Source organism: Dermochelys coriacea, chromosome 20 (assembly GCF_009764565.3).
Source record: "Dermochelys coriacea isolate rDerCor1 chromosome 20, rDerCor1.pri.v4, whole genome shotgun sequence".
NCBI classification, from domain to species: domain Eukaryota; kingdom Metazoa; phylum Chordata; order Testudines; family Dermochelyidae; genus Dermochelys; species Dermochelys coriacea.
In genome coordinates, this window is record NC_050087.2 from 4,822,056 (window position 1) to 4,893,076 (window position 71,021).

The 71,021-nt window shown below is 45.6% G+C and overlaps 3 protein-coding genes and 1 pseudogene across 3 annotated transcripts; 1 reads left to right on the forward strand and 3 right to left on the reverse strand.

Moving 5' to 3' along the window:
* Positions 1–498: 498 nt before the first annotated feature.
* On the forward strand, positions 499–25,416 carry LOC119845820 (keratin, type II cytoskeletal cochleal-like). The gene is made up of 9 exons (XM_038378648.2): positions 499–1,038; positions 1,841–2,049; positions 6,715–6,775; positions 7,418–7,513; positions 12,277–12,441; positions 12,575–12,700; positions 18,227–18,447; positions 19,747–19,781; positions 22,517–25,416. The coding sequence occupies exons 1-9, from the start codon at positions 622–624 to the stop codon at positions 22,702–22,704; spliced, it is 1,518 nt and encodes a 505-aa protein (XP_038234576.1). The 5' UTR covers positions 499–621; the 3' UTR covers positions 22,705–25,416.
* Positions 25,417–34,860: 9,444 nt separating this feature from the next.
* Positions 34,861–35,844, reverse strand: LOC122458327 (keratin, type II cuticular Hb2-like). Its single transcript, XM_043506388.1, has 2 exons — positions 35,440–35,844; positions 34,861–34,864 (listed from the first exon to the last, which is right to left on the reverse strand). Exons 1-2 carry the CDS (start codon positions 35,841–35,843, stop codon positions 34,861–34,863), a joined length of 408 nt encoding a protein of 135 aa, XP_043362323.1. The 5' UTR covers position 35,844.
* Positions 35,845–38,211: 2,367 nt separating this feature from the next.
* LOC119845874 lies at positions 38,212–53,658 on the reverse strand (annotated as a pseudogene).
* Positions 53,659–58,274: 4,616 nt separating this feature from the next.
* LOC119845610 (keratin, type II cytoskeletal 5-like) lies at positions 58,275–66,674 on the reverse strand. Its single transcript, XM_038378070.2, has 9 exons — positions 65,943–66,674; positions 64,543–64,757; positions 63,420–63,480; positions 62,869–62,964; positions 62,217–62,381; positions 61,871–61,996; positions 61,048–61,268; positions 60,489–60,523; positions 58,275–59,693 (listed from the first exon to the last, which is right to left on the reverse strand). Exons 1-9 carry the CDS (start codon positions 66,474–66,476, stop codon positions 59,446–59,448), a joined length of 1,701 nt encoding a protein of 566 aa, XP_038233998.1. The 5' UTR covers positions 66,477–66,674; the 3' UTR covers positions 58,275–59,445.
* Between the last annotated feature and the right edge of the window lie 4,347 nt (positions 66,675–71,021).

A 71,021-nucleotide genomic window follows, 5' to 3' on the forward strand; every position in this document is an offset into this window, starting at 1 on the left:
TTTGTGGGGGAGGTAAGGCGGTTGCTGTAGATTTCTTGATTTATGTCAGTTTGTCTGAGCTTGATTCTCAAAAGGCCCCTTTCCCCCCATTCTGGCCGTGTAATGGAGAACAGCCCTGGCAACATCTCATGCATTTGCTCCTTTTTAAGGCTCCTGTGCAGAGCCAGAGCAGTGTAAAGGGGCTTTGTGTAAATGAGAATCAGGTCCCCTGTGTTTGAAATTAGTGTTAAGGGATGGCTGCCTTTTATTTTTGCTTGTGTGAAGCTAGCAGAAATATACAAAATAATGCCAATGTCTCGAAGCTGTAAAAGTTCTCTCTAAGCCGCAAGGAAACAAAGGAAGGTTCAGGAGTAAAAGAACCCTCTGCTAACATCTGTGAGAGGAGAGCAGTGATACTATTTCGATGCTCCGCCTTCAGCAGGTTGAATGAGGTAGGCCAGCTGCCAGACACACCCACCCCTCCGTAAAATGATCCTTTCTCTGCCCTCAAACCAAGCCCTGCTCTTCTAACGGATAAAAGGAGAGGGAGGCTCAGAGGGACGCACTTGATCTCTCCTGATCTCCCCTGTAGCCTGCCTGAGCTTTCTCAGGAGGGGAAGGACAGAATCCAGCCCAGTAACCATGTCGAGGTCTGTAAGTTTCAGTTCTCGCTCGGCTGCTCCCCCAGGGGGCTTTAGACAGGTCCGAGTCAGCACTGTCTCCTCGACCCGTGGCTTGGGCGGGGGTGCCGGCTTGGGAAGGGCAGGTGGCTTTGGCAGCTCCAGTCTCTATAGCCTAGGCTCTGCCAACAAGAGGATTTCGCTGGGCCCTGGAGGAGGCAGCTCCTACAGCGTCCACTCTGGATATGGGCTGGGCGCTATGTTTGGCGCAGGAGCCGGTGGTGGGTTCACTCCTGCCGGCATCCAAGAGGTGACCATCAACCAGAGCCTCCTGGCGCCCCTCAACGTGCAGATTGACCCCACCCTCCAGACAGTCCGTAAAGAGGAGAAGGAGCAGATCAAGACCCTCAACAACAAATTCGCCTCCTTCATCGACAAGGTGAGATGCAGGAACAGGTAGCAACTCAGAAGATGATCCAAACCCCAGTGAAACCAGCGGGGGACTTTCCCTGGACTTTGGATCAGGCCCCGTAGTTCTAAAGATGGATGGTAAAATTATCCTGTAGCCCTTATTGAATTCTTACTCATATTGACTTCCACAACAATTTTTGCTTCAGTAAAGGCCTCAGTGCTTGCTCCTTGTTGATTAAGCTGGGGCCATTCAGGGAACCTAGGTTATGCTGTAAAAATCCCAGGGATTTCAGAAGCCCCAAAAGATCACATCTGGGTGCCAATCCAACATCACCAAATTCAAGGCGATGCTTGGATCTGGGGCTATGAGTTGACCTGTTCTCAAGGCTTGCTGTAAATCGGTGTGGCTCTATTGAAGTTAATTGACACCCATTTAGCTCTGCTGTTTTACCCCAGTTGGGAAACTGACCCATTTGTAAAATTTGGTTGGGAATCCAGGCTGGGAGTTTTTAAATCCCCTTGAAGGGTGACGAGCGTTCAGCTCTATGGTCCAGTTACCCTCAAAGTCATTAGGCAGCTTCCCAGGGGAAGCCAAATCTGTCCCTCTCTAACAAGAAAAAGCTGCATTTGCTTAGTGAACGAGTAGTCAGAAATCTGGGGTGTTATCTTGTTTCAGAATCTCAAACCCTCTCCCTGAATAGTTCAGATGCCTTTCCCTTCCCCCACATCTCGTACAACATGCATGTCCTTGCAGCGATAGACAGTTCTCCTAGCTTTGTGCCGTTACAGCTGGCTCGCTAACAAGGTCTGGTTCCCCTCCTGGCTTGCAGGTCCGCTTCCTGGAGCAGCAAAACAAAATACTGGAGACCAAATGGAGCCTCCTGCAGGACCAAAAGACCACCCGCAGCAACATTGCTCCCATGTTTGAGGCCTACATTAACAACCTGCGGAGGCAGCTAGACAGGTGGCTGAACGACAAAGGGCGCCTGGAGGGCGAACTGAAGAACATGCAGGATCTTGTGGAGGATTTCAGGAACAAGTAATGTATCATCTAGTTGTCTAACGGTATGCTGAGCCCGGGAGAGCTGTCTGACTCCTTGCAAAGATGGCTCAGGCTCTTCAATGGGGGAATCCTTTCTAAGGCAGGGGACTATGACCCATTGCAAAAAATAGCTTACATGCCAGCACAGTAATTGCTTGTTATTGCTTGTGTATCCCGCCACACCTCTTGGTGTGGTGTTCTGTCCCATCTAGTGGCACCGAGACGTGTGTGTGTGTGATATTAATGAGTCTGCTCTACAGCCTTAGCTAAGGGCCATATGTTGGTGTGTTTGTGTGTGTCCCCAAATAGCTTTTAGTTCATGCAGTAGAGGCTCATGCACTGAGGTCCGAGGTTTGATCCCGCCCACCAACGACCAGGGTCTGCCGGTGTTACATTTGTACACACACGCTTCTAGCAACACAGTTCTGTAGAATCTATCTAAACTTCTAAGGAACGTGATCTGCATGTGCCAAGGCAATTTAGATGGCTCATTCAGAAGAGATTTCCAATCCTGTAGTCAGTGGCTGACCTTTGGCTGAGTTACAATTACAGTATTGGAAGAGGGAACGGAAACCCTCTCCAGAAAGAAAGACAGATCGATTGTAGCCAGGCAGAAAGCTTTGTTTGCGAACAGAGACTTTGTACTAAAGATGGTTGGGAAACAGAATTTCCACTCCCGGGGGAAAAGCTGACATTTCAGAATGTGTTTTTGTTCTGAATTGTAACAGACAAGAGGAATTTTTTCCATTTTTTGTGTGTGGAATGGCGCTTTCAGAATAGTTCTTCCTGAAAACATCACCATGTTCTGGTTTGGTAATGTCACAACATCATCATATTAAATGCTAAATTACATATATCACAGCTATTTAAGATAATACTCCCTAGTTCTTATACAGCACTTTTTGTCAGTAGGTTTCAATGCACTTTACAAAGGAGGTCAGTATCATTACCCTGCTTTTACAGATGGGGAAACTGAGGCACAGGGCAGTGAAATGACTTGCTTAAGGTCACTCAGCAGGCCAGTGGCAGAGACAGGTCTCCCAAAGCAGTGTCTACACTGACACTTTCAGTGCTAAAACTTTTGTGAAAAAACTCCCCAGAGCGACAAAAGATTTAGCACTGAAAAGCACCAGTATAGACAGCGCTTTATTGCTAAAGCTACTGCCGCTCATTCGGGGTGGGTTTTTTTTTATTGGGAGTGCTCTCTCCCGGCGCTAAAGCGTGTCTACATTGCCCATGTCCCAGCGCTGCCACGGCTGCACTGTAACGTGGGGAGTGTAGATATGCCCCAAGTCCCAGTCCAGAGCACTATCCAGTAGGCAACACTGCCTATAGTGTAGGTCCCTATGATTCATAATGTTACATGCCTGTCGTTGACATAGTCCCATGGAAACAATGGGGGAAAAAATGACTTGTGATCTAGCAAGGGGCTTCTCAATCTTAACCAAATCCTTTGGGAAAGTCCAACTCAAACCATTCCTCGCTCCTTTCACCCCAGGCTGCGCTCAACTGAGTTGGCAAACTGGAGCAGACAGGAACTGTAAATAGTGCAGATAAACCCCAGAGAATGTCAGGATAAAAGTCAATAACCGGTAATCCCTGCATAGGTGCAGCTGACGGGCATGTAGATGAAACAAAACAAAGACTGTTGGGGATTGCATTATCTCCTGGCTAACGGGTGTCCCCCATTGCTTGGTTTATTAATATCTCACCTATGGAGCAGTGCTTTACACCTGTGCGAAGAGGGTTTAAAAAGCTTCCATTCCTCAGCCCAGATCCTCAGCTGGCATAAGTGTGGTTTCACTGGCGCCATGCAAAGTGGGTGTAAATGCCTGCCCAAGTGCAAAGGCAGTAGAGAATCAAGCACAGGGACTTCAATGCTCTGGCAAGGTGAAGGGGTCTTAAATCAAGTGTGCCTGTAATTAACCCCCACTGCAAGGCCCTTTACAAAGGCAGAGCAGTGTAAAAAAGGGTCAAAGTGTAAATAAGAATCGGGCCCTAAGAATTTTGAAGCATGAAACTAATCAAGATGGTTGTGATTCTTCTCTCACTCATACCAGTTTTACACCAGTAACATCAGTGGAATTGCTCTTGATTTACACCACTATACATCCGATCAGGCTCGAGTCATACTGAATTCAGTACCTGGATTGATACCGATAATGGGCATGCCAACACTGCATTGTAAACCCGGGTCTGTGGGACCCAGGCTTGTGGACTTGGTGTTTCCATGTCTGCGCTTGACCATCCACACTGCATTGTAAACTGGGGCTTACAATTGCTGGACCCGGGTCTCCCAGCTGTGCTAATGCATTCATAGTGTACGACGCAGTCCTTCTGACTTGGGTCTATGGCTTGAGCTGCATCCACACTGCAAAATGACAGGGCTTGGACCCATCCGCTGAGCGGGACTCGGCTTCTGACCCTCTGGCCAAGCAGGGTTCTGGGACCGGGATGCTTGCTGACCCAAGTCAGAATGATTTGTATATGGATGGAAGGGGCTTGGGCTCAGACCTATGTGCACCGAAGACATACCCTTATTTGGGGTGAGGCAGGTAACTCCTTTGACATCTGTTCACTTATTTAATTCCCTTTCTCTCCATACTACAGGTTCTGTGTGCAGAGCATGCCAGTGTAAATGTCAGGTTATGCAATTCGCTCAAGAATGCCAGATCCTCAGCTCCTATAAATCCGTGCAGCTCCATTGATTTCAATGGAGTCGCATTGAGTTTTACGAGCCGAAGACCTGGCTCTGTATATGCAACGCACTGTTCTGCTGCAGGCAACATAAAGCAGAACTGCAGCCTACAGGGTGCCTGTTGAACTCAAGGTTCCTCAAAGCACTTTGGAAAGCAACAGGTTATGTACCAGCTGTGCAGCAGCAGTGTAAGCAAACAGAGCAGCTATTATGATCCCAACAATAGCATCTCACAGACAACTCCTTGGCTCTGCTCAGCTAGAATGAAAAACATGGAGTTGCTCTGCTAGGGATTTCAGGGGCTGTTGTACTGAGTTTCAGGTGTTCCAGGTTGCATTTTCCACTCTGCTGTGGATTCACTTGGGCAAGTGACTTACGTGCAGACCTGCATTTCAGAGGTGCAGCAGGGCTCCAGTAGTGCCTGTTAATTTCAGTTGGAGTAATGAATGTTCAGCATTCTTAAAAATCAGGCTTTATGAGCCAGATCCTCAGGGGGTGTAAACTAATGTGGCTCCAGTTAAGACTGTGGAACGATGCAGAGGATCTAGCCCATTGCATCTAAAGATGGGTCTTTTTGCTCTGTGATTGTACAGTGCCTTGCATAATGGGGTCCTGGTCCGTCACCCGGGTTCCTAGATGCTACTGTAGTACAAACAGCTAGTGATAAAAATGGATAACCAGAAACTGATGTAACCCAAATTAGAGAGCACTTGAAAATTTGAGCCATAGCCTCTCTGTGACTCAGTTTCCCCATTTGTGAAAGGGGACTGATTACACTTGCTTACCTTCTACTGGTGTATTGAGGCTTAATCAATGCCTGCAAAATGCTTTGAAATCCTGGTATAAAGATGTGCATAATAATAGCAATGATAACGGGGAGGAGGAAATACTGCCAGATAAGTTTGGAAGAGGTTTGGATGAATTTGCTGTAACTGTTCACACCCTTTTTGCATCAGTATTTGCTTTTGGTGGGTATCCTGGGGAGGAAGTTGTGACTATTTGCACCAGGAACCTGATTCCATGAGTTACCGCTCATCCAAACAGGCAGCCTAAACAATAGCATGTGACTTATGTGTCCAATCAAAGACAAATAACACAGCATGAATTTCAAATATTAGACATTTGCAATGAGCTGTTTGGGCAGACCAAGGGTCAGGCCCTTAGCTGATGTAAATAGCAGTAGTACTATCACTGATTTACACCAGCTGAGGATCTAGGGCTAAGGATTATTTGCTTAAATTTGGAGGGCGTGAGTGTAGGGGCTGCTCATGGGCTGGGAGGTTAAGCAGCTTGGGGGAGCCCTAAGAAGGGAAGAGGAGAGTCAGATGAGGGTGGGGGCAAATCTATGCGGCCCCCCCCACTTTAAATAGCGCTCCACAGAACCTGCAGCAAACAATTTCAAATGACAAACACATCATGGGAAATCATAAACTGATTGGAGATGATTCTCAAATGGAGCAAGAGGCTAAATTGATCAGCTAAGTTATTCATTGTGTATTTTTGGCTGCAGTCTAGCTAGAGGTGGGTGTTTTCCCATTCCATGAGAGTTTCTGAGATTTGACTTTTTCCCCATCCCAAATCAAAACAAAAAGTCAAAATCCCCCAGATTTGTATAAAATGATAATCTGGAAAAAAATCAGATTGGGCCCAACTGAAATGTTGTGTTTCAATTTCAATGTTTTAACATTTTAAGGCTATTTTTAAGGTCAATAAAATGAAGTGAAAGTTCAAAACAAAAAAGTCACTTGGAACCAAAAAATGAAGCTTTGTGTCTAAAACATTAAACAGTCCTGTTTCTACAATTTCAAAATGAAAAAAGAAAAACCATTTCTCAGATCGGGAGATTTATCCAAACCAACAGTTTCCGTTTCCATAAATGGCGTTTTACGACGAGAAGACTTTTTGTCTAAAAATTCCTGACCAGCTTTAGATCTCACGCATGCCACTTCCTTTCCTTCCAACAGGTACGAAGATGAAATCAACAAGCGCACGACAGCAGAGAATGAGTTTGTTGTTCTCAAAAAGGTGAGTGGCATGATCTTTGAATGAAATCGCAGAAGCTGATTTTCAAAGGGGCGGAGGCGCTGTAACGTTTCTAGTATAGACTAGCCCTGGATGTAGGCAACATCCAAATCCTTATCTGGGAACCTGAATAAACAGCCTGATTTTCAGAGACAATGAGCACGCCCGACCTCCACTGAAGCCAAACTAACTTAGGCTTGAATAGAGACTGGGAATGGATGAGTCATTACACAAAGTAAAACTATTTCCCCATGTTATTTCTCCCCCCCACCCCCCACTGTTCCTCAGATGTTCTTGTTAACTGCTGGAAATAGCCTACCTTGCTTGTCACCATGAAAGGTTTTCCTCCTCTCCTTCCCCCCCCCCCCCCCGCTGCTGGTGGTGGCTCATCTTAAGTGATCACTCTCCTTACAGTGTGTATGATAAACCCATTGTTTCATGTTCTCTGTGTGTGTATATAAATCTCTCCTCTGTTTTTTCCACCAAATGCATCCGATGAAGTGAGCTGTAGCTCACGAAAGCTTATGCTCTAATAAATTTGTTAGTCTCTAAGATGCCACAAGTACTCCTTTTCTTTTTGCGAATACAGACTAACACGGCTGCTACTCTGAAATTGGTCTCACTGTGTCTCTGATTATTCTTCAGGATGTTGATGCTTCCTACATGAACAAGGTGGAGCTGGAGGCCAAGGTAGATGCCTTGACCGATGAGATCAACTTCCTGAGGTCTCTCTACGAAGCAGTAAGTGCCCTTTCCCTCTATCATAAACAGACAGACTGATGATGTGCAACTCCATCAGTGATTGACATTTCCAAGGAGATGCTTCGTGATTTGTGCTATAGTATGTAAATATTATGGATGGTTGGATGGATAGATCCTGATTTTTCTCTCACTTAAACAGGTGAGAATCAGGAATAGCTTCCTGGAAGATAATAGAGTTATACTGTTGTAAGGAGGAGAATCAAGTCCTACGCATATGCAAGAGGTTCAGACTGTGAGGATCTGTTCAGTGATGCTCAAAAATGAAGCCCTAAAGTGCTATATTTGGCCCCCCTGGTGTCATAAAATACAGCCCATGGCCACCCAGGCAACAGCTTGAGGATAAAACAGATCAAATGAAATTTGCAATCCCTGTGATCTCATGCAATGATTTCTTGTCATCCGTGATGAAAGACACAAGAGCTGAAGAAGAACTCTAGAGTTGTGAATTAATCTTGTGACTAGAAAAGGAGTACCGGTGGCACCTTAGAGACTAACAAATTTATTAGAGCATAAGCTTTCGTGAGCTACAGCTCACTTCATTGGAGGCATCCGATGAAGTGAGCTGTAGCTCACGAAAGCTTATGCTCTAATAAATTTGTTAGTCTCTAAGGTGCCACCGGTACTCCTTTTCTTTTTGCGAATACAGACTAACACGGCTGCTACTCTGAAACCTATCTTGTGACTGCATTTCTATCAGAGCTGATTGGAAAATGCATGTGTATGTGTGTGTGTGTGTGTGTGTCTGTGTGTGAGTAAAGTTCTGTTTTAGACAAAATATTTTGGCCAAAACCCCACATATTTTGATTGTGAAATGCCATCCTTGTGCCTCCTGGGAGTAGTACTTCCAGGACCTCATTCTCTTCTATAGACCAGACTCCCTAGTCAGACTACATCTCCCATGATGCACCACAGTCCTTCCTTATGGTAGGGGAAAGCCCTGTAGTACAGCACTCACAAAGCGGTGGTGCACCATGGAAGATGAAGTCCAACAGGGGACCCTGGTCCATACAGGAGAATGGGGGCACAAGGCACTTGAATTACTCATGAAGCACCACCATGAAAATATTTTCATTTTCAGGCTTTCCATTTTCTGGCCAAAAATTGAAATTTGCCCTGGAAAGCAGACACTTCTCACAAAATTTTATTTTGCTTAGTCAAAAATCCAATTTTCAGTTTCAGTGGAAAATTTTCAACCAGACTTAATTTATACCCCACTTCGAAATTTTCCCTTTGGGTTCTGGACAGTTGACAATGGAGCTCTTCCTGTGGCAACACATGTAGGCCCCCCCAGTTGATTGTAATTTGCATAGATGACTCAAATCCCCGCTTAGCAAATCCGGCTCTTTATTCCATGTGAGCTTTGTATTGAAACAGACTCAAGAGTCAGGGGATCACAGGTTTCCTTCTGAAGGGAGTTTACTGCAGAAGATGCAAGTGGTGCAAGCTAAAAAATAATTAATATTGATTTTCTGGTGGCAAAAGAAGTTCACTGAGTCCTGGTCACGATGCCTGAAGACTCCACCTTGGGCCTCCCTCCAATTCCGATTGGAAAGCCTCCAATACCCTTTCCGTCAGGGTCTGAGTCTGCACCGTAGTCTGCTGCCCTTCTGTGGTCGTTCCTATGTTCACCTGGGCCCTCTCTGTCCCAATTGTTCTATCTCGTAACCCCTTTTTTCCTGCCTCACTGGGACCCATATTTCCCCTTTGCTACCAGGCCCTCTCTTAAGTGGACAATGCCTTTTTATATGGCCAGTCTCATGGCACCCAAAGCAAACCCTTTTCTTTGCCTTGTCAGCAAGGCTTCCTTCCCCTGGGCTAGCCTTCACCTCACAGCTCACATATGGGCATCTCCTCCAGAGGTGTCCCCACTGACCACAGGCAAAACATGCCCCTCCTTTTCCTGTTCTCCCTACAGGATGCACTCTTTGGGGCTTTCTTCTCTTTCTCATCCTAGTAGGGGCATTCCCTTTTCTGGTGTTCTCCTCACTCACAGGCATAACACTCCTGGTGCCCAGGCCTCCAGCCTCCTAGCTCTGATATCTTCCTTCCTATCTCGCGCCCTGCGGCCTCTACTAATTTCTTCCTGCAGGAACTTATAACTAGAGCCTGCTGCAGTTTGGCCAGCTGCGCCAAATAATTCTGCACAGACCAATGTGTCTCCCATTGTCTCTGCTGGTTCTCCAGCACCTGCTGCAGCAGGGTCTGGATCCATCCCTTCTGTTTGTCATCCCCCCAGCTTCTGCAGTGGGTGGGGGGATTCTGGAGTCCAGCCTGGGAGGGTCTAAATGCCTTCTGCAAAGAAAGCTTCCACACACTGCGGCTCCATTGCCACAAGTGTCTCTACTATAGTCTGTCCTGCTCCCCTTGCATCAGGGTAACTGCCTTATACAGTCTTTCACAGTCCACCACAGTCTCTCAACCTCCCCTTGTAGCAGGAGCAACCGTGTGCCTGCGTTCTCCACCAAATTGTCACAGAGTGCACCGCTCCCCTCTGGTCTGGCGCCTCCTCCTGGTCACTCTGGGGATTAGCTCTTGAGGTTGACGCCCCTTCTGCTGTTTGCATGCCATTGCTCCGCTTCTCCCTCTGGTCTGCAGCCACACTCTCACTCCAGGAACCGCAGTGCTTTCTTCCTTCCCGCTAGATCGCTCAGCGTTTTCCCCCTTCCAGTCTTTCCTCTGCAGTCATCCTAGGCAGTCTTCCCATTCACTCCCTCAGTGGCTGGCAGGGGAACCCAGGCCTGCCCTCAATTCCAGGTTCCAGTCCAGGGACCCTCACCTCAGCCGTTCTGGGCTTTCCTCTCTCCGTCCTCATGCTCCTTCCCTAGACTGCTTCCGACCACACCTGGTTCCCCTTCTCCCTCTGGGTGTACCAGCTCCAAACCTTCTCCCGCTTCCCAGGGACTGACTGCTGCTTGCCTTCCTGCAGCTTTTCCCAGCACCCCTCAACTTTTGCCAGCTACCTAGCTTTTTACAGGCCCCACCTGTTCCTGCCCAGCTGAACCTGCTTCTAATTAGTTCCATGCTCCTGGCTCTTCCTCCAGCCTCTGGAGTTAATTGGACTGCCTGGCCACCTTAACCCTTTCAATCCCGTGTGGGCTGGTCACCCCATTGCAGGAGCTCTCACTGCCTTTGCTAGGGAGAGTAGGAGCAGCCATCTCTAATTTATCCCTCCCTGCCCTCTTACTTTAAACCTGGCTTGCTCAGATGGCGAGATAGTCACTTTACATCCTTGGCTAAGAGTGGTAGAATCTGGCCCTAACTTTGTAGTGAAGTTGGGCCTGATCCAAAACTCTGGATCCAAACTTTGAATAAATTTGGATCTGGCCTGTCACATCACAGCTGGGCTCCTTTCTCTACAGAGGGGCAAAGCTCCTTGACCCCCTTAAACTATGGGTAAGTTTGGATACAGCTGTCAGCTACATCTCTGCTTTTTTTCTTCACCTTACAGCATCAGAATGATTTGTTTTGGCAGCTACTGTGTTGTGACACTTAGTTGGATTCCTTCCTGGTTAATGATTTATTTGACCAGTTTCTTCTTATCTCCCTTCCTTTCCTTTGCTTATCTTTTCTGATCTAAATTGCTTTCTACAAGTAACACCTTAGAACTGAAGAGAGAGATCAGACAGCTTAGCTAGGGTTGTCAGGTGTCTGGTTTTGGAACCTGGGGACCCTGGCGGCTCCGGGTCAGCACCACTGACTGCACCGTTAAAGGTCAAGCTCCTGTGTGACTCGTAGGAAGCTGCTGGCATCTCCCTCTGGCTCCTAGGTAGAGGGATCGCCATGGGGGCTCTGTGCACTGGCCCCGCCCCCAGCACCAGCTCAGCTGCTTCCATTGGCCAGGAACCCTGGACAATGGGAGCTGAGGGGGCGGTGCCTGCAGGTGCAGGCAGTGCAGAGAGACACATGGTCATGCCTCCGCTTAGGAGCTGGAGGGAGATGCCAGTAGCTTCCCGGGAGCCACCTGAGGTAAGCACTGCTCAGAGCCTGCACCCCCTCCTGTACCCCAGCCCCGTCCCCCAGCCCAGAGCCTCCTCTTGCACCTCAAACCCTGGCCCCACCCCAGATCCCGCACCCTCAGCCAGAATCCTCACCCCCCCATACCCTAACCCCCTGTCCCAGCCCGGATCTCTCTCCTGCACCCTGAACCCCTCATTTATGGCCCCACCCCAGAACCTGCACCCCATAGGCCATACCCCCTCACACATCCCAACACCCTGCCTCAGCCCAGAGCCCTCTCATCACTAGTACCATCCCAGAGCCTGTACCCGCAGCTGGAGCCCTCACCCCCCCCACATCCCAACCCCTGCCCCATCCTGGATCCCCCTTCTGCACCCTGAACCCCTCATTTATGGCCCCACCCCAGAGCCCACACCCTCCAGCCTAGATTCCATACCCCCTCCCATACCCCAACCCCATGCCTCAGCCCAGAGCCCTCTCCTGCACCTCAAACCCCTCATCTCCAGCCCCACCCCAGAGCCCATACCCATGACCCTCCCCACCACTCACCACCCCCCTCACCCCAACCACCTACCCCAGCCCGATGAAAATGAGTGAGTGAGCGAGGGATGGGGGAGAGCGAGCGACAGAGGGAGGGAGATGGCATGAGCAGGGGACGTGGCCTTGGAAAAGGGGCGGGGCAAGGATGTTCGGTTTTCTGCCGATAGAAAGCTGGCAACCCCTAAGCTCAGCTGAGATAGAAAATTAGCCAGTTGAGATTATCATGTGTTTAATGTAATTCGCAGGAACTTCGTGAGCTGCAGGCACAGGTTTCTGACACCTCTGTGGTCCTCACCATGGACAACAGCCGAAACCTGGATATGGACAGCATCATCGCTGAGGTCAAAGCGCAGTACGAGGAAATGGCCAACAAGAGCCGAATGGAAGCTGAGTCCTGGTACCAAACCAAGGTGAGCGATGATGGAAATAGGGGAACTCGGAGTTGCTGCTATTTAAGATGTGTCTGGAGAGGCTAGTCTGTGAGGGGCCATTGAGCACTATCATGATGACTGTCCTTTATGGAGCTTTTGTTGTGTGCCACAGTTTGAGACGCTGCAGGCCACTGCGGGGAAACATGGGGATGAACTGCGCAACACCAAGACCGAGATCACGGAGATTAACCGCATGATCCACAGACTGCAGGCTGAAATTGACAATGTGAAAAGCCAGGTGAGGCGTTGGCCTGGTTTTCCTGCTGCTTCTTCCAGAGAGTGTTGAGTCATGAGTTTAATAGAAAGAAGGTTCATAAATACAGTAAGAGGTCTTAAGGTCAGTGCCTATTAAAAGCACTTGGAGAAAGCTGCAGTTATAATGTCAGAAGAGGAAGATCGTGCTAGGGAAGACAACAGCCAAATGTCCAGAAATTGGTGTCCCTCGTTATATTGATCCCAGTACTGCCACCATGACTTCCATTGGCCAGTGCTTTACTCTGGGAGTACCTCCATTACAGTCATGGTCTAGTGGATAGGGCACTATTGTAGGAGTCGGGAGATGTGGTTTCTATTCCCGGCTCTATGTCATGATGACTCAGCCACAGCGAGGCACTGCAGTGCATCATGGAGGATGGAGTCTGATTGGCGAGCCGGGCCCATAAAAAAGAATGGGGCCACAAGGAACATGGGACTACAACTCCCATGAAGCACTGTAGCAGATGCGCTTGACACACAGGTTAACAGCGAGACAATGCGGGGGAGATATCTTTTATTGGACCAACTTCTGTTGGTGAGAGAAACAACACAGAGCTCTTCTTCAGGTCTGGGAAAAGAACTTCAAGCGTCACAGCTAAATTCAAGGTGGAACACATTGTTTAGCATAGGTAGTTAGTATATACTCTAAGGGACCATTCAAGGTGGATCCCGCGATGGGGGAGGATCTCAGAGCCCAGGCTCCAATCTGAGCCTCAACATAGGGTGACCATATTTCCCAAAGGGAAAAAGGGATACTGTGTGGGGCTAGCCTGAGACCTTTCCCCCCCTCCCCCAACACGGGGCTGGCCAGAGCTGCTCGCCTGAGCCCCCCCATGCAGAGCTGGCATTGCTGGTCCCCCGAGCCCTGCCTGCCCCCCACGCAAGGCTGGGGCTGGCGTAGTTGTTTGCTTAAGTCCTGTCTGCCCCTGCCTGAGCCCTGCCTCCCACTCTGCATGGGGCTGGCATCCCCGCTCGCCCCCCACATGTTCTTTTGCACCCCACTTTTTTGATAAATGCCCACCTTTGCCACAAAGGGACTGTTCCTGCCAAAACAGGACATATGGTCACTCTACCCCAAGGTCTACAATGCAGTTTTACAGCCCCACAGCCTGAGACCCACAAGCCCAAGTCAGCTGCCACAAGGCATCCAGGGTTTTTAATTTCAGTGCAATAGGGAACAATCCTGCATGGGTTATGGAGAGGGACATGACACTCAGTTCTTTCTATGATCCATCCACCTAACTTCTCCACTCCCTTTCTGTATCAGGTTTCAGAGTAGCAGCCGTGTTAGTCTGTATTCGCAAAAAGAAAAGGAGTACTTGTGGCACCTTAGAGACTAACAAATTTATTAGAGCATAAGCTTTCGTGAGCTACAGCTCACTTCATCGGATGCATTTGGTGGAAAAAACAGAGGAGAGATTTATATACACACACACAGAGAACATGAAACAATGGGTTTATCATACACACTGTAAGGAGAGGAGTACTTGTGGCACCTTAGAGACTAACAAATTTATTAGAGCATAAGCTTTCGTGAGCTACAGCTCACTTCATCGGATAAGTGAGCTGTAGCTCACGAAAGCTTATGCTCTAATAAATTTGTTAGTCTCTAAGGTGCCACAAGTACTCCTTTTCTTTTTGCAAATACAGACTAACAGGGCTGCTATTCTGAAAACTGTAAGGAGAGTGATCACTTAAGATAAGCCATCACCAGCAGCAGGGGGGGGGAAAGGAGGAAAACCTTTCATGGTGACAGGCAGGTAGGCTAATTCCAGCAGTTAACAAGAATATCAGAGGAACAGTGGGGGGTGGGGTGGGAGGGAGAAATACCATGGGGAAATAGTTTTACTTTGTGTAATGACTCATCCATTCCCAGTCTCTATCAAGCCTAAGTTAATTGTATCCAGTTTGCAAATTAATTCCAATTCAGCAGTCTCTCGTTGGAGTCTGTTTTTGAAGCTTTTTTGTTGAAGTATAGCCACTCTAGGTCTGTGATCGAGTGACCAGAGAGATTGAAGTGTTCTCCAACTGGTTTTTGAATGTTATAATTCTTGACGTCTGATTTGTGTCCATTCATTCTTTTACGTAGAGACTGTCCAGTTTGGCCAATGTACATGGCAGAGGGGCATTGCTGGCACATGATGGCATATATCACATTGGTAGATGCGCAGGTGAAGGAGCCTCTGATAGTGTGGCTGATGTGATTAGGCCCTATGATGGTATCCCCTGAATAGATATGTGGACAGAGTTGGCAACGGGCTTTGTTGCAAGGATAGGTTCCTGGGTTAGTGGTTCTGTTGTGTGGTGTGTGGTTGCTGGTGAGTATTTGCTTCAGATTGGGGGGCTGTCTGTAAGCAAGGACTGGCCTGTCTCCCAAGATCTGTGATGGGTCGTCCTTCAGGATAGGTTGTAGATCCTTGATGATGCGTTGGAGAGGTTTTAGTTGGGGGCTGAAGGTGATGGCTAGTGGCGTTCTGTTGTTTTCTTTGTTGGGCCTGTCCTGTAGTAGGTGACTTCTGGGTACTCTTCTGGCTCTGTCAATCTGTTTCTTCACTTCAGCAGGTGGGTATTGTAGTTGTAGGAATGCATGATAGAGATCTTGTAGGTGTTTGTCTCTGTCTGAGGGGTTGGAGCAAATGCAGTTATATCGTAGCGCTTGGCTGTAGACAATGGATCGAGTGGTATGATCTGGATGAAAGCTAGAGGCATGTAGGTAGGAATAGCGGTCAGTAGGTTTCCGATATAGGGTGGTGTTTATGTGACCATCGCTTATTAGCACCGTAGTGTCCAGGAAGTGGATCTCTTGTGTGGACTGGTCCAGGCTGAGGTTGATGGTGGGATGGAAATTGTTGAAATCATGGTGGAATCCTCAAGAGCTTCTTTTCCATGGGTCCAGATGATGAAGATGTCATCAATGTAGCGCAAGTAGAGTAGGGGCATTAGGGGACGAGAGCTGAGGAAGCGTTGTTCTAAGTCAGCCATAAAGAGATCCACTTCCTGGACACTACAGTGCTAATAAGCGATGGTCACATAAACACCACCCTATATCGGAAACCTACTGACCGCTATTCCTACCTACATGCCTCTAGCTTTCATCCAGATCATACCACTTGATCCATTGTCTACAGCCAAGCGCTACGATATAACCGCATTTGCTCCAACCCCTCAGACAGAGACAAACACCTACAAGATCTCTATCACGCATTCCTACAACTACAATACCCACCTGCTGAAGTGAAGAAACAGATTGACAGAGCCAGAGAGTACCCAGAAGTCACCTACTACAGGACAGGCCCAACAAAGAAAACAACAGAACGCCACTAGCCATCACCTTCAGCCCCCAACTAAAACCTCTCCAACGCATCATCAAGGATCTACAACCTATCCTGAAGGACGACCCATCACTCTCACAGAACTTGGGAGACAGACCAGTCCTTGCTTACAGACAGCCCCCCAATCTGAAGCAAATACTCACCAGCAACCACACACCACACAACAGAACCACTAACCCAGGAACCTATCCTTGCAACAAAGCCCGTTGCCAACTCTGTCCACATATCTATTCAGGGGATACCATCATAGGGCCTAATCACATCAGCCACACTATCAGAGGCTCCTTCACCTGCGCATCTACCAATGTGATATATGCCATCATGTGCCAGCAATGCCCCTTTGCCATGTACATTGGCCAAACTGGACAGTCTCTACGTAAAAGAATGAATGGACACAAATCAGACGTCAAGAATTATAACATTCAAAAACCAGTTGGAGAACACTTCAATCTCTCTGGTCACTCGATCACAGACCTAAGAGTGGCTATACTTCAACAAAAAAGCTTCAAAAACAGACTCCAACGAGAGACTGCTGAATTGGAATTAATTTGCAAACTGGATACAATTAATTTAGGCTTGAATAGAGACTGGGAATGGATGAGTCATTACACAAAGTAAAACTATTTCCCCATGGTATTTCTCCCTCCCACCCCACCCCACCCCCCACTGTTCCTCTGATATTCTTGTTAACTGCTGGAATTAGCCTACCTTGCTTGTCACCATGAAAGGTTTTCCTCCTTTCCCCCCCTGCTGCTGGTGATGGCTTATCTTAAGTGATCACTCTCCTTACAGTGTGTATGATAACCCATTGTTTCATGTTCCTGTGTGTGTGTATAGAAATCTCTCCTCTGTTTTTTCCACCAAAATGCATCCGATGAAGTGAGCTGTAGCTCACGAAAAGCTAGGCTCTAATAAATTGGTTATCTCTAAGGTGTCCCACAAGTACTCCTTTTTTTTTTCTGTATCAGGGAAGAGCCAGGTGTGGCACAGGATCTGCTCAGTCAGCCAGGCTGGGGTTTTTCTTCACTTCATCTGCCGCTTTAATCAGCACTCAAGGGATGTTTAAAACTCACTGCAAAGTGAGGGCCACTGTCTGCAAGGCTTGATATTTGCAATGAATAACCAGAGTGCTCAAAAAGTGGGGAGATAAGCTATTGTAAATCACTCAGCGGTGTTTATTTGGTTTCAGGCTGGAAGGCGCATTCATAAGCAAATAGTGTGAGCCAGTAAAGCTGCTTTGAATAATGAATGAGAGTTTAAAAGCAAGCCTTTCCAACCCAACAGTTGTACTATTCTACAGAACAATGCATCCGATGAAGTGAGCTGTAGCTCACAAAAGCTTATGCTCTAATAAATTTGTTAGTCGCTAAGGTGCCACAAGTACTCCTTTTCTTTATTCTACAGATGTATGTAATGTTGATCCTACAGTAAAGGGTGCACTAGAAATACAATCCATCCGTAGATAGGCAGATTGCACTAAGAAAAGAAGTACTTGTGGCACCTTAGAGACTAACAGATTTATTTGAGCATAAGCTTTCATGAGCTACAGCTCACATCCGATGAAGTGAGCTGTAGCTCACGATAGCTTATGCTCAAATAAATTTGTTAGTCTCTAAGGTGCCACAAGTACTCCTTTTCTTTTTGCGAATACAGACTAACACGGCTGCTACTCTGAAACCTGCAGATTCCACTGGGAGTCTTTTGTCCTCCTCTGGAAGGTCACGTCTTGCTCATTGCCCAACAACCATAGATGGACCCAACGTCCAATCTAGAATGGCAGCTCCAGCTGGAGTGACTTCTAAGAAGTCAACTAACTCATTGTGCATTGGGAATGTCTAGATTAGATACATCGATAAATAGATAGATAGTCCATCTCTCTCTGTGTGTATCTCTCTCTGATACAAAGATGTCATCGACAGATAGATGGATGGATAGATAGATGGATAGGTCTAGCTATTCGTGTGTCTGTCCATCCAGTACAAAGATGGATGGATTAATACCATAGATGGCATAGAGGGAGGGATGGATGGATACTATAGATGTCATGCATGGATGTATACCATAGATGGCATAGAGGGATGGATGGATACCATAGAGGGCATAGCTAGGTAGTAGAACAGAAATACCACACCAAGGGGCTGAAACACACACTGAAGTCCCGTGTTGTGCACTTGTAGCGTGCCAAGCTGGAGGAAGCCATTGCTGAGGCCGAGGAACGTGGTGAGAGGGCCATCAAAGACGCCATGGCAAAACAGGAGGAGCTGGAGGCTGCCCTGCAGAAAGCCAAGCAGGACATGGCCCGCCAGCTGCGGGAGTACCAGGAGCTGATGAACGTCAAGCTGGCCCTGGATATCGAGATTGCCACCTACAGAAAGCTGCTGGAGGGAGAAGAGAGCAGGTGGGTGCAATATACAGGCCTAAAATCATTGGAATAGTTCATCAGAACTAGGCCAATTTACCCCAGAGGGTCTGATCCATGGTGTGTGCAGCATGCAAAATCATTTCTAGAAAGAAGGACCCATTTCTCCACTGTCCTACACTTTGAATGGTTATTTACACCTGTGCAAAGAAGATGTGTGATGCTCCCACGTCAGAACGGGGGCATTACACCAGCTTTGCACGTGGGGATGAATGGTGACAGGCACCAGGCAGTGAGGAATCAGATCCAGTATTGTTCACAGTTTCCCATGAGACACCATTTGCTGCATCCAGGGCTCAGTCCTACTTCCTTTGACGTCAACGAGTTTTACCACTGTCTTAACTGGAGCAGGATTCAGGGCTTTAAAACTGCTCCATAAAGGTAAAAGACTTACAGGACCTGATCCTGAGAGTTGCGGTTCAATGACCGTCATCATCAATGGGACAGGCAAGTTCTCAGCTCTTCTCTGAATTGGGGATTACTGCAAAGGCGTGTCTGTCGAATGGGAATATTCATGGAGGTGGGAGAAAAGTTAACCCCAGAGGCAGGGAAAAGCGAATGCACCACATCAGTCCCACGCAAGCCCAGAACAGATTTCAATGCCCTGCTGCATTCCCATTGACATCAATGGCAAAAATCCCGTTTTGAGCTGATTTTTTTCCCGGTGAAAAATTTCAATGAAAATGAATTTTTTCTTTTAGTTTTGATGGGATTTTTCTTCAAAACGTTTCATTTTTTAAAATAAAATGTAGAATCATAGAATATCAGGGTTGGAAGGGACCTCAGGAGGTCATCTAGTCCCACCCGCTGCTCAAAGCATTTTCTGTTTTCTCTTGCTGGCAAAAAAAAATTCAGTGTAAACAGATTATTGGTTGTGGGAAAATTTTCATTTTTTGAACCAAAATTCCAAAATTGTTTTGACCAAAGTGACATTTTCCATGGAAACATCCATTTTGTCAAAAAGACCCCCCAACAAAATAGTTTTCTATTAAAAATAACTCACGCTGATGGAAAATTTTCAACCAGATTTACCCCCATCAGCTCCTGTTGGAGTAGGATGTGCCATTAACAACACATGTCCTGAAGGGATGAAGCATGTTTGTTAGTAATGGACAAAGTACCTGATGATACAGCTGTCTCATATTCATTATTTATAATAGCAATCATAATACATTCCCATTGTGCTGGTCTTCAAAGCCAAAAGCCTCTGGGTACCATATCTGATGAGAAGTCTAACCAAACTTCTTCTTTCTTGCCTTTGTTTTCCTCCCTTCACAGGTTGGCTGAGGACCACGTTGGCAATGTCAGCATCTGTGAGTTGGCTTTACAATTAATTCCTTCCCTAGAGAGGTTTGAGAAAATGTGCTTCAAAGTTCACAGGCCATTGATTTGATTTTATTGGATCCCTAGAGAAAATGAACAAGGAAGACCCCAATAATATCCGATAGACCAGGGGTGGGGAACCTTTCTTCTATCAAGGGCCACTGACCCACCGAAAAAATCAGTCATGAGCCACACAAAGCCCCATGGGGGAAGGGAGGGGGAAAGGTTCAGGGCTTCCCCTAGGCTCCAGGGTGAGGCCAAAAATGAGGGGTTCAGGGTGAAGGAGGGGGCTCCAGGCTGGGGCAGGGAGTTGGGGTGCAGGAGGTGGTGAGGGCTCTGGCTGGGGGTGCGGGTGCTGGTGTGGGGCTGGAGATGAGGGATTTAGGGTGCAGGAGGGGCCTCTGGGCTGGGGCCAAGTGGTTTGGAGTGCGGGAGGTGGCTCAGGGCTGGGGCAGGGGGTTGGGGTGCAGGAGGAGGGTTGGGGTGTGGGCTCTGGGAGGAAGTTTGGGTGTGGGAGATGGCTCAGGGCTGGAGCAGAGGTGTGTGTGGGGGGATCTGGGAGGGAGTTCGGGTGCGGGAGTGGGTTCTGACCTGGGGCAGGGGGTTCAGGGTGTGGGCTCTGTTTGGGTGGTGCTTACCTCAGGTGGTTCCCAGTCAGCTGTGCAGTGGGACTAAGGCAGGCTCCCTGCCTGCCCTGGCTCTGCACTGCTCCCAGAAGCGGCCGCCATGTCCGGCCCCTAGGCGGAGGGGCCAGGAGGCTCTGCGCGGCGCGTGCTACCCGTGCCTGCAGGCACTACTCCCCCAGCTCCCATTGGCTGTGGTTCCCGGCCAATGGGAGCTACGAAGCCGGCACGGGGGCGGGTGCAGCGCACGGAGCTTCCCTGCTTGCCCCTGATCTTAGGGGCTGCAGGGACATGCCGCTGCTGGTCAATGCGCAGAGCCGACTGGACTTCTGGCGAGCCAGCGCTCACAGCTCCAGCCCCACAGGTGGGGGAGCGCCGAGGCTTGGGGCTTCTGGCCCACGGCGCAAAGACTTGCCCCGGATGGTATGAAATGAAGCGGCAGGCCAGATCCGGCCCGCCAGCTGTAGGATTCCCACCCCTGCTATAGACCTTTCACACGCCCTCCAAACCTACAGAGCCTGATTCTCATTGACATGGCTAGGAGCTAGGCGTGTGATTCCCAGCTTGAGTAACCATACTCACGCCAGCTCTCACCTGAGTTAGTGCTTTAAAATCACTAGCGCAGCCCTGGTAGCACGGGCAACAGCAGCAGTGGCACAGGTGAGCTGCCCCATGTACAAACCTTCCTGAACCCCACCGCTAGAGCTGCCGCTGTGTTTAGTGTGCTAGCTCAGATGAGCTACAGGAGCTGGGAATCGCAGCCCTAACATGTAGTGAAGACGTAGCCTGTTTACTTACCGCACTGGCAGTGTAAAGGAGCAAAAATTAGTTTCACTGACTGTAAGACACTTTTATTGTGCCAAGCTGTGCGACACTTTTATTGTGCCAGGCTGTGCATTTATAATTGTTTATGACACATACCCCTCTTGACTGTGACATGCTTCTAGTACCTGTTGATCATTTATTTAACCCTTCATAAAAGGCAGCTTAATATGAAAGTGTGTATGAAAATGGATAACTTTCTATCAAATTTGACAGGATTTTTCCATAATGGTTATTCATGTATTTATTTATTTTGAATATTCTAGCCCCAGCAAATCACTTTAGCCCATGCCTAAATTTAAATACATCAATAATCCCACTGAAGTCAATAAGGCTGTTGTATCGTGAAGTGGGGCTCAGTTGACTTTGATGGGGGAGACCCTGCTGAAGCCATCCAAAATACTCATCCACCAGATGTTCTGTCAGTGCGATGTTAGCACTAAACCTAGTCAGAAATTTTCTGACTGAACATTTCTCCATTGGAAAATGCCATTTTGTTGAAACCAAAGGGTTTTGCAGAAATGTGTCGATTTCAATGAAATCTCATTTAAAAAATCTGAATGGAGCGTTCCAATTGTACATTTCAAAAAGACTTTCCGTTTAATTTCTTTTATTTGATAATATGCAAGTTAATTCTTTTTCAAAAACCAAAATTGAAAAGAAACGTTTCGATCAATCCAAAACAGTTGTTTTAAATAATTATTTCAACTAAAATTTCAAATTTGTTTTTCATTCTATTCTGGAACAGAATGTTTTTTGGATGCATGGAATTTCCTGTGAAAAGGAAAAATCCAGTTGCCACATAGCTCTAGCTAGCTCCAAAAATGCACCATTTGCCATGCACTGGCCATCCTTAGGCCCTGATCCTGCAATGAGATACATTAGTGCAGACTCCCGCTTCCCTGTGGGAGTCCCATTGTGAATGGGAGTCTGCATGGGTACGGGGTGGGCAGAAGTACTTCTTAATGCAGGACTGGGGCCTTGTTTCCAGGTCGTGCTCCTGTTCCCGTGATACCATCTTGGCCTGATTCTCCATTGTTCTGCACCCTTTGTTGTGATTTACACCAGTGCAAAATGAGTGCAAAGTACACAGGAAATGGCTCCTTTGTACACTTGGCAGTCTCTTTGAACTGGGGTGAATCATGACTCAAGGTCCAGGGCGATGGAGAATCAGGACCTCTCTGCACCAGCTGGGCACAGCTGCAATTGCATTGTACTCTCCTGACTGGAGTGGATCTGCAAACCTGGGCATTTATGATGGTTTTGGTTTTGCACCATAGCTGTGGTCAGTTCTAGTGCTGGAGGCGGATACAGCAGCACGGGTGGATATGGCTTTGGAGGAAGAACTTGCCTGGGAAGCGGAATGGGCAGTGGAGGACTCTCCTTTTCCTCTGGTGGGAGCCCTGGTGGTATGAAAGCGTACTCTCTGAGGACAACCTCTTCCAGCAGAAGAAGTAACAGGAACTAAGCTCATCACTGCCGGAATATGAGTAAAAAATCAATAAATGGCATAGAAAGAAAAAGAGTTTTATTGTCTCCTGACAGCCAAACTGGTTGCAAAATTGTGCAGTGATGAATGAAATGCCAGTAAGATACATGATAGTGCAGGACCCCACTGCAGACAGGGCTTGACTCTGCCCCATTGAGCTTTGCCACCAAGAGCAGGATCTAGGGTGAAATTCACCTCTGTGCAGCGGGCAGGATAATGCCTACACGTGACTTAAGTCCCACTATAGCCCTTTGGCTGGCTCTTTGCGTGAAGGTGCATTTCACCCACCCAAAGGCAAAACCATTTGAACATCAAGTTTTTCTAAATTTCTGCTGGGATTTTTCAAATGAGCCCAAATGAATACGGTGTTGAATTCCCACTGAATAGGATTTGGGCACCTAAACCCTCTAGGCTGTTTTGAAAACCCCAGCTCTTAGTTAAGAATCCAAAAATGGTCCTATTTTTGTTAAAAAAAGAAATTGGCATCTTTCTTTCTTTCTTTCTTTCTTTCTACAGAAAAAAATGCAGACAGATTTAAATTTGGCTTTTTAGAATGCAGAAATTCACGTACACACAGTGAAGTTTGAAGGGCATAAAATTGCCCAAAACTAAATGTACAAAAAATTACTTTAAATTTTGCAATACATTCTTCAGCCTTGGGCCTCTCTTCTGGCCACTCTTTTTTCAATCTAGTATGCTGGATCAAAAATAAATAGCTTCTGTTTATTTCCACCATTCCAAGAGAATACATGGTGCCATGGCCCATAAGAATTTACTTTGTTATTTCAGTACAAACTGCATTGACAATCTTCTTTTAAAAGTGTGTGGAGGGTGGGAATTAATTTGTTTCACCACAAAATGGTAAGCAATACGGTTACTACATTCTGTTCTCACTTACACCTGTGCAAATTAGGAGTGACTCCATTAAAGCCTCTGGAATTGTACAGACATAAAAGTGAGGCAAGTGAGAGGAGAACCAAGCCCAAAGAGTTTATCTATAGTAGAAATATTTAGGGACTCTTGAAGCTTGTATTGTCATTTCTATGTGTGCAAAGTGCTGTCAAATCAGACAGGTAGTGTTTGACACTATGCAATTCCTTTGCTTAATTGTAAATGATGACATAAGTTGCAAAGTAGTGGAACGCTGGGATCTTACTCCATACACCTTTAATATCACATGCGGCAGACAATGAACCAGATACACTTCTGGTGTAAATCAGCATAGCATTGGCTTCAAATGTTATACACATTTATACCAGCTGAAATTCTGGCCCAAGGAGGGCTTCAAATTCCTCTCACACACAAAGTGCTAGTCTGTTGACTTCAGCAGAGATACACTCGATTTTCCTGAGTCTAACTGGATTCATTTTCATCCAAGCACCCAACTCATCAGCTGGTATAAATCGATGTCACTTTATTAACTTCAGAGGAGATGTGCTACTTACTCCAGCTGAGGATCTGCCACTAAAAGTCTAGTTGCCATCGCTTTCTGATGCAGATTTTTCCCACGCTCTTCCTCTTTTGTTACTGATGCAGCTCTGTAGTTTGTACAGCGAATGTCTTGTCTTCCAAGTTCTTTTGTGGTTTTGCTCCAACATGGGTGATGGCATTTGGCCCAGAGGCCTTTGTGGCTGCAGTGTAAGAAAGAATGAATAAAAAGCTTTTGGGTTGGGAATTGTAATGAAGAACAGAGACCTGCTTGACTATCCCTGATTGCCAAAAAAGAAGCCGGAGTGCGGCTAGAAATTGCTCAGATATCTTTAGGTTACTATCAGTGCTATACTTATTCTATCTTTGGGTTCAGATGCTTAAGATAGTAATAGGGCTGGTATTGATCTCATTGACACCAATACAATACCACAACGCCTCCACCAAAGCATTAGAAAGTATTAAAAAACAGGCCCTGAGGAGTGAGAATTGTTTCCTTGATTCTGAGGTCCCTGCCAGAGCTAAGGAAGATCATGCTCTGTCCTTGTTTAAGAGGGGGGATATGATAGACTATAAAATCATGAATGGTGCGGGAAAAGTGAATAGGGGCGTGTTTTTTGCCCTTTCCCATAATACAAAAACTCAGGGTCACCAAGTGAAATGAATTGGCAGAAGGTTTAACGCAAACAAGTGCAAATAGTTTTTCACCCAACGCACAATTATCCTGTGGAACTTGTTGCCAAGAGATGTTGCGATGGCCAAAAGTGTAGCTGGGTTTAATAAAGAGCTAAAAAAGTTAACGGAGGATAGGTCCAACAATGGCTTTCAGCCAACATGGTCAGGGATGTAATTCCATGCTTGAGGCAATCCTAAACCTCTGACTGCTAGAAGCTGGGAGGGGAAAAAGAAAGAGGTGGATCTGTCCACGTCTGTTCTGTACACTCCCCCTGAAGCTCTGGTACTGGTCACTGTTGCAGACAGGATAATGGGCTATGTGTGTTCTTATTTCGTTACAATAACTGGTTATGCCAGTCAAGACAAGTCTTTAGGTTTAAATGTCTCATGGAAATAACTAATTACCCCATTCACATTTTTTGTCGTTGTGACTGTATGAGAGACAAAATAAAAATCCCTGCAAAGAATTTTGTGTTGCATTATCAACCATGTCTTCTCTGCAATGTAACTGCGGTTGAAGTTTCCTGAGTTTGTGATATGGGAGTGTGCATCATGCCTTTAATAAAGTTAACCCATTGTAGTCATTTGTAATCACAGTTGGTTTTCTTGCCAGTGGAATTCTGCACACTGAAGGTGGGGGCAGGAAAGCCTGGGAGCTTCTAAAAAATGGCATGTCTTATTATCTATTTGGGCTTCCTTTATAGCATCCTTGTCCCTGGAGTATTAGAGCACTGGATTCATAGTCACTGACTAGGGGAGGCAGTGTGGTATAGTGGATGGAGCACTAGACTGGGACTCAGGAGACACGTGTTATTATTGGCTCTAACACTGGCCAGCTGGCAAGTCACTTCACCTCAGTGAATCTCAGTTTCTTCATCTGTAAACTATGGATCTTGATATGCAACTCTTTTGTAAAGCACTCTGAGATCGATAGATAAAAGCGGCTATATAAGAACTAGTTTTCAGAGTAGCAGCCGTGTTAGTCTGTATTCACAAAAAGAAAAGGAGGACTTGTGGCACCTTAGAGACTAACAAATTTATTTGAGCATAAGCTTTCATAAGCTACAGCTCACTTCATCGGATGCAAGTTCTTACATAAGAACTAGGCACTCTTATTCTCAAACTAAACTATAGCCCTGAGAGTGATATAAAGGACGGTAAATGATATTTTTTTAAAAAGCTTGAAATCTAAATGAAACATTTTGGTTCCAGCCGACTGAAACGGACCCCACACAGGTTTTCTCCCCGACTTTTTGATTCACCAAAATTCATTATTGGGTCAAGTCAAATTGCTCCCCCGCAATTTTTCAGAATTGCCACTGAACTGAAAAATCGGTTATTCCCCCAGCTCTAATAGAGAGCAGCTTTCCCATGTGCATGTTAACTACTCAGTATAGGCCTGATCCAGAGAAATGATGAGTTCTCGTTTTTGTGTGCCTGGCTGAAAGTTGTAGGCGATCAGTTGCTGAAAACATACCGACCTGCCAAGCAAAAACCAAAACAAAAATTGCATACTGGGTATTTTTAGTTTTTTTTGACAAAATCCTGAAATAAGTTTTGTAGAAAAATTTTGACAAAACCGGAGAAAACGTTTTTGTCGAAACTTTTTGCAAGAGATGGAAAAAAAGTTTGTTGTACACAACAGCGGTCGCTCAACTTCCTGTGTCTGGGTGCACTGTGTGTTCCTGCTTCCTCCTGTGGCAAGCAAGATGCTGGAAAGGGGCCAAAAAGGAGGTGGGACCAGACCCATCCACACATGGCTGGACAACCACGGAGAGCAATCTACTTATCCTTAAAGATTGTTCACTCCCCATGGGGAGGAGGCTGCTCCAGGAGAGACAATGCCTGCCTGAAATACACTCCACCACCCAGTGCTTCTTCTGGGGCAGTGTGACCCTAGGCAGGGGTGTGGCAAAAGAGACCCAATCTAGCCCAGAAAATGAGAAACTGCTCCCTTTGCAGGCCGTGGGAACAGGGCAAGGCCGATACATTCCTGACACTGGCAAGGGCCTGTTCTCAGGTGGCTGATTATGGTTCAGAGAGATGTAGGGTGAATGTCACCCAGTGTGCAAAGACCTAGCTTTAGACGTGACCCTTCCCAGAGTCCCGTTTCTGTAGCTGCCACATGGAAATATCCAGGGACTCTTCTTCCACACAGCATGGCCCCAAGATTGTGTGTGGCCTTACTGTTCTATAGCCTCATAATTGCTGGATACAGTGGGGTGTATTTAATTTGCTTGGCATGGCGATGTTATCATAGCGCTGTGGGACCTGGCCTGCTTCTTTTATACCCCTACCAACAAAGCATGAAAAATGCAGAGTTAAATGAGGCTGAGAATTCATAGGAAAGATTCCTCCCACGCGATGTTTACAATAAGGCTTCATTGTGCAAAATCTGTCTCCTGGTTGTGGTTGACCTGGCCAAATGGCAGGTATCATTTACCAATAGAAAAGTTAAGAATAGATGAACCATTGCCTACATGTGGCTGCTATTTGAATTTATGAAGTGCCATTATTGCAGCAAACATCCATTCCGTTCATGGTTGGAAAAAAAGTGTATCACATGCAAAACAACGGCCAATTTGCAAAACATTTCCGGTGTGGCTGAATCTGCGTTTTTCACCAAAAAAAAAAGTTTTGGTTGAAAATTTTCCCTGAGCTCTACTTAAGAACATAAGAACGGTCATACCGGGTCAGACCAAAGGTCCATCTAGCCCAGTATACATCTTCCAACAGTGGCCAATGCCAGGTGCCCCGGAGGGAATGAACAGAACAAGCAATCATCAAGTGATCCATCCCCTGTCAGCCATTCCCAGCTTATGGCAAACAGAGGCTAGGGACACCATCCCTGCCCATCCTGGCAAATAGCCATTGATGGACCTATCCTCCATGAACTTATCTAGTTCTTTTTTGAACCCTGTTATAGTCTTGGCCTTCACAACATCCTCTGGCAAACAGTTCCACAGATTGTGTGTTGTGTGAAGAAATATTTCCTTTTGTTACTTATCGCCAGGCGCAAGCTTATTATTTGTATTATGCAGTGTTGCCAACCCAAAATGGTCAAGGTGTCTGGCTCCCCAAAACCATTTGATTGGCTTAAAAATCATGAGTTTAAAAATAATAATAAAGGTGGGGTTCTTTTTGTTTGCCTGCCAGGTTGTTTGCAACAGTAGGGTGCACTGAGGTCACATTGTCAAGCTTTCCAAGCAACCATGTGGGCTAGAAACTGGATTTTTGCTTTGATTTTGTTTAAGGAAAGCCAAGATTCTCATATAATCATTTAATTCTAGGAGTTAGGAGCTTTAAGAAAAAACAAACTATTCCAAGATTCACAATCAAATCTTTAGAACTAGCAACGCTGATTTAAACGCTGTCAGGATCAGGACTGTATTTTGGTAGGCTTGGTAGAAACACATAATAGGTTATGGGACTTGCTCTGTAGCACCTATAGCCTAATCAGGCAAGGTGAAGGAAGGGATGCAAAATCACAGAGAAGTGAAGTGTCCAAGATCATACAGCAGGCCAGTGACAGAGCTGGGAACAGATCGCAGGGGTCCAGACCCAAATCTAGCACTCTATCCACTGGATCAGGCTGCCTTTCCGAAGGACATCTATTTTTTTTAGCCAGGTGCCTGGTCTTGCTGTCCCGCTCATTTGCCGCTTTGTTGCCAGATATAACCTAGACCAGAATAGCAGCTGGGAACTCGAGGGTGCTTATGTGAGGAATAGGCCACATTCAGGGCAACTATTGTGCAAATATGGCACTGGAATTACAAGCATCCAGGTGGGCTGCTGCATGCAGCCAACGTGGAGACCAGGCCTCTTGGCTTCCCCTCTTGCTTCTCCCTTTGCTGGCTTGAAGGAGCAACAGAGCTACAGGGAAGGAGGTGAGGAGAAGGTGACTCTTCCTTCCCTAGATTTCTACAGGCTTCTCAGATTCCACCCCACATACCCAGCAGCCCCATCCCCTCCCTGCCCAGACTCCTGCTCATACAGCCTCATGAAGGGGTCTTGAACATTCCCAAGGGGACACAGCCAACCGACCTCCCCAGGGAAATCAGCACCCCGTCAGAGAACCCTCCCTTCCTAGGGGACACAACATCCTCTCAGGAACCCTCCCTCCCCAGGGGACACAACACCGCCTTGTGTACCCTCGCTTCCCAGGGGAAACAACTTCCTCTCCTCAGAGGACACAATATTCCCTTAGACATCTCATACCCCTGGCACACCCTAGACCCACCCCAGGGACATAATACCCTATCAGACACAGCCAACACCCCCCAGAGGACTCCACCCCCTCAACTTTCCCCCAGTAGCCCCCAACCAACACCCAGGAGACTCAACACCCCCTTGAACACAGCCAGCCACTACTCCCTAAGGGAATCAATACCCCCTCCGCTGTACCTCACACACCCTGGGGGACTCATGACTCTCCTCATGCACACCCCACACCCTGCCCTGCCCCCGACACCCAATATTCCTCAGACACACCCAACCCTCCTCAACTCCCCCTTTTTCAGTCACGTCCAACACCTCCCAGGGCAACAAATGCCCCTGGAGGAGCATCTCAAAGCTTGGTAGCCACATGTAGTCTCCGTACAGATAATATACATATCAGCTGGAAATAATGTAATACTATTTAATTTGATTAGCTTTTACTAAGGAGGCTGCCAATCCTGCCTTCAGACCTGCTACCCTACATTCCCCGTGTTCATTTCAGCATGCACTGAAGCCATTCATTATAACCACTAGAGGTCAGACCTTTCCAGTAGGAAACAGACCGTCGCCATGCTCTTGAATGAACTCGCACAGGAAAATGTTAAAAGAGAGGAACACCGTGTCACGTATGGGCAACCACTTTCACAAGCTCATCACTCCATAGCTAACCTTTCAGTCCTTGTCCTCAAAGGAAACCTGCACAACATCTTCAAAAGACAAACTTGGGAGCTTAAATCGATAATTCTGCTCGACACGAAAAATCATGATCTTAATACAGACATTTACATTTTATTACAACAATCTGTAATCCACTAACCACCTTCCCCCCCTTTTTTGTCCTATGATCGCGGAGGTGTTAATGGGCCACTTCACCTTGACTAGTCCCTTAGAATATGTTAATTATTTATGCTGAATAATCAGTTCCACCTTGTATTTAGCTGTGACACTTTGAGTACCTTTCCCAGACCTGAAGAAGAACTCTGTGTCTGCTTAAAAAATTGTCTCTTTCACCAACGGAAGTTGATCCAATAAAAGACCAAGTCTTATACTTGGATTATAAACTCTTTGCGGCAGGGCCCCTCACTTTGTTCTGTGTTTATACAGCTCCTTGCACAACCAAGTGCATGACTGGGGCTCCTAGACACTGCCACAAAACAAACAATAAATAACAATAACAATCAATGCTTGCAATAAATATAATAGACCTATCCAACACTTCTAGGCCACTAAATTACCTTTTATCCAGAGCATAATTTTTTATGTGCCTTTTCTCACTATCCCCTTTATATCTTAAGAAGGGTAATATGACCTTGGAGGGAGGAAGGAAAATTCCTAGGAAAGTAGACATACCTGGCAATAAAGCCATATACAGAAAATACTCAAACTATTCTTTGCTCAACTAGGGCACTTTTTGCAAATACACAATAAAACGAAGGGTTGGAGAAAAAGTAAGCAGTGTTATCAGAAACACAACATGGCTCAGAAAGGATCTTGCGTTACCTCATTATCCCGCAAGCCGTGGGGAATTAGCATTTTGAGGCAATGTTATTAAACCTACCGTCAGAGTCGGAACACCACAGATTTTTCCATTCAATACTGGTTCATATTTTGATGTATACGGTTACAGAAAAACAATACTTGTGACTTCCTTTGTTCTATATGACGGTGTAGCAGATCGCTGACTCACTGCCACAGCGCCTCCTGCTGGTCGTCTGGGAATTAGCCCAATTCCAGCACTTAGAGCACCTCCTGCTGGCCGGTGTCCCTCCTGCCCCAGGCCCCCGTGTCCTTCCCAGACCCCGGTGCTCCTTTTCTTGGGGTTCTGCTCTACAGCAGTCCCCACACTCTGGGTCTCCCCTCCCAGGGGAACCTCATCCCCCTGTGCCCACCTTGCCTCAGTGCCTACTGCCAGTCGTCATCTAGCCCCCTTTCTCTGGGGCAAACTGCAGTCTGTAATGGCCACTCATCATTGGCAAGGGGGTTGGACCAGCTGTCTCTGCCTATCCCCGGGCTGCATCTCTTTAGCAAGGCCTCAGCCTGGGGAGTTGCCAGGCTGGAGCTCCCCATTTCCTTGTGCCCTTCCCCAGCACCGCTCTGCTTCAGGTACCCCGAGCTCCCAGGACTGACCCAGCTCCTCCCTGAGCCCTGACATCAGGGCCAGCTGTGGCCGCTTCCCCAGTCAGCCTACCCTTTCCCCCAGGAGCGGGGTAACTGCCCCCGCTACACACACACACCCCCTCAAAATCCCCACCCCTGGGGGTAGGGGGGACTCTTCCCTTGGGCTCCCCGAAGCTGCACCTCCAGGGCGGCCCGCTTCTTTCCAGCCGCCTCCCATCCTTTGGCCATTTCCCGGGGGTTTGTCTCCACCTTTCAGCGGCCTCCCTCTTCGCACGCAGGTCAGCATCCCCCAGACCCTCCAGCTTTAGGGTCTGGGTCCATTTTGTGGCCTGCTCCATGACCACCTGGGTCCCGGCCTCTCGCTGGGCCCACTCCGTCCCAGTTCCCTTGTCTGAGACCTGCCCGGTGATGGCCTGGGTCCCGACCTCCCGCTGGGTCCCCTCCGTTCCCGTTGCTGCCTCCACCCCCTCCCATTGGTGGCCCGTTGGCCGATCTGCCATTATTACTGCGGCATCGGCCCTGTTCATTTTTGACCCTTCCAGGCCCCCAGGCACCTCCTTCTGCGGCCCCTCTCTTTTCGTGAGAGGGCAGTGCCTCTTAATGTGGCCTGGTTCATGGCAGCCCCAGCAGGCTCCCCGCCTCTTCGCTGCCTTGGGCCTCTTGCGGTCTTCCTTGCGTCCAGCTTTCTCGCCGGGGCTGACCGGGACCCTCCACCTCGAGCTTTTACAAAAACGATCTTGACTCTGCCCCAACATATCGTGTTCATCCAGGTGTCTGACAATTCTGTTCCTTGCTATCGTTTCAACCAATTTGCCTGGTACTGAAGTTAGGCGCACTGGCCTGTAATTGCCAGATTGCCTATGGACAGACTATGGTGTGCCCTGCAGTGACTCTTTCCCATCACTGGGGAGAATCGCTGTGAATCTGGCACCGGGGCATTTCCAGTGCTCCCCCTGCTGGTTCCTAGCCAGTAGGGAACTCCTAGCAGAAGAGGTGTCGGCCAGAGCTGCCTGCGTTGAGACCTTGCTGGCAGGGACGTGAGGGGGCAGGATGGAGGGCTCCAGGGGTGACTGACTGAGGTGGTGCAATGAGGGAGGCTGGGGCTCCTTTACCTGCCAGCCTGCCTCCCCTTTAGTGCCTGGTCCCTTCATTTTATTTCCCCATCATCTTTCCCTTGTCCCCTTCGGGACCGGGGGAACAGGAGTCCGATGGGAGTCCCACTCTCCCCAGCCAACTTCCCCAGGCCCCTTCAGCCTGTTCTCCCTGGAACTCTTGCCCCCCTCCCTTGTCTTGAGTGCCCCTCCTCCCTTGAACACCCATCGCCTTTGGAGACCCCTGCCACACTTGGGGGACTGGCAGGCCACTGCACTGCAATTTGGCTCAGCCTTTGCCTGACTGGATACGCCTTGTGTGTGCAGAAACAAGGTCACTGGGACATGTCACAGTAAGTCAATTACTACAGCTGCCTGTATTTCAGTATTCTAGTATTTCATTAGTAGCTGATCTCTAGGAATGTGATCAGCACATGGGATGGAGGTTGTCAGAGGCCATTTGCTTGGATAAAAATGGGGGATGATGGTGAAGTATTTGAGTGTCCCTCTCTTAGAACAACTGTATTTATCATTTTTATTCACTGCTATGTCCTGGATCCAGTTTCACATTTGCTGTGTCTGGTTGATTTTATTGTTCACGATCTATCTATCTATCTATCTATCTATCTATCTATCTATCTATCTATCTATCTATCTATCTATAAGGATCTCTCAGTATTTATCTGGCATTTCTCAAGGTGCCATCAATATGCTTCTCAGCACCTGATGGGTTTTCCATCTTTTCCTACCGCTATTAGAAGATTACCCTTACATTTTCCAAAGGCCAGTGAGTTCTGGGAGCGACTCACTCGTTAGAACTGAATTTTTTTAAGTGTCTCGATAAGGAGACGTGCCTTGTTGCCTAATTAAAACTTCAAAACTGGAAATCATCCGACGGCAAATGTTGATCTGCTATGTCAGTTTATTGGAAAAATGGAATAAAACAAAGAAAAATGGAACAAAACAGGCACGGTGGAAGGAAATTATGAACAAGATACAATCTGCACATCAGTGGTTTGCTCTTTGCAAACCATCGTGTAGTGGTGAACTGTTGCAGTTAGCTAATAATATGGAATACACTGTAGGAGCTGAAAAATGATAGATTTTCATATTTGTAGTTGGTTCATACTCGTTTGAGGAAAGGCATTGAACAGTGAGACTCTGAATGTCCCTGTATCACTGAGACCTTCTTTTGAGCCACATATCTTCACAAATGATTCGATTCCTTAGTACATATAGCATCCTAACAATATATCCTAATCAAATGGTGTTATAATGCCAGACAAGCTAGACGTCAGTAACCCAGGAGGAAAGAAAAATTTCAGAAAAGCAGCTTTGTAAAACTAAAGGTCAGGCAGCTGCCTCGTAACAGTAGCTACTCCAGAAATTAAAGATGCTTCATGTAGCAAGCAATGTAGAATGGGCTATAATCTTTAAAATCCCCTAATGACGTTAGTGCTGGTAGCAGGTATTGTTGTCACTAGGCAGTGAAGTGAGGACTTTCTAAAGTTCTCCTTTAATATTTTGTTCTGTAGGAGCTGGTAGTTGATACGCATTTGACATTAGAACTCCTTCCACTGCTAGTGCTGTACCCGCCGGTAGGAATGCACGGTGCACATACATCTCCCAAGTTTGTGACGATGCTTCTTCCAATTCTAGTGTCGCATATACCTCCACTGCTAAGAACACCTCCCATTTTGAGTAGTGTTCTGCTGCTGGAAGGACAGTTGCCTCCAAAGCAGGGGTCGCCGTCACACACAACCCCCCCTTGGGATCTGCACACAGCTGCAAATAAAAAAGCAAGAGATTGTAGCTCAGTTTATGACTTTTGCTGTAAAAGATGAGTCACATAGGACTTCTAAGAAGAAGAATACTCCTGGTACTTACAAATATTGACCGGGCAGACACCTTCTCCACACAACCTATTAGAAGGGGAAAATGAAGAAAGCTTTAAAATGTAAGAAACAGGGTTTGCCAGAAGCTGGGAATTGGGCCACAGGGGATGGATCACTTGATGATTACCTGTTCTGTTCATTCCCTCTGAAGCATGTGGCACTGCCCGCTGTCAGAAGACAGGATACTGGGCTAGATGGACCTTTGGTCTGACTCAGTATGGCTATTCTTATGTTCTTATGTTTTAGCTACCTGCTTATTATCATTACCTATATAATTAATTAACTGTAAGCCTTGAGATCAGGTGATGTTCGCAGCAGACTCGGACTGTGGTTTGGAAATATTTGATTTGACTGTCCAATACACACAAACATTGTTAATTTTTTTTCCGATAGGCCCCGATCCTGCACATGGGCAGTACTTACTCATTCCTATTGGGTAAATTTATCAAAAGTGCATAAGTGCATTAGGCTCCTAAGTGCTATTAAGGTGACCAGAGAGCAAGTGTGAAAAATCAGGGCAGGGGATCGGGGTAATAGGCGCCTATATAAGAAAAACCCACAAATATCGGGAGAGTGCCTATTAAATTGGGACATCTGGTCACCCTAAGTGCTATTTACTTCAAAAGGGATTTAATGTCGTAAGTAGAGCTGTGCAGATAACTGATTTTCTGAGTCAATGACCGAACTGAAGAAACAAAAATATTTTGGGTCTACCTGAAAGAAAAATTTTTTCAGAGAACCAAAAAAAAATCAGGGGAAAGAATCCTTTTAGGTGGAACAAAATGTCTCATTAATCTTGAAATGAAATGTTTACTTTCATTTGTCTTGTTCTGTTTTAATTTTTTTAAAGTTTGTTTTAATGAAAGTGAACTAAATTTTGAAGTGAAAAGTAATTTCAGATGAAAAAAAAATCAAACCCTTTCATTTAAAAAGTACCAAAATGAAACTTTTTATTTTTGGTCCATGGTGTTTTTTTAAGTGTAATAATTCAGTGAATTCAGCAATAATTCGGTGAATTCAGCATGAATTCATAAAATGCTTCAATTGACCTGCATCTGCATTTTTTCATTGCAAAAAAGTTTCAGCTGAATTTCACTCAGCTTTAATTCTTCATCAGTGATGTGCTTCTGATAATTTCCCCCACTGTTCGCAATGAGATGACTTGCAAGTACATGGACTATTACTTGAAGAAAAGGTTGCAGGATTGGACCCTCTGTTTTGATGGGCATTTTAAATTAATCGTTATTCTTCCCTGAGCAGTGATTTGCAGGATTGTGCCATGAACCCACCGGCTCTCCTCTCCTTCCAGCAGCTTCCTGTAGGTGGCAATCTCGATATCCAAGGCCAGCTTGACGTTCGTCAGCTCCTGGTACTCCCGCAGTTGGCAAGCCAGGTCCTGCTTGGCTTTCGTCAGTGCAGCCTCCAGGTCGGCCAGTTTACACTTTGCATCTTTGAGAGCCATCTCTCCCTGTTTCTCGGCTTCTGCTATGGCTCCTTCCAGTTTGCATCGCTGCAGAGGCAGGAGATAACTGCACTCCGTGTGACTCACTTTAAGAGACTCTTTTTCTGACGGCCTCTCATTTGTTACAAATTGAATGCTCACATTTTGGATTTGGTCTGAAAAACTAATCAGGCTGAGGTATGCTCCTTGGAGTAAATTCACGACCACTTTGCCATCTGAGGGATGGAGCATGCCTTCCCATTGAGGTACCCAGCACACAGCCTGGGGCACTGAGTCCCTAGATTTAAATCTTACAGGCTAGCCGCCATGACATGGGCCTCTGGTGACAGACCAGCTATTCTAGTTATCTTGTTTTGCTTTATAAACGGCTTACCGGAGATAGGGCCATTGGTTGAGAGTTTCAAAGCTAACTAGAAGATTTAGGCGCACAACTCACTAATTTGAATGGGCTTTGAAAAACCCAACCATTGATTCTGCTCGTGTCTTTCTTTCTTTCTTTCTTTCTTTCTTTCTTTCTTTCTTTCTTTCTTTCTTTCTTTCTTTCTTTCTTTCTTTCTTTCTTTCTTTCAGGTTTATAACTGTAGATATGGAAAGAGCTGAGGCTAATCAGCTTGTGTGAACCAGCCCTGTTCAAGTCTGCTGAACCAACACAAACTTGTGAGCTCTGTTCTTAGCAGACTTGGCATCATGATGGCACGCTAGGATGCCACCCATCAGCATGAGCTTGCCCATCGTGGCCTGAAGCTCCAGTGTCTAGTGGGGATAGGGACAGAAATTTGGTCCCACCTCTGTTCTCCCCTTGCCCACCCCTTATGGGGGCGGTAGCAGGGAGCAGTCCCTGTGCTCAGGTACAGGAGCTGTGTCTGGCAGCTGTGCGATGGGTGGTGTGGAAGCCTCCTTGTTCCACACGGTGTACCCATGCAATGACAAAGCACAGGCTGACACAGAGTACAGCTCTCCGGATTTGAGCCTTAAAGAGGAAAATGTTATGTGGATGTTAGCTCTCAACACAAACTATAGACCTGGGATTTAGGGGTCAGATCTAGAGTCAAAGTTGGGAGGTTTTCAGACTTGCTCTGTTCAGTGATAAAGTTTGGAAACTAGATTGAACCTCTCCAAAGTGATAGATCCTGGGCTCTGGAGACAATATTGAAATGTCCCATTTTGACATTTACAAAGGGAAATGTTTTGATTTTTTAGTTTTTAAGTGACTTTCTCATTTTGAAATTCAAAACTTTTTGTACTCTGTATTATGATATAAAATTAAAACGCGGAAACCTTTTGATCGATTCAGGGTTTTTCCCCACAATTTTGCTTTAGCGGCAAATTTAGAAATGTTCCAGTTTCATTCCTAATTGGATCAAAGACAAATTTTGAAATTCTCTCTGAAATGGAATTTCCATCCTCTGCTCAGCTCTAATTAATTATTTTCAGATCAGTCCATGTAGGACATAGGAACAAAAGTTCAAGCTTCTTTTGTCTCACTTATACAGTGTTTAAAATGGGCCCCCAATATTTTCATGCCCCCCCTTTTTCCCCAACCAGGGGCTGGGGGGCAGGGAGTGCTGGGGGTTCTGCATCTGTTTACAGATGCAGATTTCTCTTGCTTCATCCCTATTTCTTTCTTATTTGTCATTTCCCCGCATTGCTCCTGCTTCCTTCCATTTTTCTTGTGTGCTCTCATTTCCTCTCTTTCACAAATGAGTGAACCTAAATAGGGACCATCTACATAGACATTTATATCAAGGCAGGGATCATGTTGTCACACCATAGTCCCCAGACCACACTGTAACATCGTTTGGTTTTGCTCTGTGTGTTAACCACACAACCCACATTTCGCATTTGTGTACAGGTAGCGAGTCCTGCTACTGAACTCACTAATGTAAATCAGGAGTAACTCCAGTGAAGTCATAGCCCATTTATACGTATGTAAACCAAGAGTGACTCCATGAAAGTCAGTGGGGTGACACTGACACTGGACACCGATTTGCCTCAGGAATAACTCTGTTGAAGTCAATGGAGTTAGACTGGTGTAAAATTGATGTGAGATCAGAATCAGGCCCTTCGTCATTGCAGCTGGGATTTTAGGGACTCCTGCAGGACCCCTTCCTCTTCTGCTAGAAGGAAAACTATTGAAGGAGTCCTTCTACGTAATTAACTCTTATGCAGATCAGAACATTCATGAAGCTGAACACAGCCAGGGAGCAAAGATGATCATCACTAAAAGTGCTCGATGTGAATTTAATGGCACAATTAAAAAAATCGAAAAGAAAAAAGCAAACAGCTGCAGTGGCCTTGAATTGAGAAGTAGACAAGGTAGCATATTCAGAGAGGGAAAATTCCCACCAAATATTTTAAATGCTACCTTCAACTTAACTCTGTCTCTCAGACTGCAATAGCTAGGAGGAAAATATGGGAAGTAATGAATAATTCCATCTGTGCATAGGGCCAGTCTTATAAAACTTGTTATAAAGTTAGGCTTTTGAGTAAATTGCATAATAGACCATAAAGCCACATTGCAGACAGATAGGTTGATTGCAGTTTATTGAAGAAGTTTCATGAAATCAGGATACTTCAACACAAGCATAAAGTAATAGGAACTGTGGTAATGGGGATCGTGGTACATAAAAGCTCAGAACCCTCCCTCCCACCCCGGATAAAAACACAAGCGAAGAACACAGGCAATGAGATACAGACATTTTTTACATGTGATACGGCTCGTAACAGTTACCAAAGCATAATGTTCACCCTTTCGTTTCTGTGTATTTGTTACTGTGCACACATAAACCATAGACCTTGTGTTATCTCTACTTCATGTTCGTGCTCTCCTGGCTGACAGAGAGGAGCTTGGTTCAATTGTGAGGTTTTCACAGGATCTAGAAAACTGTGGTTGTGTTGGTGCTAATGCCCCATTGGATATAGGTTTGAGTTATGAGGACTGAGTAGCGAATCCACTGACTATTAAGCAAGCAGTAGCCTAGTATATAAGATGAATCAGTGGAAACGAAGACTATAATTATGAAGCAGGGAGTGTGAGAAAAATACCCCAGAGAGAAAGGGGATATGGTAGGACCAAGATGAATTAAGAAATATTAAGACTGCCTCTTATTGGATGTAACCCACCTGTTCGCCAAACCCGCTGGTGAGAGATATTGCACCTCCCAAGCACTAGGGGGAGAGAGAGGCCTCTGTTCGTTGACTAATATGGAACACAAAGATGGGAACATGCCTCACTAGGCAAGCCTGATGTTTATTTAGAGAAAAAACATTTACATGTAGCCATGCATAGGGCCAGCTTCAGCTCTCAGTTACACTAGTGTAAATCTGGATTTGGCGTTACTCCGGATTTACACTGATCCAAGCAAGAGCAGTGACAGGATCAACATCTGTTAATTTCGATGAGCCAAGTTCTGCCGCCCCGGAACTCGTTAACCAGCAGGGCCGATTATTCATTCATGCATGAAGCCGTTAACATGCTGGCTGGGGTTTGATATGCTACGCCTGCGAGTTAAGCGGGGTGCAGAAAAGGCTCGTCCTCCTTAAGCCAATAAATGCCTCACCTAATGGGAATGTGACTCATGCAGCTCTTAAAGGGTATTTACTAGGAGCTTTTCCTCCCCTGCAAGCCTGTGCCTTGGAGATGGTTTGGGCTGTGGTGCCACAAGGAGGCAGTGCCATATTTCTTCTCTTCAGGCTGGGGTGAATTGGGGGCTGGTTGGCCCTTTAGCTGCGGATGTTCTTTTTGGTCGAGGTGGCTTTCGAGACAATCTTCGTGCTGGAGCTGCTTCCCCCTCCCGCACCAAATCCTCCCACCAGACCTCTCCCGCTGCTGGCACTGAAGCTGCTTCCTCCAATGCTGTAGCTGAGTCCGGCGGCATTTCCCAGCCCGACCCCCAGGCCCAGCCTACCCCCAGAGCCGTAGCTGCTTCCACCGGCCAAGGTGACCACAGCTGTGAAGTGGAAGAAAGCAGAGGTTTAGACAGCACGGAGCAGCAGCCTGCCAGTCACAGAAGGAAAGGCAAACCTTTTGTTTCAAATGGCTGAACCTGGGGGTTCAAACAGTTTCCACCAGGTCCCTTGGAGATCCTCCTGCTATCTAGTATATTTCATCATTATGCAGTTTGCCTAACACTCACACAGAGTTTCTAGGCTGCCTAATTTTGGCTTCCCTTAAAGTTTCCCCTTTGCTCATTTAATTTAAGCCTTCTCCTTTCCTGGTCTACAAGTACCTGTATCTCAGAGATGGACCCATATGCTTTTTCTCCTTATCATTTATTGGGCCAAACTATGTAGTACATCCCCAATCTTCCCATTTATACTGATTTTACGACTTTGCTAACCTCAATGGTGTTACTCCCGCTGTCACTGAGAGCAGAATAGGACCCATTTAGGTCTTTCAATCTTTACCCTCCAGACCTTGGGTCTAATTCTGGATTCTTGTTGGTTTGTTGATGTCTGGTCACAAAAGGTGCTCTCGGGGCAAGACCCTTGCATTCCATTCCACTGACAGTAGCCCTTTCTCTCACGAGTATTCTCACTGCCTTCCGTAGGCCCAAGGGTGGAAATCGCTATCGTTCAGACTCCGACACACAGAGACTCTGTGCCACTTTTGTGGGATTTAGGAGGTTCACGTGCCTTGTGCTTGCCCCTTTGCACAAGGGTGATTTGCATCCCAAATACATGATGAGACGTTCTCATGTTCGAGATCTGACCTAAGAGAAATATTTGGGGTACTGCTCTCTCAACTGTGCCATACAGAGCTTCAAAACCCTGAGTGCATTACATATCTGCTACCTTGCATGGTACTAAGTATCAGAGGGGTATCCACAAAAACAACGAATTCACAAAAACAATTTGTTTTTGTGAATTCTAACACGGTTACCCCTCTGATATCTGCTACCTTAATTTATTGCAGCCTCATATAGAATCATAAAAATGTAGGGCGGGAAGGGACCCGAGAGGTCATGAAGTCCAGCCCCCCGTGCTGAGGCAGGACCAAACAAATCCCAGACCATCCCTGACAGGGGTTTGTCCAACTTGTTCTTCAAAACTTCCAATGACGGGGATTCCACATCCTCCCTTGGAAAGCTATTCCAGAGCTTAACTACCCTTATAATCAGAAAGTTTTTCCTAATGTCTAACCTCAATCTCTCTTGCTGCAAATTAAGCCCGTTAATTCTTGTCCTACTTTCCGTGGACATGGAGAACAATTGATCGCCATCCCTTTGTATTTCAGTTGCTCTGCAGTATCAGCAAACCCTAGCTCTTCCTAGGAATAACGACTCTCTTTGAGTTGTCATCTCATTGAGCATCTAGCATTTGGGAGACAGAATACTTACAGATGTTCATTGCACCAACACCTTCTCCAGCTAGCCTGTTAGAGGGGGAAAAAAAGGAAGGTGTTGTTATGATTGTTATAAGCAATTTGCCTCCCAGGATTGTGGTCCTGAGTAATTTAGAAGGCTAAAACATTTAGCACTACAGTAAGACCAGTCTTCCTTGGTGAAGTTCAGACATGAAATTGAAACAACACCCATTAACTTGTAGGAAGATCAATACATTCTATGTTTGAAATTTGAAATACAGTTTTAGGACCAGAACCTCAGCTGATGTACACTAGCCTAGCCCTGTCAGTGTCAGTGGAGTGATACCAATGTTTACATCAGTGGAAGATCTGTCCCTAAGCAGTGAAATTCACCATTGGGCAGAAGGCCAGTGCAAAAGACCTATGTAAAACTTAAGGATATGTCTACACAGCAAAGAAAAACTTGTGACCACCCCAGGCCAGCTGACTTGGGTTCACTTGGCTTGGGCTGCGGGGCTGTTTCATTGCCTCCCGCCTCGCAGGGTCCTAAAGCCCGGGCTTCAGCCTGAACACAGATGTCTATACAGCGACAAAACAGCCCCACAGCCCGAGTCCCATGAGCCTGAGTCAACTGGCATGGGCCAGCCACAGGTGTCTAGTTTCTGTGTAGACATATCCTGAGTCTCTTAAGTGGTGCACATGTAATATTTTTGGCTATCTGATCTGGATTCAATTTCATCCTCTGAGCATCGAATTGTGTCCCATATTCACAGGCCTTAATAACTCCTCTGCCTGTTGCAGATTGGAGGGCTGATTTCTTTTTCCCTGCACAAAATTCAACAAAAACGAATTAAAAAATTTCTTTGAAACTCTTCAGGCTTTCGCTTACTTCACCCCCAGATCAATCTTCCTCCCCTCAACCCCTCCCCCCTGCTGAATTTTTTTGGAGTTTTCAGTGGGAATGTGAAAATATTTCCTTTTCAGCAATTGAAATTTTTTGACTTTGGGGTTTTTTTTGACAAAAACTAATTTTTTTTTTTTGCAAAAATTTAAACCAAGAGGCCATTTTCTGTCCAGAAATGTTTTACGGTATTTTTTTCAGCCAGCTCTAACGTATAGACTGCCCACCTGCTCTCCTCCCCTTCCAGCAGCTTCCTGTAGGTGGCGATCTCAATATCCAGTGCCAGCTTGACATTCATCAGCTCCTGGTACTCCCGCAGCTGACGTGCCATGTCTGCCTTGGCCTTTTGCAGGGCTTCCTCCAGCTCAGCTAGTTTTGCCTGGGCATCTTTAAGGGCTAGTTCACTGCGTTGCTCGGCATTGGCAATGGCTGTCTGCAGATTGGCGCACTGTGAAGGCAGGAAATGCGTATGAGGAATGAATCCCATTGGGAGCGCATGTGCATTTGCAATCTACCAGACTGAGCATTTCAGTGGGACCAATCAGGGATGGCAAGGATGCTAGCAGAAAGGCTGCAAGCTTGTGGCCCATATCACTTAACTGTATGTACAGACTCTCCCTGCGTTACGCAAGACCCGACTTACACAAATTTGCACTTATGGAAAAAGTTCCATAAGCCAGAAATAGAATTTTCGAGTTGCGGAAATTTTTGTGCAACATACGGGTATACGCTTCCAACTTATGCAAAATTCGAGTTATGCAAGGCTTTCCAGAACGGAACAATTACGTAAGTCGGGGGGAGTCTGTATGTATTTCTTGACTCAATATGAAACTCAGGGTTATAGAGATTGGCCCAGATCTCCATTTGGTGCCTTTAAGCCACCTCTGCACTCCCTAGATCTCTAAGCTTGACACCCCCTCCAGCCCCTGCCCCCTAAAATAACCTCAGGGTTGTGTAACTTATTCAGCCCTCTTGGCACCATCATCATAATAATCCCTACCTCTTATATTGTGCTTTTTCTCAGTAGTTCTCAAAGCCCTTTACACAGGAGCTCAGCGTAGTTATCTCTGTTTTACAGAAGGGGAAAGTGAAGCAGAAAGGTGACGTGACTTGCCCAAGGTCACCCGCAGGCCAGTGGCAGAGCCAGGATTTGAACCCATCTCTCCACACTGCCCGTTATTGCTGGAGTTCAGCATGCTCCAGCCATCACCTCTCACACCCCTGATAGCATGGAGCTGCTGCTAAGGCAGTCCTGAATTCAAAGGAGGGATTCCAGTCCTGAAATTCTGAGATCCCTCCTTCCCCTTCGCCCACGTGCCTGCTTCTTCACACTGTCAATTTCAGAGTGGAGCCTCTGAATCATGCAGTTCATCTCAGAGAGCTTGGTGTTGGTGTTGCGCAGGTCATCCCCATGTTTGCCAGCAGTCAGTTGCAGCTCCTCATACTGTGATAGAAGGGGGAGGAGGGGATAGAGGTGACAAAGTCAGACATGGAGAGGAGGGTGAAATGGGCATCACAGGGGATCACAGTGAGCCACTGGAAACTATTAAAGGGAACTGATTTCTTCCACCTCTTCCTTTGTGTGTAGCTACATTGATGCTCGGAGTTAGGGGTGTGATTCCCAGCTTGCATAGATATACTTGCGCTAGCTCTCCTTGAGCTGGTGTGCTATAAATAGGAGTGTAGTTGTGGTCACATGGGCAGTGGCAATGGTGGCATGGGCTAGCTGCCCCAAATATGGACCAACAGGTTCCAGGTAGGTTAGTATGTCTAAATGAGCTGGGAATCACAACCCAGGCCCAAATGTAGACATATCCTAAAATTCAGCTCTTGCTTAGAAACTATAAAGCATTTCACCGTTCCCCTGACTCAGTAAGAAATTCAAGGTCCATATGGCAAGGAGGTGAAATGGGTTTCTAAGGGTGTATCTACACTTGGGGTATAGTTTCCAGCTCAGGTAGACATACTCGCTCTAGCTCTGATCAAGTTAGCATACTAAAAATATTAATATAACGGTGATGGTATGAAAGGCAGTATGGGATAGACTCCATGTGTACAACCCCATGTGAAACTCTAGGTCTGCTCTTGGGGCATACTTTTCCATCCTGCAAAAACTTTTGAGATTAAAAACAACCACAACCAAATTGTCCTGAATTGAAGCAAAGAGTCAAAATTTCAAAAAATTCCACAAACTGAAATTCTCTCCCCTTCCCCCAAATTGTGTTTCGAGTCAGCTTCGATAAATTCAATGTTTCGTTTCCATTTTGTTAAAATTATTTTTAAAGAAATAAAATAAAATAAATTTGAAACAATAAGTCATTTCAAAAACAAAATGTGTTTTGGTAATGTAAAAGGAATGCATCCGATGAAGTGAGCTGTAGCTCACAAAAGCTTATGCTCAAATAAATTTGTTAGTCTCTAAGGTACCACAAGTACTCCTTTTCTTTTTTGCGAATACAGATTAACACGGCTGCTACTCTGAAATCTGATAATGTTGAAACTTTCCCCTCCAATTCTTTTTTTAAAATGTTGTCTGGATCGATAACAATTCTGTGGAATTTTCGCTTTGGTTGGAACAACACTTTTCCACAGAAAACTGATTTGACGAACGTCTCTCCACCAACCTAGTGATGGCTCAAGTGATCATGAGCTAATTCAGTTCAAACTAAATGGAAGGATTAACAAAAATAAATCTGCAACTAGGGTTTTTGATTTCAAAAGGGCTGACTTTCAAAAATTAAGGAAATTAGTTAGGGAAGTGGATTAGACTGAAGAACTTATGGATCTAAAGGTAGAGGAGGCCTGGGATTACTTTAAATCAAAACTGCAGAAGCTATCGGAAGCCTGTATCCCAAGAAAGGGGAAAAAATTCATAGGAAGGAGTTGTAGACCAAGCTGGATGAGCAAGCATCTTAGAGAGGTGATTAAGAAGAAGCAGAAAGCATACAGGGAGTGGAAGATGGGAGGGATCAGGAAGGAAAGCTACCTAATTGAGCTACCTACAGAACATGTAGGGATCAAGTGAGACAGGCTAAAAGTCGACTAGAGTTGGACCTTGCAAAGGGAATTAAAACCAATAGTAAAAGGTTCTATAGCCATATAAATAAGAAGAAAACTAAGAAGGAAGAAGTGGGGCCGCTTAACACTGAGGATGGAGTGGAGGTTAAAGATAATCTAGGCATGGCCCAATATCTAAACAAATACTTTGCCTCAGTCTTTAATAAGGCTAAAGAGGATCTTGGGGATAATGGTAGCATGACAAATGGGAAGGAGGATATAGAGGTAGATATTACCATATCAGAGGTAGAAGCGAAACTGAAACAGCTTAATGGGACTAAATCGGGGGGCCCAGATAATCTTCATCCACGAATATTAAAGGAATTGGCACCTGAAATTGCAAGCCCATTAGCAAGAATTTTTAATGAATCTGTAAACTCAGGAATAGTACCGAATGATTGGAGAATTGCTAATATAGTTCCTATTTTTAATAAAGGAAAAAAAAGTGATCCGGGTAACTACAGGCCAGTTAGTTTGACATCTGTAGTATGCAAGGTCCTGGAAAAAATTTTGAAGGAGAAATTAGTTAAGGACATTGAAGTCAATGGTAAATGGGACAAAATACAACATGGTTTTACAAAAGGTAGATCGTGCCAAACCAACCTAATCTCCTTTTTTGAAAAAGTAACAGATTTTTTAGATAAAGGAAATGCAGTGGATCTAATTTACCTAGATTTCAGTAAGGCGTTTGATACCGTGCCACATGGGGAATTATTAGTTAAATTGGAGAAGATGGGGATCAATATGAACATCAAAAGGTGAATAAGGAATTGGTTAAAGGGGAGACTGCAACGGGTCCTACTGAAGGGCGAACTGTCAGGTTGGAGGGAGGTTACCAGTGGAGTTCCTCAGGGATCGGTTTTGGGACCAATCTTATTTAATCTTTTTATTACTGACCTTGGCACAAAAAGTGGGAGTGTGCTAATAAAGTTTGCAGATGATACAACGCTGGGAGGTATTGCCAATTCGGAGAAGGATCGGGATATTATACAGGAGGATCTGGATTACCTTGTAAACTGGAGTAATAGTAATAGGATGAAATTTAATAGTGAGAAGTGTAAGGTTATGCATTAGGGATTAATAACAAGAATTTTAGCTATAAGTTGGGGACGCATCAATTAGAAGTAACGGAAGAGGAGAAGGACCTTGGAATATTGGTTGATCATAGGATGACTATGAGCTGCCAATGTGATATGGCTGTGAAAAAAGCTAATGCGGTTTTGGGATGCATCAGGAGAGGCATTTCCAGTAGGGATAAGGAGGTTTTAGTACCGTTATACAAGGCACTGGTGAGACCTCACCTAGAATACTGTGTGCAGTTCTGGTCTCCCATGTTTAAAAAGGATGAATTCAAACTGGAGCAGGTACAGAGAAGGGCTACTAGGATGATCCGAGGAATGGAAAACTTGTCTTATGAAAGGAGACTTAAGGAGCTTGGCTTGTTTAGCCTAACTAAAAGAAGGTTGAGGGGAGATATGATTGCTCTCTATAAATATATCAGAGGGATAAATACAGGAGAGGGAGAGGAATTATTTCAGCTCAGCACCAATATGGACACAAGAACAAATGGGTATAAACTGGCCACCAGGAAGTTTAGACTTGAAATCAGACGAAGGTTTTTAACCATCAGAGGAGTGAAGTTTTGGATAGCCTTCCAAGGGAAGCAGTGGGGGCAAAAGATCTATCTGGCTTTAAGATTCTACTCGATAAGTTTATGGAGGAGATGGTATGATGGGATAATGGGATTTTGGTAAGTAATTGATCTTTAAATATTCAGGGTAAATAGGCCAAATCCCCTGAGATGGGATATTAGATGGATGGGATCTGAGTTACTATAGAAAATTCTTTCCTGGGTATCTGGCTGGTGAATCTTGCCCATATGCTCAGGGTTTAGCTGATTGCCATATTTGGGGTCGGGAAGGAATTTTCCTCCAGGGCAGATTGGAGAGGCCCTGGAGGTTTTTCGCCTTCCTCTGTAGCATGGGGCATGGTTGACTTGAGGGAGGCTTCTCTGCTCCTTGAAGTCTTTGAACCATGATTTAAGGACTTCAATAGCTCAGACATGGGTGAGGTTTTTCATAGGAGTGGGTGGGTGAGATTCTGTGGCATGCGCTGTGCAGGAGGTCGGACTAGATGATCAGAATGGTCCCTTCTGACCTTAGTATCTATGGATCTATGAATCTATGAATATCCTAATCCAAACTCTCAGAACTCCAGTGCCACTCACCTTGCTTTGGTACCAAGACTCCGCCTCAGTTCAGCTCCTGTTAGCAATATCCTCGTACTGAGCTTTGACCTCTGCGATGATGCCATCCAGCTTCAGATTTCGGCTGTTGTCCATTGAAAGGATGATAGAAGTGTCTGAGATTTGTGACTGCAAATGAGCTAATTCCTGGAAATCAAAGAAAAATGACATTTGGGGTCTGGATCTCTCCTCCTCTCCTGTTTTGAGCCTTCTTCACAGAAACGTTGCATGGTAAAACACCAACATAAAGGGAAGCACAGCCCTGTAAACTCCATGCATGGCTATGAGCATATATCTCTGAGTGGTTTGATTCTCTCTGATGTAAAGTTGGCTTTTGGGGTGGGTGGGGTGAAAAATGGCATTAGGTTTGCCCCAGGAGACTTGGGAAAATTAGAATGGTTCTTATTGCTTCATAGAGAGCTCTCAGGAAGTTGATCTCAATCTTTTTTTGGCTCCACCTTGTTCACGTAGGCAATGTCCACATCCTGAAAACATAGGAACAGAGACGGTCTAGCCAAACACTGCACAGCTGTGTTCCCCTATGAGGGCCAGCATGGCTTTAACACAAGCTGCCGGAGAACAACCCAGATGTATGGGCTATCTGATCTCTGTGGTTTTTGGATGAAAAAACTTTAGGTGGACAAAATGTAGAGTGGCTCTAAACCAGTCTCTTTCCCCCATGATCTTCCCTGTAGCTATTGAATGGAATTTCCAAAGCAATCTGAGGGCATTAGACACCCAAATCCCATGGGCACTGGGCACTGAACTCCCTTACACACCTTTGTCTATTGCCCCCTGGATTGTTCAGGACCTAAGGGACTTACATGGCCACTGTTACCAAGGTTATGGAGCACCTCGCAGTCTTTTAATGGAGTTTATCCTCACAGTGTCCCTATGAGACAGGGAAGTGCTATCCCCATTTCACAGCTGGAAAATTGAGGCACAGAGCCACTAAGGCCTGAAGGCACAAAAGGAGTTAGCCATTGTGGTGCTCAGATGACTCTGCCCTGGCTGACTCTTTGAAGGTGCATTTACACTGCATCCTACTCTGGGCGGCACTTAGAGTACGTACACTTCACATCCCATCTGCCTCCCTCTCCCCCAGCACAGGTATAAATTGCAGGGTAGATGGTGGGGTACTACTTAGGTGAGTAAAGACACGCCTGAGCCCTGTAGGTATGTGCACAGGTATGTACCCTCCAGGTTCTCGACCTGCCCAAGCAGTGCCTCCCTTGTCTACATGGCTGGTTTTAGCCATGTAGTATCCTGCAGCTGCCTCCCCACTGCTGGAGCCTTTCCCCACCGCAGAGAAAGACTCTGGCAGTGGGGAAAGGCTCCGGCAGCTCCCTGGTGCTGAGCCTTTCCCTGCGGCTTTCCCCTGCTACAGCCTTTCACTGACACACACAGCTTTACGCTCCAGTGTGGATGCAGCTTGCTTTTCACTGTGGCGTGTAGCTACAGGTACCCTACACACTGCCGCAAGTGGTGTTCAGTGTAGACGTAGCCTAAGAAGGTGTGTGTGTGTGTGTTTGTGTGAGAAAGAGAGAGAGAGAGAGCTCACACACAAGCAGGAGGATCACTCTAGCCTGGTGGATAGAGGACTCACCTGGGAGGTGGGCACCCCAGGAGCCAGTTCCCCTGCTCCCATGACTCTAATTATTTAATCCAGAGTGCAACAGCTTCACCAGGAGAGAGTAAGGGAGCCCTAGGTCAGAATATCCTGTAACTCAGTGGTTATGGCACTCACCTCAGGGGCAGCAGTTCCCTCTTCAAATCACTTCTCCCCCTCAGATGAGAGAGGACCTGAACTGGGGATCTCCCACATCCCTTAACCAGTGGGCTAAAAGCTAGGAGGGAGGTCTCCCTCCCCAGCTATTTGGTATGAACTAGAGCAGGCTCACCGAATCAGGCCCTGTATGTGACTTAGGGCTTCTGAACGCCTTCTCTTCCGTGGTTTGTGAATCGCTCTGGGTCTTAGGTGGGAGATAGGCGGCCAGCGGGAGTGAACATCTGTTAACTTTCACTGCAAACGTTTTGGCACCGAGTGAGTTTCGGCACCTACGGGGCTTGGTGGGAGTTTTGTCATCCCCAAACTGGTCCTTAGACACCTGATTCCTTTTATAATGACATGTTTCAGAGTAGCAGCTGTGTTAGTCTGTATTCGCAAAAAGAATCCAATGAAGTGAGCTGTAGCTCATGAAAGCTTATGCTCAAATAAAATTGTTAGTCTCTAAGGTGCCACAAGTCCTCCTTTTCTTTTTTCTAACTTCTTTTATGCATTTGGACCTAGGGGATTACCCAACCAGCAGTGCAGGGAACTGAAGCTGGGTCTCCCAGCTTCTGGGCTAACTTCTAGCCATTGCTGGGCAGGGGCTGTGTGAGATGGGGAGCGCATGGCAGGCTGGATGGGATGGGGTAAATGCTCTAAATATACATGGAGAGATTGGAGTAGTGTCAATCTGAGAAGTGGCAGAACAGCCAGAGTAAGGGTTAATAGCTGGGGCTGACTCAGTTTCCCTTGGGATCTGGTCCCTGGGCTTTGGGCCAGACCCTAGGAGAGGAAGTTCTGGTGCTGCTGGCTGATCCAGAGGCACATCATTATCCTGGCTGGATGGCAGAAGGAGAGGCAGACCGGTCCGCCAGCTTTACCTACAAGAAGGGTTCCAGCGAGGTTTGGGGGGAGTGCTGTGCCCTTTGATCTCTCAGGCTTGAAAGTAAAACAAATACAAACGATTCTTTTTTAAAAAAATAAGTCCCCTGTTCCTTTTTTATCGAGATCACTTGCCTTCTTGAGCACCACAAACACATTGTCTGCAGCCGTGCTCTTGCTGATCTCATCTTTGCACCTGGGCGGGAAGAAGACAGGAGCCTTGTTACGGCTGGTGGAAGTATAACCGTTTAGTAGCCATTGCCTGCATTCTCCGAGCCTTTGCCATGTGTTTTTCCTTGTATACCCTGGGCTGTTGTTACTAATGGCCAAGATATTTACAATGGCTATCAAGGAAATTGACAGAGCCTGATCTGATAGACCATTTACTAGCTGGGCACAGGCCTCGTTGGACATCAGGAGCAGCAGGATGATGTTGTGTATCTTCTGCCTGTAATGTGGCAGGCATATGTGATCAGTCTAGTTGCAAATACGGTACCCTGTGGCCAGACAATGGAAGGATGTCATCAGAGAACCTAGAAGCCTTCATTACAGGCATGTTTTATCCTCCTCTAATTTTCCACCCTGCATGAAAGAAGTCTTGTAATCCCTGTAACTTTTCTCAGGCTGGAAGGGGTGGGAGAAGCCCTGGTTGAGCTCATCCGTACCACACCTGCATTAGTCAGTAGGGGCTGGATTCTGCACTGATGCCTGTTGTCCTGTTGACTTCAGTGGAGCCGCAAATGCAGGGGGTCTGAGGGCAGACTCTGGCCCAGTGCACATCTCTGGTACATGAAGAATCCAGAGTCTGAGTCCACGATTTGACTCTCCTGGTTGGTAGTACATAGCGATACCACTGAGCACTTGCGGGAGTATAAAGACTAACACTAAACACTGACTGCTGCCCAGCCCATCATAAGTTAATTCATTGAGGGGGACATTAAGGGCTACAATTTAAAGAGAGATTTTGTGCAGCTAATAAAACAAGTCAGACCGGCCTGACTCTTCATGGAAGGAAAGATTTCAGACACCTCTGCCTCGGGAATACAACATCCATTAGATGGCGTTATGACGGAACAAAGTGGCAGCCTGCATACGTTTGTTTCAGAGTAGCAGCCGTGTTAGTCTGTATTCGCAAAAAGAAAAGGAGTACTTGTGGCACCTTAGAGACTAACAAATTTATTAGAGCATAAGCTTTCGTGAGCTACAGCTCACTTCATCGGATGCATCCGATGAAGTGAGCTGTAGCTCACGAAAGCTTATGCTCTAATAAATTTGTTAGTCTCTAAGGTGCCACAAGTACTTCTTTTCTTTTTGCATAGGTTTGTATGTATCTTAGCTGCTACAGAAGGAAAATTCATTCATCATGTGCCTATTTCTGTAAAAGCCAAACTGAATATGTATTTCTTGTTGTGGGACAAATTTGTTTAAAAAGTCAATGGAACAATGCCCCCCCAAAACCCACTAAAATAAAATCGACAAGGAGAGCAATCATCTCCCATGCTCCTTTCAACTCCCCGCCTCCATGTACAGCCATGAAACAAGCCACAGCCTTTTCCCATTAACCAGAGATTCTGGGGGATAATTTCAGGACAGCGGCTCCAATTCATCCCTGTTCAGCAGAGCACTTATGCACGTGCTTTCCTCAGAGATGACCCGTGCCTGCCGATACTGGGGGAGTGAAGGCAGCTGGATTCAGTGCTTTCTAAATGGGAGCCAGAGTGAACCCTTGGGGCTGTGCGGTCCATCCCTGGAAACAGATCCTGAGATTCATAGATTTCAAGGCCTGAAGGGATCACGGTGATGATTAAGTTCAACTTTCTGAGTCACACAAACCATAGAATTTCACACAGAAATTCCTGCATTGACCCCAGCAGACTTCATAATGACACACTCTCAGTCCCTGATTCAGAAAAGCATCATGATTCAGGAAGAGAGCTTAACTTCAAGCATGTGCTTAAGTGCTTTTCTGCGTTGGGTCCCTAAACTGGAATTTTGGGGACTTCTGAAAGTCAGGGAAGAAACCCTGCCCCATTAAAATCGGTGAGAGTTTTGCAACTCACCTGCTGACAGTATAACAGTCAGGGTGCATGAATACGGTTTTCTTTGGCTGGCGCAGTTCTGTACATTGTGTCATTTTAGTTCTTCTGGGCTTGTCTTCATGTACAGCACTGCAGCAACGTAGCAGAATAGAATTCCTTCCAGTTTTGCTTACCTGATCCTGAAATCTTCTATGGTGTCCTGCGTGCTCTTCAGCTCTCCATCCAGCCAAAGCCTTTCACCTCCAAGAGCTTCTAGTTGCCACCTCAAGTTATTGATGTAAGCCTCAAACATGGATTCAATATTACTTTTCGTGGTTTTTTGCTCCTGCAACAGGCACCATTTGGTCTCCAGCACCTTATTCTGCTGCTCCAGGAACCGGACCTGAATCCCATCAGACAAAATACTGAAGCATTTGAAGTAGCCTCATCAACTTACCAGAAAAAAGACAACACCTCAACCATACTTCTTATGAACTAGATGTGAAGGTCTTCTGGTCCGGGACTTTGTCTTACGTGCATTATGGCTTTAAATTGGCATGTACATCTAATACACAACCACACAAGTCAGAAAATTGCTTCTATCTGTCTAGATAAATGCATGTATATTGTAGTGCCAGTAGAGAGATAAGGTGGGTGAGGTAATACTGGGACCGACACAGCTACAACAACACTGTAGCATCAGTAAACATTTTACATTTTAAGCTCTTGGGACTGAGACCATATCTTCCTTTACATCTTATTCACATTCTTGGATGATTAATAAATGATAAACAGATGCTATTTTAGGTGGGACTTAAAAGAGAGGCACTACAATTTGTTTTAAACTTCATGTTCAATCAATACTCATATGCAAATTGTTAGACAATGTATTTTTTGGCAAGAAAACAGGCTCAGAGAGATGCTCATGCAAATGTATAATGGAAATTGACCAGCCATGGCACAAAATCTCCTTGCCTGCTTTCACCAAGAGGGTAATGCTATTTTAACTTGTCTGTATTAAAGCACAAAATTATTTTCCCTAGCTAATTGTGTGAGTAAAAAATGTCAAGAATCTTGCACTTCATATGCAAATGTTACAGAACTCTGAGAGACGGGACGATGAAAGATCAAAATCCATATTTCATGGCTGGACTGTATCATTGTAGCAGGTGGAACTAATGCTCTGGATCTGATCAGGGTGCAGAGTGAAAACTCAGATATGAACTGACTGTGAAGATTTTGTCACTCATAATGGAGAACAATATGAATCATAGAACATTTAACATATCTTGACTAGCCAATGGCATGCATGCCAAGATAGGCTTCAAGGATGAAGCTGATCATGCCTTACCTTGTCGATGAAGGAGGCAAATTTATTGTTGAGGGTCTTGATCTGCTTCTTCTCCTCCTTCCGCACCTTCTGGATGGTGGGGTCGATCTCCAGGTTGAGGGGCGCCAGGAGGTTCTGGTTGACAGTGACTTCATGGGTGCCACCAGCTCCGGGTGCGAATCCACCACCGAACTCATATCCAGCTCTGCCAATCCTATACCCAGCCCCACCATAACCTAATCCATAACCATATCCAGATCTAACAGCGCAATAGCCTCTGCTAACAGAAATTCTTTTGCTTCCACCTAGACCATGGAAGCTCCTGCTGCTGAAACCACCACCACTGACCCGTCCCAGACCTCCGTCCCCTCCCGGGGAAACAGAGATGGAGCTGAAGCTGGTTCAGCTGCCTGGAATAATGGTAGAAGAGACACTAAAATTCCTAGTGGCTCCACCTGACCTAATGCTGACGGTTTTCTGAACCATGGCTTCCAATCGCAAGGTGTGAGGAGCTGTTGGGATGAGATGCAAAGGAGGAGAGAGATCCTTCTGTGCTCGGGTCTGGAGTGTTCCCCCTTTTTATCTGTTTGAAGAGCTGGGCTTGGTCACAGAAGATCTCAGATCATTTGGCTGAATTAATCGATTTGGTAAGCCTGGCAGTGGCCCATCTTTCACAACCCGCTAATCACTGGGCTGACCTGGAACATAATATCCTGGCAACCTATAAACTCATAAGATGACCAGAATTTTCCAACCTGTACTTTTCAGAGCAGAGATTATTTAAAATATTTTGTTTCCAAAGGGTCCCTCGGGGTTTGCTTTTAACTCTGCACAAACAGCCTTTCATTTTCCAAGCTGAGGGGAATTAAGTAGGAAAGTTGTAGCAGCTGAGACAGCACCATTAGCATTTTTTGCTTCAGAACGGACCTGCTTTGCCACCCTTCTGCTTCCAGGGATCACCGTCCTTGTCCAGTCCTTAGGCATCGCTACCGCCATGAAGTCAAAGTGTGTCGTGCCTGAGTAGGGTCAGATGAATAGTGTTCTTAAGTTTTGAAAGACGAGTTGTTAATAATGTTCAGATTCTGACCCAGTTTACACCTGGGTGTGAATCTGAAGCAACACCAGTGAATTCAACAGCTTGTAGCTTCAGAGATTTTAAGGGCCAAAGGGACAACTGCAGTAGTGGATCACAAGCTAACAGCGTAACACTGTTGCAAAAAAAGCAAACATCATTCTGGGCTGTATTAGCAGAAGTCTTGTAAGCAAGATACAAAAAGTAAGTCTTCCACTCTACTCCACGCTGATTAGGCCTCAGCTGGAGTATTGTGTCCAGTTGTGGACGCCACATTTCAGGAAAGATGTGGGCAAATTGGAGAAAGTTCAGAGAAGAGCAACAAAAATGATGAAAGGTCTCAACAACATGACCTATGAGGGAAGATTGAAAAAATTGGGTTTGTTTAGTCTGGAGAAGAGAAGACTGAGAGGGGACACGATAACAGTTTTCAAGTACATAAAAGGTTGTTACAAAGAGGAGGGAGAAAAATTGTTCTTCTTAACCTCTGAAGATAGGACAAAAAGCAATGGGCTTAAATTGCAGCAAGGGCGGTTTAGGTTGGACATTAGGAAAAACTTCCTGTCAGGGTGGTTAAGCACTGGAATAAATTACCTAGGGAAGTTGTGGAATCTCCATCACTGGGGATTTTTAAGAGCAGATTAGACAAACACCTGTCAGGGATGGTCTAGATAATATTTAGTCCTACCTTGAGTGCAGGGGACTGAACTAGATAACCTCTCGAGGTCCCTTCCAGTCCTATGATGTTATGATTCCATGATAATCTAGGCTGACATCTAGGCTTGACATCTTTCTCCAGCTGATTGAAAATATCAGCCTCTTCTATTCCAAACATCTAAGGGATGTTGGTGACTGGTTCCCACTAGTTTAAATGGGAACTGAACCCCTCAAATCCTCTTGTAAAATCTCCATCAGAATCTTTAAATCAATGATGTAAGTTTACTTGGCTCAGTGACGTTAATCCTGAATGTTGGTCATCGACATTCGATGCCTTGGAATGAAAATTCCATTGCCTAAGTGGGCTGCCTTGTTGTGGGAATATGATTAGTCACATTAGACACAACAGAGCTGTTTGTATTATTTGATTTGCCAAAAGGATTCCTATTTCTCTATTTGCAAATTGTTCAAAAATGCAGTGGTTGAAAAATTCAAAAAATCTGTAAGAAACTAAGCTGCATTATTTCTACGTACGGCTAGGTCATCTCCATATACAGATAAAGTTTTCTGGCCAAAATGTACTTTAAAAGCAGAGATATAAATTTAGCTCCAGAAGTATACTACCTTGTCTTTGCAATGTGGCCTGGTAGATAGCACCCTGGACAGGGTCTCAGGGGACCTCCATTCTATTTCTGGCCCACTGTGTGACTTTTTGGCAACTATCTGCCTTTCTGTGCCTCAGTTTCCCCATCTGAAAACCAGGGATGGTGATCCTGACCTCCTTTGCATAGTGCTTTGCAGTCTATTGATGAAAAAGCACTGCATAAGGACTAGGTGTTGTTATTATTATATGACTAAGATAGCTATTTTTGACATGAGGTCCCTTTTCCCATCTTTTAAAAATAATGAATAAAAGCAGAGATAATTATCCCAAGGGAGTCAAGCTTTTGGAATTTGGCAATTAACAGCACATGGGCCTCCTTTCTCTTGCACTGCATTGCCAGTCAGTTTTCTCACTGAGTAGGTTTCTCATTTCATTTTCTGCCCTCACCAAATTATAAAGTAAGTTTCCCACTGCCAGTTCCTCCCATTCATCCCTAGCCGCTCTTCCAACATGTGTTGGCTGACACTTATTTCTGTCTCAGGGCTAGATCATGTCTCTCCCTGTGGAAAAACCCATGGGAGAGGGAAATGTCTGTTGGAAACTCTTCTTCTTACTCTTCTCCTCAAACAAAGAGGAGGGATTCAGGCTCACAGAGGGTAGAATATGGGTTGGTCAAAAAATTTCAAAATGGCTCAGCATCAGGGAAAGACTGTAGTCCCTCATGAGAGATATAGTCTGGCCAGCGAGCAGAGCCCATATAGGAGAAAGGGGGCATGAGTGGTTTGGAATCACAACTCCCATGAGGCACCATAGTGGCTTCAGTGGCACAGAGATTAATGTTGACCTGACTGGAAACGAAATGTTTTTATTGAAAATGTTGAATGGAAACGTTTTTGAATTGAAACGTTTTCAGAACTTTTAGTTCCATGAAAAGTTCATACATTTGGACTATTGGGGCATGAAAACAAATGTGGAAATGCCAGAATTTCCCGCGGGATGGTAATTCTCTTTGTTTGACCATTCTTGTTGACAGAGGAAGAGCACGAGACCTATTATGAAGGGGATTTAAATTGCACGTGGGCTTTTTGCTGGGCCTTTGCACCAGGGTGAATGTAAATCAATAGAGCAGGAAGCTCTGATTCTTCACCCAAATTCTTCACCCTGATTCTTCACCCAAAGTTACAAAACACTAGAGAGCAAACATTTTGAATCTGATTCACTAAAAAAAAAAAAACAAAAAAAACCCCAAAACATGAAACTGGACTGGAGCGTGGACATGCTGAGTTGAAATTTCTCAGGAAAACAGTTGGTTATTTGAAAATCTGGCCTTAAGTTTTTTCAGACCTGTGAGAACCAATTGGGAGGGAAGCTCCATTGGCAGAAGCTGAAATGAAGAGAAAGATTAAATATCTTTACCACCCTGACACCTCGCCCTTCCCTGGCAAATCAAGCCTTTCAGCTTCAAACTACTTAATACCCAATGAGAGGAATCCTGAACAAATTGAAGTCAGTAGCAAAATTCCCTTGACTTCAATGAGGTCAAGATTTTACCTAACATCTGGACGGATTGGGAGATCACTCAATATAGCTCCAGTGCTGAAAGAAATTTGTATCTTACCTAAACCAAACAAAGCCCTCCAGGGCTGGGAACTCACTTTCACACCATAGAATCATAGAATCATAGAATATCAGGGTTGGAAGGGACCCCAGAAGGTCATCTAGTCCAACCCCCTGCTCAAAGCAGGACCAAGTCCCAGTTAAATCATCCTAGCCAGGGCTTTGTCAAGCCTGACCTTAAAAACCTCTAAGGAAGGAGATTCTACCACCTCCCTAGGTAACGCATTCCAGTGTTTCACCACCTTCTTAGTGAAAAAGTTTTTCCTAATATCCAATCTAAACCTCCCCCATTGCAACTTGAGACCATTACTCCTCGTTCTGTCATCTGCTACCATTGAGAACAGTCTAGAGCCATCCTCTTTGAAACCCCCTTTCAGGTAGTTGAAAGCAGCTATCAAATCCCCCCTCAAATCCCACCAAAGGAACTCAAAGTTCTTTTTCCTGTCCAATTCTTAGTTTTTCGCACACCCAACGGTTTGAACGAAATCACCCTCCATTACATTCATGCTGCTCCACTGCAGTTGTGTGTGTGTGTGGGGGGGGAATGTCCTTTGTTAAGCTGCTTCAGGTGGCTTCAAAACCACAGAACACAGTGAGTGCCACTAGAGAGCTCCCAAAGTAATTAAAAGGGGACTACTTTGTTGCTACACAAAACATTGGCATCAATGGAATTTCACAGAGTGTAACTGGAGAGCAAAATTTGGCCCTGATGCATATGCCTCTCAGCAAACTGCCTTATAAATGTGTGTCCATTTCCCTTAAACCAGGGGTGGCCAACCTAAGGCTCCAGAGCCACATGCGGCTCTTCAGAAGTTAATATGCGGCTCCTTGTCTAGGCCCCGACTCCGGGGCTGGAGCGGCAGGCGCCAGCTTTCCAATGTGCTGGGGGGTGCTCACTGCTCAACCCCTGGCCCTGCCCCCACTACATTCCTTCCCACCCCCTCCCCTGAGTCTGCTATGCCCTCGCCCCTCCCCCTCCCTCCCAGAGCCGCCTGCATGCCACGAACCAGCTGATCAGGAGGCGCGGGACAGGGGCACTGATCGGCTGGGCTGCCGGTGGGTGGGAGGTGCTGGGAACGGGGGGATGGAGCTGATGGGGGGCTGCTGATGTATTACTATGGCTCTTTGGTAATGTACATTGGTAAATTCTGGCTCAGGTTGGCCACCCCTGCCTTAAACATTAATTAAAGGTCTGGACAGCAGACTAAATTACATATGCATTTTATTAGACAAACACTGGAAAGTGACGAGAAGTTTCCAACAATACGAGCTCCTGAGCCCAAAGAACAAACAATAGTGCGACACGTTTTATATACAACATAAGGCCAGATAACTTTCAATTCAAAGTCCATTGGAAATAAAACAGTGGGAATTATGTGCAATGTGAGATACAAATGTGGCAAATGCCGAACAAGTTGGGAATACCCATTGCACACAGAACTCAATACAATTTGGATGAGCTAAAGCATATTGTGTTGTAAATTTCTAGACAAGGAACCGTTTGTACAACTGAATAATGAAATAACCTGGGTAACATAAATAGGTGTCCAAGCTATGGAGAGAAAGAGCCATGTCCATTGTGTGCTGTAATGGACTCAGAGACCTCATTTTGAAATGTACATTAGATCTGGACAAGAAATAATAATCAGGTGCCTGGTTCTAACATTATTCAGAAAGTGCTTAACATAACGGTTCTCTTGCCATTCTAAATTTTACACAACTGAGCTTTGGCATAAAAAATATCCAAATCCATGAGCTACTCCTTGGTATGGGGAAAAAGAAAAATACATGGGAAAGGGAAGGTGGTTTTATTAGTTGCACTAGGACTTGTCGAGGCTATGTAATCACCAGAGATGTTCAGAAAATGGGGAAACCTTTTTATCCAGAAAAATTCAATATTTCACTTGAAAAAAGGTAGCCCCTAAACTGAACGTTTTTGAAGGAAAACCAAATTTTCCGCATTTTTGGGGGAGATTTTGGCATGTTTGGCTCAAAACTTTTGGGTGAAAATTAACAGAAATGTTTGGGTTTGTCAAAAACATCATCTTTTCAGCTTTCAAAAATTCAAAGTTTTTGAGGAAAGCACACACGTCCTGCTGTTTGGAGAAATATGTACTTTCTCTTCTTGTTGGATAGAGATTATAGGTTTCTAAGTGAGAGATAATAGATAGCAAGATTGAAAAAAGAACTGATTCAAGGCAATGTCTGGAAAATTTAGATATAGGCCAACATTTTTTAAGGTTGGTTTCTAAAGTGAAGGTTAGAAAACGTTGCCCTTATTCATTATGGTGGCCCCATTCGTAGGTCAGAAATGTGTAGGCATCAGGAAACCATGGAGATATTTCATTCGCGGAGTGAGGACTTTGAATTCTGAGCTTTAGCTTTTGTAGCTTCTTTTGGTGGAAGAGGTAGTTGAGACGAATTTCACGCTAGAGCTGCTTCCGCCTCCAAGGCTCAACCCGCCGATGCCTCTTCCACTTCCAGAGCTGAAGCTGCTTCCTCCAACACTGAGCCCACCTCCCATGCCGAGACCGCTTCCATCTCCAATGCAGACACCGCTTCCACCTCCAATGCCGAGACCACTTCTGTTTCCATACCCACCTCCAACACTTGAGGTGACCACAGCTGCAAAAAGAAAGCACCGTATGTTTAGATCTCACGGAATGGTGGCCACCGAGTGGCAAATGGAGACGGTCACGGGGTGGTCACCCGCTCCAGCCCTGAAAGGGTCAAAAGACAACCCTTGGGGAGGGCTGGGACTGAGAGCTAATAAGCTGGCTGATTGGGGAGGCAGCTACAGCTGGGCCACGCCCCAATCAGGCCACAGCTGGCCTGTATAAAGGGGCTGTGAACCAGGTGCTCAGGCAGTCTCCCTCTAGCTGAGGAGGGAGATGGGCCTAGCTGCCGGGGAAGCCTAAAGGTACCTAGAGTGATGCAGGGCTGGGGAAAGGCCAGAGGGGCTGTGGAGCTCCAGACCAGCAACTCCCCAGGCTGCAGGGCCTTGTTCAAGGCCCCACAGAGGTACTGGGTTGCAGAGAAAGGCAGCAGGTCCAAACCTCCCTTCCCTGTGATGACTGGCTTGTACAGACTGCAGTTGGCCCCAGTGAAAGGGGGCTAGATGGTGACTGGAAGTAGCCCATAGGCTGAGGCAAGGTGGGGATAGAGGGTGGGGGTTCCCCAGGGAGGGAAGACCCAGGAAGCATGTGGCGGTATTGCAAAGGGGCAACACCCCAGGTAAAAGGGCACCGGGGTCTGGGAGGGACATGGGGGCGAGCGGGATGGCGACTAGCACAGGGCGCTCCAATGGCTGGAGAACTAATTGCCTGAGGGACCAGCAGGAGGTGCCGCTGGGTGAGTCTGGCACTGTTACAGAGACTAAAGCAAGGAAGTTTGTACAATATATGCATTCAAGTGACTTACAGATATTCATTGCACCAACACCTTCTCCACACAGCCTGTTGGGGAAGAGAAGAGAGGAAAGTAAGAATTAAAGTGATGTCCATTGACAAGATCTGGTTGAAAAAAGCAGAAAAATATCCATGAAATTTTTCCTCAAGTAGATGAATTTTTGTGCGGAAAGCAGACACTTTCCAGGAAAATTTTCAGTTAGCCAACCCCCACAATTTTCCAACTAAATAAAAAGTTTTGACAGAAGCCTTTTGACCAGCCTTCAAGGTTTTTTAAAATTTTTTTTAACATTTCAAAAAAATCAAAACCTCTGTACACACTGGCTGACAAACAGAAAAATAATTTCATAAAATATTCCAAAAAAAACCCGCAAATATATTTCATCCAGATTTCAAAACTTTTTGACCAAGTTTTTCGTTAACATTTAAATTGATTCCAGCATAAAGAGAAGTTGCTGCGGGGGGAGTTTTCAGAAATGCTGAGCACCTGGAGTTCCCATTGACCTCAGTTGGACAATTGGGCGCTCAGCAACTGTTAAAATCCGGACATGAATGTGCTGCATTTCACCCACCTGCTCTCCTCTCCTTCCAGCAGCTTCCTGTAGGTGGCAATCTCAATATCCAGGGCCAGCTTGACGTTCATCAGCTCCTGGTACTCCCGCAGCTGATGTGCCAAATCTCCCTTGGCCTTCTGCAGGGCATCCTCCAGCTCAGCCAGTTTGCCCTTGGCATCCTTGAGGGCCAGTTCGCCACGCTCCTCGGCCTCAGCAACGGCCGCTTGCAGGTTGGCGCACTACGGTAGAGAAGAACAGCGATTTAAACTTCCATAGGAAACATCAAACTGTTCTGCCTTCCTAGCATGCAATTGCCTGATCCAGCCTGGGTGCAGATCAAGCCGGAATAATTTAGGAGCATCTCATCTCTTCCCATCAACTTTTCTACAGTTTGGGACAGATCATCAACTGGTGTAAATCTTCCTAGCTCCATTAACTTTAGCAGAACGTGGCTGATTGACACCACTGAAAATTTGGCTCTCTGTGTTTCAATCTAACATGTTTGCAATCATTTCCAGGGGAAACATTAGGGATAGTATCATGCAGCTTAACTCTTTGAAGTCCAGATTGCCAGCTGATATAAAGTGCATCGACTTCATTGACACTGAGGTTCTGGCCCTATATTATTGATTCATTTTATTTATGAGCAGAAAAGTCTGGTCAAATCCTAGTGACATTTTTACTTTGAGACCAAAGGGGCCAAATTCAGTCTTGGTACAGCAGAAATCAGTGGGGTTGCATTTGCATCCATCTTAGGAGTTAGGTTGGCCTAAGGCTTGGTACTGCCATAATGAAGCACCCGCACACAAAATACCCTCCTGTGTTTTCCGCAGTGCCCTACCTGTCTTTTCACATTATCAGTTTCATTCCTCAGTCTCTGAATGACTCGGTTCAGCTCTGAGATTTCATGCTTGGTGTTGCGGAGGTCATCCCCGTGTCTGCCAGCAGTAACCTGCAGCTCTTCATACTGCCATATACAAAGGGACACACAAATCATGTTAAAGTCCATGCTCTTTGGGGGCAGGTGTTGCATGTTATTACGTGTGTGCACAATCGGTCACCACTTCACCCCTGATTGGTACCTCTGAATGCTCAGCGACACAAATCAAGAAGAACAATAATAGTGATAGACAGCCGAATGTGCAGCTAATTGGAACCCAACCCTCTGTTGTTTTATGGTGACTCACCTTAGTTTGGTACCAAGATTCAGCCTCAGCTCGGCTCCTGTTAGCAATCTCCTCGTACTGCGCTTTGACTTCAGCAATGATGCTGTCCAGGTCCAGGTCTCGGTTGTTGTCCATAGACAGAATGACGGAGGTGTTGGAGACCTGCTGCTGCATCTGAGCCAGTTCCTGCAATTCATGCCAATATTCGGGTTAACTGTGAGTCAAAGAGACTTTTCCTCATGGGTAGACAACTGAACTTTTCACTGTGTACCATAAGCAGAGGCTCCAGCCTACGGTAAGGGGCTGTCACTCAAACAACTGTCAGGAACAGTCAAGACAGACTAGGAGTACTTGTGGCACCTTAGAGACTAACAAATTTATTAGAGCATAAGCTTTCGTGAGCTACAGCTCACTTCATCGGATGCATTTGGCCAAATGCATCCGATGAAGTGAGCTGTAGCTCACGAAAGCTTATGCTCTAATAAATTTGTTAGTCTCTAAGGTGCCACAAGAGCTCCTTTTCTTTTTGCGAATACAGACTAACACGGCTGCTACTCTGAAACTCAAGACAGACTGTGTCATTGCAAAAAAAAAAAAGCTTCAGAATTTTGCATATCACTGGGAAAACTAATTTGAAACCCGCTGAAAGAGACCTCGGGTGGCTAGCACTTACCATTTCGTACAGGGCTCTCAGGAAATTGATCTCATCAGTCAGGGAGTTCACGTTGGCATCCAGCTCCACCTTGTTCATGTAGGCACTGTCCACATCCTGAAAGACAGTAACAGATTGCAATGAGCGAAGCACTTTCATTAGCAGGCCAGCAACACGATTGGCTCCAAACTCATTTTCTAGAGGAGAATAAATGTAAAGGATTTTCTAATGGCTGTTAATAGTGTTGTGGCTGAATGGCTGATCTGAGAGGTCTTGTGGTTAAAGCATTGCACTGATGCTTTGAAGAACTAGGCTCAGTTCCCAGATGTGCCAAAGATTCCCTATGTAATGGTAGGCAAGTCCCCTAGATCTGACTGTGCTGAAGTTCAATAGGGTTAATAATCCTCCCTTTCTCCCACCCTTTGTCTGTCTTCTCTATTGCAAGCTCTCTGGGGGCAAGGTCTGCCTCTCTCTCTGTGTCTGTACAGCATCTAGCACAATGGTGCTCGGATCTCTAGGTGTTGCTGAAAGACAAACAATAATAAGGCTTGCATTATACAAACACCACTCACCTTCTTGAGTGTCACAAAGTCATTCTCGGCAATTGTGCGCTTGTTGATTTCATCTTCATACCTAATGGAATGGGGCAGAGGGAATCTTTGTGTAGGCAAGTAACTGACCAAGATAATTGCAGCCTGATAGAATAAACTTCCCCAAGAGCATTTTGTGTGTGTGCTAATCTCAGTGGTCACCGGGATTTTAATGTTAGTTTTCAGGATAACTCAGGCAATGATCTGCATGTCTACGCTAAACCAGTTAAAACATGCAAACTGATGTCTATAGAAAAGTACTCTAGATCAGTGGCTGTCAACCTTTCCAGACTACTGTACCCCTTTCGGGAGTTTGATTTGTCTTGCATACCCCCAAGTTTCACCTCACTTAAAAACCACTTGCTTAAAAATCAGACATAAAACCACAAAAGAGCCCCAGCGCATTAGTACTGAAAAATTGATAACTTTCTCATTTTTCCCATATAATTATAAAACAAATCGATTGAAATACAAATATTATACTTACATTTCAGTATATAGTATATAGAGTGGTATAAACAAATCATTGTCTGTTTGAAAATTTAGTTTGTTCTGACTTTGCTAGTGCTTTTTATGTAGCCTGGTGTAAAACTAGGCACATATTTAGATGAATTGATGTACCCCTGGAAGACCTCTGCTTGCCCCCAGGAGTACATGTACCCCTGGTTGAGAACTACTGCTCTAGATAAAACCTTCTGTTCTTTTTCTCTCTTCCTGCAGTCAGTCCTTCTCACTGCTTCTTCCCTTACAGTTTAGGGATGCAGTTTCCCAAAGTCTAATGCATGTGAGTTATTTTACTCAGACCAATAATTGCATTCATAAATCTTTGTAGGTTCTGCACCTAACGCATCATCCACCACAAAATACTTTTTTACCTGGGCCTCTTGTCCCTTCACTCTGTAGAGAGATTTTTAACTGTCAATTTAACCATGGAAAAGTGATATCAGTCATACATTATAAGATGTATCTCTCTAGTAAACTTGCAGTTGGTGATTTGTTAGTCTTGTCCCTTCCTTATCTGATTGATATTACAGTGCAGATGTACTTTTTTTTTAAGCATCCCTGACACTGTGGTGATGGGGAGCAGCTAGAGAGATGGACTTACTTGTTCTTGAAATCTTCCACCACGTTTTGCATGTTGTTCAGGTCCCCTTCAAGTCTTCCTCTCTCATCCATCAGGTTGTTCAGCTGCCTCCTGAGATTACCGATGTAATTTTCAAAGAGGGGTTCAATGTTGTTTTTCACGGTTTTTTGTCCCTGTTCCTGCAGCAGGCTCCATTTGGTTTCCAGCACCCTATTTTGCTGCTCGAGGAATCGGACCTGAAAAGCACAAAAATCCAGAAGATGCTAAATTGGTTCCATAAAAGTCCATAAAAGTATTAAAATAATATGGATCATCCAGATTAGGATGACCAGATGTCCCATTTTTAAAGGGACAGTCCCGTTTTTTTGGCACTTTTTCTTATATAGGCACTTATTACCCCCCACCCCTGTCCTGTTTTTTCACAGTTGCCATCTGGTAACCCTAATCCAGGTTAATTCCCATGCATGTTTAGGGTCCAATCCTGCAAGATACTGAGCATTTCCTGAGAGATGCTGAGTGCCCTCTGCTCTCACTGAGCTCTTACGAACTAGTGAGCAAGACTGGCAGTCGCAAGGAAGATAGTCAGGGCCAGATCCTCAACTGGTGTAAATGGGTGTAGCAAATTTGACTTCAAGGATCTTGCCCATATTGTAATCTAATTAGAAGCTGATTCCCCTGTTCCTTATACCATATTCCTGCCCACTGAACAATCAGGACAAGATTGCTATGAAATCTTATATCCTCAGGACAGATGAGTTGCATTTTGCACATATTTTGCATAGGTGCAAATGATGACACGTGGGACAAGGCAGGGGAAAATTAATGCCTTAAGTGGAAAATAAATCTAAAATATTTATTATTTCCCTTCACTGGGCTGAGTGAAAAAAGGTCCACAAGGCAGTTTAACATTTGCTTTGACCACAAATGCATGCTGATTGGTCAACAAAAACATAAAGGTTGTTGTTATAGTCCTGTTCTGCTTGTTCTTGCAAATCTGATGCAATCAACAAAGAGATGAACAGGATGCTGTCAGGTAAGTAAGTCCTCAAAATACCTTGACTTTAAAAGAACCACCTAAATGTAATTGCATTGTTTCAATGTTACCTTTCCAACTTAATAAGAAAATTCAAATCTGGAGGTCTGGTTTCCTGATAGCTTAAATGGGCAGTGCTCCAGTGATTGGCCATTTGACAGCTCATTGATTAACAACACAAGATGATAGTCAGTAACAGCCTCTACAGGCCAGATGCTGATATCAACTGCAGTGGACTGATAGATCTGCCTCAAAAGAGTGGGGTTATGCCAGATTTGCCCCCTAGCTCTGTTTGTGGATGAACAAACAATGCCGATAAGGAAATGCAATTGTTTTTCCTCCCCACTGAACAATCAGGACAAGATATCTACAAAATCTTATCGCTCACCTTGTCAATGAAGGAGGCAAATTGGTTGTTGAGGGTCTTGATTTGCTCCTTCTCCTCTTTACGCACCCTCTGGATGGTGGGGTCGACTTCCAAGTTGAGAGGTGTTAGTAGGCTCTGGTTGACAGTCACTTCTTGGATCCCGCTGGGTGGGTAAACAGGGAACCCGGGGACAAATCTTCCACCACCAAACCCAGCTCCAGCTAACCCATAGCCACTGCTGGCTCCACCACCGAAACCGAATCCGTAGCCAGTGCTGCCAGCAAAACCAACTGGGCCTGGAGTGCCACACAGAAAGCCACCACTGCTTCCAGCCATGGCGATTCTTTTAGATCCACCAAGATTGTAGAGGCTTCTGCTGCCAAAGCAATTGCCACCACCAACAGCCCTTCCAGCACCAGCGCCAGCACCGCAGCCTCCGGCCCGGGATACAGAATGTGAGCTGTAGCTGGTGCGGCAGCTGTTTGGGATGATGGCAGAAGAGGCACTAAAGCCCAGTTTCCCTCTCTGGAACCTTACAGTGGATTGGCGAGACATTATAGCTGGCCTGGATAAAATGGAAGTAGTGGAAGGAAGGAAGGAGTGAGGTTTCTGGAGAAGAGAACAGAACACAGAAGAGAAGGATGAACCTCTGTTCTTCAAGGGCTGAGGCGACCTCTTTTATGTGCTTGAGGAACTGGGATTGGCTTCCTGATGCAATGATCTTCCTGATTAATTGGGTTTGGTATGCCCTGCAGTGTTCTGTACAGTGAGGTCACTCCACTGACACGCCCCGTGCAATGGAATAGTTGCATTTCTGAGCAACATTCCTGTTGTTTGGAAATAACTGTCGCCTTTTGGCCTCTGTGTAGGCAACAAGAAAGGCAGTGTCAAAGAGTTCAAGGCATGTGCTAGTCATTTGGGGCCCAGAGAACAAACTGCTGACATGCCTTGCTCTAATACTGCTTGTTCAGTCCTTATGCTTTGCCATTTCCAAGCCTAGACCCTGCACTCCTGTCTCTACCTTAAAAGCAAGATGTTTTCACCTCTATTATTCAAGGCACAAAGCTAGCATTTTATAAGATAAATTTATAAGATTTAAATTTATTTATAAGATAAACAATATGTTCCATATGCAAAATGGATTTCCTCCATTCACTGCAGCAGAGAGAGAGAGAGAGAGAATAAAACATTCTGTTCTAGATTTTTTAACCCTGTCATTTTACACGAGACTTACATATTACCCCGGTGCTTGGCACCATGGAACTAGATTTTCAAATGAGCTCATTCCCATGGACAGCCTAAATAAAAGCCAGATTTCTAAAAAGGCTGAGCACTCATAATGCTGAGCTCTTTTGAAAATGTGTCCATAGATGAAAACCATACAAACCGAGGCATATGGTGGAAGGGTGGACGTGGCAGGTAGTGCTGGTGGAGAATTTGTCACTGAAAGGGTTTGTGTCCCAAAATTGCTGACTTTTCAAAACTATAATAATGGCTTTTTAAAAAAAAGTTTCAACGTGTGGAAATGGCCCTTTTGGACAGTTTGGAAAATAAATGTTTTTGGGGGTGGGGATGGAGGGGAGGTTTCCTTTCAAATTTCATTTAAATTCTACTCAAAAAAAAAAAAGGAGAACAAAATGTCAAAACTCAAAACAAAAAGATTCAAAATTTTCAAATGAAATGTCTCAATGGACCTGAACGGATTCCCCACCCCCTCCCCAGTTCCCAAAAATTGTTGGGACTTTGGCTTTTTTGTTTCGATTTGGGAAGAGAAAATGTTTCAAAATCTAGGAAAACTGTATGGGATTGAAAACCCCCAGACCTACCAGCAGGTAGATAACATTGGTGCAATGTTCAGGGTGCTAAATCAAACAACTGAAAAGAAGTCAGGGAATTCCAGAAGGTAATGCCACTCCAGCAATGGTAACCCAGCTTACAGTGTATTTTATAATATTCGTTTAAAACAAAGAGAAATAATACACTAAGGGGTTCTACGTCTCAATCTTTTCCATGGAGACACAGTACAAGAACTTCCTCCCATATAGCAAAGATTGAACCAGGAGCTCTCTCCCTTTTAGGAGTATGAGAATAGTAGGATGGTCCCAACCTTTGACACAAGTAGAAAAGGAGTACCCGTGGCACCTTAGAGACTAACAAATTTATTAGAGCATAAGCTTTCGTGAGCTACAGCTCACTTCATCGGAAGTGTTCGCCATCCCCCCCCCCCGTCCCAGGTTGCGAGCCACTGCATTATATTATTTCTCTGATGTGCAAAAAATAAATTAATGAAATACTACACATGCCAGAACCCCAGCTGACATAAACTGGTGTTGCACCACTGGCATCAATGGGCCACACCCCTCAACTGGTGTAAATCAGTGTAGCACCACTGAAATCAGTGAGTCACAACTTCAGGGGAAAATTGGCGTAGCTTCCCTGAAGCCAATGGAGCTACGGTGATTTGCACTAGCTGCCCATCTGGGCACATAAGTGGAGAATGGTTGAGATAACATTGCTGAAATAGCCTTGAATGCCCTGAGTTTTAAGTGACAAGGCAGGTGAGGTAATGTATTACCTCACCCACCTTGCCTTGCTAATATCCTGGGACCCATACGGCTACAACTACACTGCATTTTGATCTCGCAGCTTGGTTACTCCATTTAGGATATTTTGTGTGTATTTAGGCTGAGATTTTCCACAGCTGTCATTAAAATCAATGGAAACCGGGTGCACATGTCCTCTAGCTTGCTTTGAAATAGTTCAGTCTTCGTTTCTTTAGCAGGAGCAAAGAAGGAGAAACTTGCCTGGCAATTGATGCTGCTCTGACACTCTGCTGGCTCTGTGGAACTCAAAAAACTCTCTTATCTGCTGCTATTCTCATTGCACAGCATATAAACTCTGATGGGTTTTCCAAAAGAATTTGTAAACTCTTTAAACCAGGTGCTACACACATAGATCGGGGTGGCCAACCTGAGCCTGAGAAGAAGCCAGAATTTATCAGTGTGCCTTGCCAAAGAGCCACAGTAATATGTCAGCAGCCCCCCATCAGCTCCCCGCCCCCGCCCCCCGGCTCCCAGCACCTCCCGCCCACCAGCAGCCCTGCCGATCAGCTCCTCCCACTCCCTCCCGATCAGCTGTTTCCTGGTGTGCAGGAGGCTCTGGCGGGGATGGGGGAGAAGCGAGGGCATGGCAAGCTCAGGGGAGGGGGTGGGAAGGGGTGTAGTGGGGGCAGGGCCAGGGGTTGAGCAGTGAGCACCCCCCGGCACTTTGGAAAGTTGGCGCCTGCAGCTTCAGCCCCGGAGTCGGGGCCTAGACAAGGAGCCGCATATTAACTTCTGAAGAGCCGCATGTGGCTCCAGAGCCACAGGTTGGTCACCCCTGATGTTTGAACTTGCATGGCGTTGACTAAGCACCTTCATCTTCCATTGACATTAATGGGAGTTGTGGCTGCTCAGCGTTTTACAGGGTTGGGCCATAACGAGCTATGCCTATGTGTTAAGTGCACCTGTATTGCATTGCCATACCTGTAAAATTAAGGAAATTGTCTACTGAGTGTGTTTAATAGGTCATTTTCAACTAGTCATATCCCTGTTAAATTAAAACCATTACTCCGCCACCCAATCAATCAAAGACACTAGTCCTTAATTAGGACAAACACCTTTCCTAATTTTGCCATTCAAACTGCAGCCAGTTTTGCTGTAGTTTTGCCTAAAAGGGATATTTTTAATCTCAAAAAACAACTGAAGACTTTTAATTCGCATTTTCTGGGATGTAGGTGGGGCATCACCATGCAGCAGAAAGCGAAAAAGGGGCTCTTTTGGAAGGCGGTGAATGCTTTGTGAAGACAAGGGGGTTGGAACTGAAATCGGTTTGCAACATTATTTATGGCAGCTCCTAGAATGCAACCTGCTGATTTTTTATACTTGGGTGTAGTCAATTGTTACCAGTTCTCTTTGGCTCTTTTAATCTAGATTTTCAGTGCCCATGATAAGGGGGTTTAGCAATGGAAAACATCTTTCTCCGCTTTTTGCTCCAGGCTCCTCTTTCTGCAAGCCACCTGCTTTGCTTTTGGATTCACAGTGGATTCAGCTGGTAAATTGAAAAAATAATTAATCTGGGTTTTGTTCATGCTGACATTCATGGAGCAGAGGGGGAGGGGGGGAGTGTTTTTAGACAGTATGTGCATTCCAGCTAATTCAAGAAGTATATGATTCATGCCAAATCTGTTTACACAGGCAGAATGATCTCACAAGCACATACCCCTGGGAAACCTCCAGTCCTATTGTTACCATGGCTAAGTATCTGCAGACTGTAATAATGGAATTGTGCAACAATTAGGGATGAGTCCTGAACGACAGTGAACACCCTGATCTCCCACTAACTTGCAGTGGGGACACACCTGTAGTCCCAGAAAGAGTTTGTGTTCTGTATTGATGTGTGTTCATCTTTGTTTCTCTGAAACCCATTGAGTGAAATATTATTTGAAAAATAAAATGAAACGCTAAATGTCTAATTTTTTTTTATGAGAGACAAGGCGGGTGAGGGAATATCTTTTATTGGACCAGTTTCTGTTGGTGGAAGAGACAAGGTTTTGAGCTATACAGAGCTCTTCTTCGGGTCTGGGAAAGGTAATCACAGCTAAATACAAGGTGGAACAGACTGTTAAGCATAAGGAGTTAACATATGTTGCAAGAAACCATTCAAAACGAACTGGGCAATTAACATCTCTGCAGTCATAGGGCAAAGAGTTAGGCAATGTCTACACTTGCCATTTAAAATGCAAAAAGTCCCTTTTTTTTGCTAAAACCATGGGAGTGTCTACACTTGTTAATGACTTTTTTGCGGTGAAACTCAGAAGTTTTACCGCAAAAAGAAAACCACCTTCACGAGAGGTATACGCCTCTTTCCGCTGTTCTTTTTGTGCTGTTGTGAAAGTGAAGATACGTTCCACCTGTGTAAACACCTTTTAGCCTTCGGAGGATATCCCACAGTTCCAAAAGTGACCACTCTGGCCAGCATCTCTGCTGCTCTGACGCCAGGTAAAGGGACGTCCGCCCCTCCCCCTGTAAGCCCCAGGAAGTTTGAAACTCCCTTTTCCTT

Bases quoted from the DNA above. Each gene is read 5' to 3' on its own strand.
- LOC119845610 (XM_038378070.2), bottom strand. From the start codon at position 66,476: ATGTCTCGCCAATCCACTGTAAGGTTCCAGAGAGGGAAACTGGGCTTT. The intron at 63,481-64,542 runs GTAAGTCCATCT...CCATTCCATTAG, and splicing joins GTGGAAGATTTCAAGAACAA to GTATGAAGATGAAATCAACA. The intron at 61,997-62,216 runs GTGAGTCACCAT...TGTATATGGCAG, and splicing joins AATCTTGGTACCAAACTAAG to TATGAAGAGCTGCAGGTTAC.
- LOC119845820 (XM_038378648.2), top strand. From the start codon at position 622: ATGTCGAGGTCTGTAAGTTTCAGTTCTCGCTCGGCTGCTCCCCCAGGG. The intron at 1,039-1,840 runs GTGAGATGCAGG...CCTGGCTTGCAG, and splicing joins TCGCCTCCTTCATCGACAAG to GTCCGCTTCCTGGAGCAGCA. The intron at 12,442-12,574 runs GTGAGCGATGAT...TGTGTGCCACAG, and splicing joins AGTCCTGGTACCAAACCAAG to TTTGAGACGCTGCAGGCCAC.
- LOC122458327 (XM_043506388.1), bottom strand. From the start codon at position 35,843: ATGCTCCATCCCTCAGATGGCAAAGTGGTCGTGAATTTACTCCAAGGA.